This window comes from Chelonia mydas, chromosome 1, assembly GCF_015237465.2.
Source record: "Chelonia mydas isolate rCheMyd1 chromosome 1, rCheMyd1.pri.v2, whole genome shotgun sequence".
Classification (NCBI taxonomy): Eukaryota; Metazoa; Chordata; order Testudines; family Cheloniidae; genus Chelonia; species Chelonia mydas.
Genome location: NC_057849.1, coordinates 258,738,263 through 258,809,990, shown reverse-complemented (window position 1 = coordinate 258,809,990; position 71,728 = coordinate 258,738,263). Strand labels below are relative to the sequence as shown.

Sequence of the window (71,728 nt, the reverse complement as noted above, 5' to 3'; positions counted from 1 at the left end):
AAGGAATCACAAGCTACGTTTTAATAAACAATTCAGACACTAAGCGTAGTAACGCACAGTTCACAGGCTTGTACTAATAAAGAAAAAAATTCTCATTAGCCAGCACCCAAATAACCTCAACTTTGTCATTTTAGTTCTGTTAAACTCATGTCTTGTAACTCCCTTTCTTTTAGTAGCGCACATGTAATAGGGTGGCCTGTCCCTTTAAGGGCCAGGAGGCTGTGGGTCAGCCAGCCCTTTCCAATAAGCCCTGCCCTGCTACACCTGCACTGGAAGTGGGATTTAAAGAGAGCTCTTATGGGAGCCCATGGGACTGCAAGTAGTGCTGGGCGTGCCAGCAGGACAGAAGCCTGAGAAGCTACAGCTGGCAACCACATTGGGAGTGACCTATCTCCAGGCGTGAAAGTAAGTTAAAGGACTTACCAGTACGCCAGAGTCCTGAGCAGGGGGCGGGGCCTCAACTGGAAGAGGTGTGGCCTTTAAATACCCGGGCCCTTTAAATCAAGATTTAAAGACCTGGGGGCTCCGGCCGCAGCTACTTTAGTGGAGCGCCGGGCCCTTTAAATTGCCGACGGAGTCCCGGGGGCTCCCAGCTGCTGCCGCTACCCCGGTACTCAGGAGGAAATTTAAAGGGCCTGAGGCTCCGCTGCAGTAGCAGCGGCCAGGAGCCCCTGGCCCTTTAAATCACCGCTGGAGCTCTGCCGCCACTACCCCAGGACTCTGGCCTCTGCAGGGAGCCCCAGGCCCTTTAAATCGCCAGCCTGGAGAAGCCGGTCTGGTCCGGCACGGTATGCCAGACCGGACCAGCTTACTTTCATCTCTGCCTATCTCTGCCTCCTGTCACTGGTCTCTGAGTCTAGCAAACTATTTCTGCAGAGTCTCCTCTCACCCTGTGGGGTTGGCCTCCAAATGGTTCTGTCCCTCCGTTCTGTGATGGCCTTTGTGTCTCTGCTGGCTCTCTCTGGGTGTTGTTTGCTGGCTCGTTTCCGGTTCCTTTGCATCACTTGTCCCTCTGGCGTAGTCAACTCACATGATGTGGGTGCTACTAAGGGTGACCAGACACCAAGTGTGAAAAATTGGGATGGAGGTGAGGGGTAATAGGAGCCTATATAAGAAAAAGCCCCAAATATTGGGACTGTCCCTATAAAATTGGGACATCTGGTCACCCTAGTGCTACTTCACCCCTCATAACTCAGTCCTATAGTCCACTCATTCGGATGTCTCTCTAATGCAGGGGTCAGCAACCTTTGGCATGTGGCCCATCAGGGTAATCCACTGGTGGGCCAAGAGACATTTTGTTTATGTTGACCAGCCACAGGCACGGCCCCCTGCAGCTCCCAGTGGCCGTGGTTCGCCATTCCCGGTCCATGGGAGCTGGGGGAACCGGTGCGGGCCTCAGGTATGTTTCTGCAGGATAGTAGGAAGGTGTCCAGATGCTTTTGAATGGATAATTGTCCCCTTGCCGATTTCAAAGCTTGTTTCATTGTCTGCACAAATCTTTCAGCTAATCCACTGGTGGATGGATGATATGGTGCTGCAGTGATGGGGTGTATCCCATCTGCCTTCATAAAATTTTGAAACTCCTGAGAGATGAACTGCAGTCCGTTGTTGCTCACAAGTTGTTCTGGCAGACCGAAACAACTCTCTGCAGTAGTGGATTGCATTATAGAGACTTCTGGCCATTTAGAATGGGCATCTACTACCACCAAGAACATGCTTCCTTCAAAGGGGCCAGCGAAGTCAACGTGACTACGTTGCTACGGGTTTTCAGGCCAGTCCCAAGGGTGTAGGGGTGCCCACTGGGGTGCATTCCTCACACCCTGACATGATATACAAGCTCTTGCTTTCTCTTCAATAGCGCTGTCCAATCCAGGCCACCAAAAATAGCTTTGTGCAATTTCTTTCGTGTGCACTATTCCACAGTGACCGGAATGTAGCTGTTCTAACATCTGTGATCTCAGTGGTGGTGGGATAATGACACGTCTCCCCCACAACAAACAACCAGACTGGATTGATAACTCCATCCTCCTGGACATGTAGGTAGCAAGGTCAGGTGAGACCGGAGAGGTTCGTCGAGATGTTCCATGCATCACCAGGTCCATAACTTGGGACAATACTGGGTCAACTAGAGTTGCCTTCTTTACCTGAGTAGTGGTGATGGTTTACCTGTTCAAAGTAAAAGATTTCCTTCTGGGCAATATCTTGATGTTTGACTGGCAAAGGTAGCCTTGAGAGACCATCCGCATTGCTGTGCAGAGTGGATTTCTGATATTTGATTTCATATGTGTGCGCGGAAGGCAACAATGCCCAACATTGCATACGACTAGCAGCTAATGGGGGAATGCCTGTGTGGGGTCCAAAAATTGAAGTCAGGGGTCGATGGTCTGTGAGAGGAGTAAACTTCCGTCTGAACAGGTACTGATGAAACTTCCGAATTCCAAAAACGATTCCCAATGCTTCACGTTTGATTTGGGCATAGTTAGTTTTTGCTTTGCTTAGAGCGTGTGAAGCAAAAGCAATAGGTTTCTCTTCTCCCAAAGGCATAATGTGTGACACGACTGCTCCCACTCCATAAGGGGATGCATCGCAGGCAAACTGTAGGGGTAAGGATGGATCAAAGTGCGTCAGAACTTCAGAATTTAGCAGTGCAACCTTAGCTTTGTTAAATGCAACATCACAGGCTTCAGTCCACTTCCAGGCCATGTTCTGCCCAAGGAGTTCGTGAAGTGGTTTTAGCTGTGTGGTTAATTGTGAGATGAACTTTCCATAATAGTTCAATAGTCCTAGAAATGAGTGAAGCTGGCTAACATTTTGAGGACGGGGAGCCTCCACAATGGCCTTAACTTTTGCAGGGGCCTTACGAAGACCTGTAGCATATTCAACAGAGGACTGGAAGAATTCACACTTGTCTTTGTGGACTTGTAGGCCATACTCTTCCAGTCTTTGTAGGGTAGCCTCTAAATTCTTTAGGTGATCCTCCTTATTCCTTCCAGTGACCAGGATGTCATCCAGATAGCACTGGACTCCTGGCAAGCCACACAAGATCTGGTCCATAGCCCTCTGGAACAGGGCGGGAGCAAACGTTATTCCAAAGGGTAGGCGACAGTATCGATAAAGCCCCTTATGCATCACAATAGTCAACAGCTCTTGGGACTTTTCATCGACATGCATCTGTAAATACGCTTGACTCAGCTCAATCTTACTGAACTTTTGTCCCCCAGCCAGGCCCGCAAAGGGGTCATCGATGCAGGGAAGCGGGTATTGCTCTGCACACAACACTGGGTTGACAGTGACTTTAAAATCACCGCAAATCCGAAGGGAGCCATCTTTCTTCACTGTTGGAACAATTGGAGTTGCCCATGGGCTATGGGTAACTGGTATTAGGACTCCATTTGTGACCAGGTGCTCCAGGTCCGCTTCAACCTTTGGCCTGATGGCATATGGCACAGTTCTGGCTTTCAGATATTTTGGTTGACTGTCAGGTTTAATGTTCAATGTTACAGTGATTCCCTTCATACTTCCCAGATCCTCTCCAAAAACAGCAGCATGTTTCCTTAGTATAGCAGGCAAACTGGTTTCTTCTTTAGTCATTCAGTGCACTTCTGCCCACTTCAACGGGATCTTCCTAAGCCAAGACCTACCCATTAAGGCTGGGTAATTACCTCTCACCCCAAACAATGGCAATTTAGCAGCCTATTCATTGAGCTCCATCTTAACATCAATAGTGCCCAACATGTGCACAGCTTCTCCTGTATATGTTTTCAGAACTGTTTTTGTTGCTTTAAGCGGAAGATGCTGTAGCTTTTCTTTATACACAGTCTCGGGGACCAACAAGATGCCTGCACCGGTATCCATGCCTATAGGTTTGCTGTCCAACAATGGGGTTACCCAGTATTCACGTAAGCCCACTGCCAAAGACAAAATGTGGAGTGGCTCTTCTTCTTCTGATGAGGTGTCTCCTTGGTCATCCTGGGTCTGCTCTAGGATATGCAGATTTCCCTTTTTGGTCGGCCAGACCACAAGCCTCTTTCTTTTGTTTACAGGCACACTCAGTGTGTCCCTTTTTGCCACAATGTCGACACATCAAGGCCTTACACCAGCATTCTGATGCATGGTGACCAGGCTTACCACAGCGGTAACATTCCTGACTCCCCACACTTTTGTGGGTAGGTTCTTGTGACACCTTATGCACCCTAGGGGATGCACCAATGGATTGCGCCTCCTTTGTTGCCAGTTCCATAGAGACCGCAATGTCAACAGCCTTCTGTAAGGTAAGCTGAGCCTCCGTCAATAGGCGCTTCCATATAGCTTCACTGTGCAGGCCACACACTAACCTGTCACGTAGGGCATCATTTAGTATCTCCTTAAATTCACAGTGTTCTGCAAGCTTTCGCAAAGTTGCTACAAATTGTACAACCGTTTTGTCTTCTTTCTGGTCTCTTTTGTGGAATCTATATCTTTCAGCAATTACCAATGGTTTTGGAGAAAAATGGGACCCCAGGATTTCCACAATGTCACTGTAAGATTTAGTCTCTGGCTAAGCAGGGTGTAGTAAGCTGCGTAGCAGGGAGTAGGTCTAAACCCCTACAACACTTAAGAATATTGGCACCTTCTTCTCTTCTGTAATGTCATTTGCGATAACAAAAAGCTCAAAATGCTCAGTATATACATGCCATTGCACTATAGTCTCCTCAAAAGGTTCCAGTGGCCCTGTAAGTGTAGCAATGATTTTAGTTTCAGTTTGCACAGTCAGTGCAAACTAGCCAGTTCTCACCCCCTTCCAGCAGCAAAAAGGTGTTGTTTTTTTTTGTACCTTAACTTCTACTTCCTTCTGTTGCGGGGGCAGCACAGAAATCCCATCCTTGTCACCACGTTGTTATATCCTTGGGGGCAACAGTTCTAGGAAGAAATCACTGGAGACACAGAGAGCTGTAAACCCTGAAAGTAGCCATCTATTGCCACACACTGAACTAACCAAAAACCAGCCAAAATTGGCTGGGCTATCCCCTAATAATCTAACTCAGTTGCCATAGCAACACAAGATTCTATTACCACAACAACCAAATACACAAGTGCCATGGAAATGAGAGGCTCCATGTCCCACTCTGAATCCTGAGTCACTCAACGCTCCTAGGTGCTGGGGGTGCTGCCGCACTCCCTGGCTTGAAATAGTTTCCTTTAGATCCAGGTTTACGGTTTGGTTCAATGGCTCTAGTCTCAGCTCTCCCACTATACAAATTGTTCCAGTGCCCCTGCCAACCTTCTATGTAGAGCTGAATGAAATTATTTTGACAAATAGTAAATTTTTCAGGGCACTGAAACTATTTACAAATTCAGCTCAAATTTGGCAAAGAGTTTGGGCAACCCCCCCCCCCCCCCCACAAAAAAAACCCCAAGTGTCAAAATGGTTCATTTTGGGGGGGAAATTGACATGAACCATTTTGAAGATGTTGTTTCAAAGTAACATTCAAAACAAAATGTCATGTCGATAAGACATTTCATTTCAAAAGGGCTGTACCTTGGGCATGAAGAAGCACTGAATGGTGGTGTGCTGGCAGATCCCATGAGGTACTCTAACAGGACTGGTATCACTATATTATAAAATTTCGTGGACCACAGCACTGGTGGAACGGAGGTTTGCCTGCATCATTGGCAAGGACCTGTCCTTGCCAATCACCTTATCGATTTCCTCATGGACTCTTCCCGGAAATACTGGGACACTTTACCTGGAAAGGAATATAACCAAGTAGATGTAGTAAAGAACTTGGAACCCAGAATTAAAAGGGGGCTCTCCTGTGTGTCTGCTCTGCAGTCGTCTAAAGGCTCATTAGATAAACTCATAGTAAAAGAAATAAGCTCCTATGAAGAGAGCACAACTGCCTGCCTGGACTGGACCCTGGGTACCTCTCACCCTGCAGCCAGTGCATTATCAACAAGTCACAGGTGCAACCCCTATTGGTGTGAGGGTGCGTGAGATAATAGTTCTGTTCCCATAAAGCACCCTTTCCCCTTCAGGAATCCCTCCCTTGTTCAAACCTCGTCTTACAGCAGCCTTTCCCTGAGCCAAGCCATGGTGGGGGAGGGGACTGAATGTGCCCCCCCCTTAGATCTTATGAATGTTACTCCTTCAGTTGGGCAGATGGGGGGGCCCCAAAGCGACAGCGCCTCTCTCACACAGGGGCTGAGTGCAGTGAACCCAGAACCCTGCACAACAGTGGGTTAAACTGCTGCCAGAGCCAGACCAGCTTATCCATATGTACAGCTCATCCCAACGGGCATCCCTGCATCCAATAGCTATTCTGGTAGCTGTTAGAATTTACTAGTAGTGAGGGAATGGCATCTATTCGGAAGGGACCATATCATAATCCTCCATGTTTTGCACTGGCTGGTCTTTCTATCCAAGGACCAGCTCCTGTATATTCAATGTAAATAAATTTCCAATAGTTAAACCCAGCTAAGATTCCTCAAATCATGATTTGTGCTTGAATTTTATTTATTTTATTTCACTTCTTAATAGGTATTTGTGACAAAGCGGGACTGTTCTTAATGTTTCCAGTGAATATTGTGGGTGTGCCTCAGTTTCCCCAGGCAGTTCTTAAGTATCTAGGTGGTGGGATAAGGGTGTATGATTGTTGCAGAGCCCTAGAGGGCAGGTGTATGCAGGGGTCTGAACACAGAGAATGGCCAACACCCTGTTTCCTGGCAACTGATGGCCTGGCCCTTCCCCCCTGCAAGGTGAGAGCTAAAGGGTTGGAAAACAAAGGAATCAGGTGCCCTCTTGGCCCGGGAAAGGGACAAAGCCCAGAGGAGGAGGGGCTGGAGGGGGAGTCAGTTTGGAACTGGCTGGGGACATGGAGTGAAGTGCAGACGTGGTTGTCTGGCTCACTGCCCCCCAAAATGGACCCAGCTGAGGGGTCCCGTTCTCTGCACCTACAAGCTCTGTTTTAGACCATGTTCCTGTCGTCTAATAAACCTCTGTTTTACTGGCTGGCTGAGAGTCACGTCTGACTGCAAAGTTGGGGTGCAGGACCCTCTGGCTTCCCCAAGACCCCGCCTGGGTGGACTCGCTGTGAGAAGCGCACGGAGGGGCAGAGGATGCTGAATGCTCCGAGGTCAGACCCAGGAAGGTGGAAGTTGTGTGAGCTGTGTGTCCTGAAGACAGTCTGCTCATAGAAAGGAGACTTCCCCAGAGTCCTGACGGGCTTAGTAGGGAGCAGTTCCAGAGCATGGCCTGGAGACTCCGTGACAGTATTTCAATGGGGACTATCACCGTAACAGCTTAGGGTGGGACTCATGTACACTAAAGATAGGAGATCAGGTGTGGGTGCTTCTTACCCTCCTTGCATCTCTCGATTCCAGCGGTGCCAAGCCAGGATTGGTCACTCAATTCCGCGGAAAGACGAATAAGGGACAAGGCTTAGGGACCCTCTTAGCTGCAGAAGCCTTGGGAGGCTGTCACTTATCTGACCAGCAGATAGATAGTGAAAAGCACTCAAAAATCATGGTGCTGTAGGTCCCCTACTTATACCTCTGTACTCCTTTATTCTCTTTCTCCTTTCTATGCCAAATTGGGGCTGGTCTGTCGGGGTGACGCCAGCTCTCGCAAGAGTAGTTCACACTTGCAAGGGAGAAACAATAAGTTTCGACTACTGGACATTCCTTTTATCAGGGTAAATATTTTCCCACCTAGGATGTTGGTGTGGGTGCATCACGCTATTTAGTAGGGGCTAAGAGCCATGTCTGTCACAGGGCCTCTGCCTGCTGTGAGCTTAATCGTTGTATATGTTCCCAGAGGCACATTGTAGCAGCACACCTGTGCTTCTCACAGCTTCAAAGGCTGTGCTGGAATATATGTTAAGTGCCCTGTTCCGGCTTCCTCTTGTATTCCCAGCAATGCTGGTCTGAGGGGCGGGGGGGGGGGGGGGGGGGGCTGTCTGTCTGGTACAGGTGCCTAAGTCCAACACTTAGATTCTGAATAGCCCTGCTCAGCTGCCTTCCAGCCCTGTAGGTGCCGATGTTCCCTTTGCACCTACGTTTCTACCGGTAAAATCCCCTACACACCAACACATCAGAGCAGCTAGGCATGTAACTCACATGTAAGCCCCAGCAGGATTCACAAACTACGCATTCTCCTACCTATCTCGCCTGTGGGCCCTGGTAGCAGCGTTGTCTGTTCAGTCAGCAAGCCTAGTGGTCAGGGCCTGCTGCTCCAGTTTCTTAGTTCAATGTGTCCTGAATCCCTAGGTTGGCTTCCTTGTTAGTAATCCCCTAGCCCTGCCTGTCTCAGGGCTAGGTGTAGGGAGACCCAGTCCCTCAAGTTCCACTGAGTCCTGGATCAGGGCCCTGAAGGTGTGGGATGCCTACATTTGGCTCCCCTCCTGCTCACCTTTCCCTGAATCCTTCCTAACACATACGATAGCTTAGTTTGGGGATTCGCTGCTGTTTCATTATAGTTCTTCGCTTCAGACCCCGCAATCTTAGACTGATGCAGCCAATCCTCCGGTGCCCCTGCCCATGGTTCTCCCTCCCCTGAGGTGATGTCTAAAAAGGTCAGGGCGGAGGGGAAGGGAGCGGGGAAGAAAGACTCACAGCCAGACTTTCTTCATAAGGGCTTCTTCCACAGTGCTCCTCCAGGAAATGGCTTCTCTCCTCCAGGGGCGGCAGGTTAGTATAATTTTTGGTGATGCCCAGAATGGGTCCAAGTCCCGCTGCCCCCCTCCCACACCTGCCTAAGGCTCTGGGCGAGAGTTTGGGTGCGGGGGGGGGGTGCAGGCTCTGGGGGGGAGTTTGGGTGTGGAAGGAGTGTGGGCTCTCAGAGGGAGGTGCTGGGTGCAGGCTCTGGGTTGGGGCAGAGGATTGGGGTGCAGGAGGGGGTGTGGGGTGCAGGCTCTGCTCTGGGGCAGGGGGTTGGGGTGTGGGAGAGGGTGAGGGGTGCGGCGCTTACCTCGGGCGGCTCCCAAAAGCAACCCGCACACCCCTCTGGCAGCAGCTCCTGGGGGGGCGGAGGGTGAGGGGGGTCTCTGCGCACCGCTGCTTCCTGGCCAATGGGAGCTGTGGAGTTGGCACTCGGGGCAGGGGCAGTGCGTGGAGACACCACCATCCTCGGGACCACAGGGACGTGCCGGACGTTTCCAGGAGTGGCGCGGCGTGAGGGCAGGCAGGAAGCCTCCTTAGCCCTGCTGCATTGATGATGGTGACGGCGGCAGCCTGGAGCCCCCAGGCCCTTTTAAATTGTCCAGGGGTGTCAGGTGGGGCCAGGAGACACTCCGGGAGAGGTGCGTAGGGGTGGCAGGTGGGGCCTGGGGAGAGACCGGGCTCCGAACATTGGTGGAGCAGGGCCCTGAATATTCCTGGAGCACAGGCACCACAGGCCCATATAACTCCCCACCCCTGCTCTCCTCTTGCCTGGGCTGCCGTAACTCTCTTTATACGGCTATGTTCCCCAGGAGCATGCACAGCAGTGCCTGAGAGGTAGAGCTTTCCTGCCTCAGTACTGCTCCAACCTCTTCCCTGCCTTGGCCTTAGTGTGGGGTTTGTAAACCCCAGCATAGGCCCAATCTGGTAGATGCACTCAGAGGTTGCCATTAGGTTGATGGCACCAGCTTTTTGGCTCCACTCTGTGTAACTGTTGAGTAACTTAATAGTGTATGGATAAGACTGGGGCCTGGATGAGGGGCATCTGTCTGAGACTCAGTCAAGAGAAGACTTAGGGTATGTCTACAGTGCGAAGCTGTTGACAAAACTTTTGTCTTTCACGGATACTTTAAAAAGCCCCCCCCGGTGAAAGACAAAAGTTTTGCCGACGCAAGTGGTAGTGTGACCGCGGCTTTGTTGGCAGTAGTGCTCTATTTTTCTTTCATAATGAAGGCTGAAATCATCACATATTCACCTGACACCAGGGGCTGGGGCTTTAAGGTAAACAATAATTATCATGAGGCTCATGACAAAATCATGAGAGTTGGCAACACTGCTTTCGCTTCTGTTTAAAGGCTAGTTACTTTCCAGAAAGCTCTTAAATATAATACTACAGTGATTGAGTTGCAGTTCTCACAAGAGAATATTTAAAACCAAACACCAAGAAAATTCCACATTTTAAAGTTGAGAAAAAACTGGAGACTTTTCAGGTATATGAGGGCCACTGCAGGCAGGAAAGGAAAATAAACAGGCACAGGAGCTCTGGGCAGCTCTTCCTCTTGAAAGATAGTTGGAGGGTCAAATCTTCTCGTCCTTAATCCATTAAAACTTCTATTGTCATCAGTGCCTCCACTCATAGATATTAACACCTGCTCAATAACTATACGCTTCCTACTTACATATCTGAACCATCTTATCCAGGGTTACACATTTTATACACATTGGCTCAGGGACTATATTTTCTGCCATATTCTGAACCAGAGGTGCTGACTTTTGTTTTTGCTGGTGGGCGCTTTGGAAGAGGTGTGTGTGTTTGGGAGGTGGAGGGGCAGTCTGCCAGTATTGAGGGGGAGACTATTTTCAGCATATTTATACACTTTCATATTCTAGTTATTGCATGTGTCTAGCATTGGCATCTTTACTATTTTAATAATGATTACATTGTTATGAACTACATAATTACATTATGATGAATTACAGTAGATTAAAATCATTGCAATCACCAACAAGCTGTCTTCACTAAGGTCCCAGTTTAAAGACATTATGTCTCACTGAAGCTTTCTGGATGAAACTGTCAGCAATCTTATTTATATCTAGTTCCCTGGTATGATCTTGATGCAAGTTAAGGACATAGGCGGCGAGTTATATGGGCTCGTGGAGCCCTGGCACCAGGAATATTCAGAGCTGGGGGCCCTGCTCCACCAATATTTGGAGCTGGGTCTCTCCCCCGGCCCTGCCTGGAGCGGGCCCTGGCCCCCACCCCGCTGCCCCAGAGCGCCCTGCACCCCTCCCAGAGCGCCCCTGCCACCAGAAGGGAAGCTTGCCTGCACCCACTGCTGTTGTCTATGGTAACAAGAGACGCTGGCAGCAGTTTGAGGCAGGCAACTGACTGCTGGAGGGGGAAGAGGCACCCATGTGCTTGGCAGCCCTCTTCCCCCCCTCACCCAGGAGGGGACCTCACTCACCTGAGCAGCTGCTGGGGCTTCAGTGAGTATTTGATCCTGTGATCTGCCCTTCTCCCTCCCACAGCCACCACTCCTGCCCCACACTGGGCAAGGGACAGCTCCATCCCCCACCGCCAGTGAGGCTATGGTCGGGGCAGCAGCATGGGAGGCCACACATGATGGCAGCCCCCCCGCCCAGTACCCACCATAGGGGAAGCGAGGGGGCTTCCTGGACCTGAGTGGGACCGTAGGAGCATGTGCAGAGTGAGTGTGCTGCGGGGGGGAAGAGGAGGGGTCCCTCACCCGGAGCTCGCTGCTGGCGGGGGGGAGAGGGGAGGGCGTGGTGGAAAGAGTCCTCTCTGACCCTAGCTGTGGAGCAGCCTGTCTGCACCCCAAGCGCCTCGTCCCCCGGCCCTGCCCCACCCCAGAGCCTGCGCCGCCAGCACCCCAACCCTGAGTCCCAGCCCTGAGCCCCCTCCTCAGTGTGAACCCCTCATCCCCAACCCCACCCCAGAGCCCTGACCTGAGGGGGAAAACACGCAATTTAAATTTGGCGATCAGTTTGGGGTATGATCGTGTTTAGCACAATACTTGATTATTTTACACCCTTTAAAGTATATAATTGGTTGTATACAGGTGTTATGAAGTGGGAATGTTCTTAATGTTTCCTCTGAATACTGTGTGGGTGCCTCAGTTTCCTCTATGCACTTCTTAAGGATCTAGGTGGTGGGATAAGGGTGTGTGCAGGGCCGGTGCAACCACTAGGCAAACTAGGCAGTCGCCTTGGGCGCCAAGTGGTTGGGGGCGGCCAAAAGTGCACTCTGGGGAGGCGGTGGAGCGGAGGTGAGCTGGGGCAGGGGGGCGCGGGGAGGGCCGCCTGCAGCAAGTAACGGGGGGCGGGGCGGCGCACAGGAGAACCGCTCCCCGCCCCAGCTCACCTCTGCTCCGCCTCCTCCCCTGAGCATGCTGCCCCGCTCTGCTTCTCTCCCTTCCAGGCTTGCATGCCAAACAGCTGATTGGCGCCACAAGCCTGGGAGGCGGGAGAAGCAGCAGCGTTCTCGGGGAGGAGGTGGAGCAGAGGTGAGCTGGGGTGGGGAGTTGCTGTACGCGGCTCCCCAGGCCGAGGGAGGGGGTAGCGGGGCGTTGTCACACACCTCCCCGGGCCAAGGGGAAGGAGGGAGGGAGGGAGAGGGCAGCGGGGAGCTGCCGCGGGGGGGGCGCCTCAGGGCGAGGGGGGGGCGGGGAGCTGCCGCAGGGCTGGGGGAGGGGGCGGGCACAAGGTGGAAGTTTCGCCTAGGGCGCGAAACATCCTTGCACCGGCCCTGGGTGTGCAACTGTTGTAGAGCTCAAGAGGGCCAGTTTGGTGCTGTCTACAGAGAGAATGGCTGACACTCTGTCTCCTGGCAACTGATGGCCTGGGCCCCTCCCCTGCAAGGTGCCAACTGAAAGTGTTGGAGAACAAAGAGATCAGGTGGCCTCCTTGTCCAGAAAAGACACAAAGGTCAGAGGAGGGGATGGAGGCAATGTCAGTTTGGAGCTGGCTGGGGAAACGGGGAGAGGCCCAGAACTTGGGTCTGGGCTCCCCACTCCCCAAGTTGGAACTGACTGAGGGGTCCTGTTTTCTGTACCTACAACAAGCTCTGTTTTATACTGTGTTCCTTCTGTTTTACCAGCTGGCTAAGAGTCATGTCTGACAGTGGAGTTGGGGTGCAGGGCCCTCTGGCTTCCCCAGGAGCCCCGCCCAGGCGGACTCGCTGCAGGAGGTGCATGGTGTGGCAGACAGCATCACACCGGCTCTCTAGGGCTCTACAACAATCACACACCCTTATCCCACCACCTAGATCCTTAAGAAATGCATAGGGGAAACTGAGGCACCCACACAGTATTCAGAGAAAACATTAAGAACATTCCCACTTTGTCACAACAGGTACAACAAAATATAATATATGGAAGCAGGCGAGTGCTGCTTCTGACTTTCCACTTTTAATTGACTCTTGAAATCTTGTGGTGCCGGCACATTGTAGCTTCATGTTATCCCAGCAACAAATTCTTGATTTGTAGGACAGCTAACAATCAACAACCCTAACCCTAACCCTAACCCTATATTTGTTTTAATTTTAGAAAGTATTTGCTTTTGAGGGTTGTCGATCAAAGAGTGCTTGGTTGTTTCCGTATTCAAAAGAGTATTAATAACATTGATATTCTTAGTTAAATAATTTTTTCTTACGATAGTGATATTGTGCAATAAAGGGAAACTGTTAAACGCTTACGGTTTCCAGTCCATTTTTACATTATTTAATAAAATATATATCGGCTTACAGGGTGGGTGGGTCGGTGGGGGGGACTAGACCCATTCTGGGCACCACCAAAAATTATACAAACCTGCTGCCCCAGTTAAGGACAGCTACTTTATTCAGTTGCGTCTGTCCCATGGATGACTGGAGTTAATTTTTAAGTCTTCTGAAGCTGGAGAATGAGTTCAGGATTATACGGGCACAGTGAGAGGGATTCTTATAAATTTGCAGTACTGTGGAAACATAGTGCTTCCAGAGTACTGCAAATGACTCCAAGATCTCTTTCTTGATGGGTAACAGTTAATTTAGGCACCATCATTTGGTATGTATAATTGGGATTATATTTGCCATGTGCATTACTTTGCATTTAATATTGAATTTCATCTGCCATTTTGTTGCCAAGTCACCCAGTTTTGTGGGATCCCTTTGTAACTCTTTGCAGTCTGTTTTGGACTTAACTATCTTGAGTAATTTTGTAATATCTGCAAACTTTGCCACCTCACTGTTTACCCTTTTTGCAGATCATTTATTAATATGTTGAGCAGCACCGGTCCCTGTACAGACCCCAGGGGGACAATACCATTTACTTCTCTCCATTCTGAAAATGGACCATTTATTCCAACCCTTTGTTTCCTATCATGTAACTTATGTGCCTGGGAATGCTTTCAGGCTCATCTCACCATCCTTAATTTAATGTGATGACAAGCCTTTTTTATCTGAAGTAACCTTCCTCTGTTGCAGCACAGAACTCATCACATCCCACACTCAAGCTCTGGCTCCTCATCACCCACTTTTTTTTTTTCATGGGTGCTTGAGCCCCGGAGCACCCATGGAGTCGACGCCTACGTTCTGAACAGTGCTGAGCACAGAGATGGTTCCCAGTGAATAATACAAATCCTGATAGTAATCGTTGACTTTATGGACTCTGTGGATGCAATTTCTGTTCTTTGTTCTGGAATTGGCCTGGATACAGAAAACCAGTGGTGAGCTGGAGCCTGTTCGCGAGAACCGGTTGTTAAATTTTGAAGCAGTTTTAGAAACAGTTGTTAACCTGCTTCCTTGCAGGGGGTACTGAGGCTTTGATGGGCTCCAGCCGGGAAGTGATGTAATTCCTCCTCCGGCCGCCAGGGGCACTGTGCTGTGGGAGCCATGTGGGCTGCCGCATGGCCCTGGGCACAAGCCCTGTTGCTGCTGCTGCTCCCCTGGCCCTGGGGCTCCTGATGCTGCCTGGTGGGTCCCCGGCTGCTCTGCTGGGCCTGGGCTGCGTCCTGCTGCTCTCCCCATGAGTACCCACCACCCTGCCCGCAGCCAGCCCCTGCCTCCAGCCAGCCCCACACCCCCTGCCTGCAGCCAGCCCCTGCCTCCAGCCACCCCCTGCCCTGCCTCCAGCCACCCCCGCACCCCCTGCCCGCAGCCAGCCCCCGCCTCCAGCCACCCCCTGCTGCACCCCCTGCCCTGCCTCCAGCCACCCCCGCACCCCCTGCCCGCAGCCAGCCCCCGTCTCCAGCCACCCCCTGCCCTGTCTCCAGCCACCCCCGCACCCGCTACCTGCAGCCAGCCCCTGCCTCCAGCTACCCCCTGCCCTGCCTCCAGCCACCCCCGCACCCCCTGCCTGCAGCCAGCCCCTGCCTCCAGCTATCCCCTGCCCTGCCTCCAGCCACCCCCGCACCCCCTGCCTGCAGCCAGCCCCCATCTCCAGCCACCCCCTGCCCTGCCTCCAGCCACCCCCGCACCCCCTGCCTGCAGCCAGCCCCCGTCTCCAGCCACCCCCTGCCCTGCCTCCAGCCACCCCCGCACCCCCTGCCTGCAGCCAGCCCCCGTCTCCAGCCACCCCCTGCCCTGCCTCCAGCCACCCCCGCACCCCCTGCCTGCAGCCAGCCCCCGTCTCCAGCCACCCCCTGCCGCACCCCCTGCCCTACCTCCAGCCACCACTGCACCCCCTGCCTGCAGCCAGCCCCCGTCTCCAGCCACGCCCTGCCCTGGCTCTAGCCACCCCCGCACCCCCTGCCTGCAGCCAGCCCCCCGTCTCCAGCCACACCCTACCCTGCCTCCAGCCACCCCTGCCGCACCTCCGCCCTGCCTCCAGGCCCTGCCGCACCACCTGCCCTGCCCGCAGCCAGCCCATGTCTCCAGCCACCCCCGCACCCCCTGCCTGCAGCCAGCCCCCATCTCCAGCCACCCCCTACCCTGCCTCCAGCCACCCCCTGCCGCACCCCCTGCCCTGCCTCCAGGCCCTGCCGCACCACCTGCCCTGCCCGCAGCCAGCCCATGTCTCCAGCCACCCCCGCACCCCCTGCCTGCAGCCAGCCCCCATCTCCAGCCACCCCCTACCCTGCCTCCAGCCACCCCTGCCGCACCTCCGCCCTGCCTCCAGGCCCTGCCGCACCACCTGCCCTGCCCGCAGCCAGCCCATGTCTCCAGCCACCCCCGCACCCCCTGCCTGCAGCCAGCCCCCATCTCCAGCCACCCCCTACCCTGCCTCCAGCCACCCCCTGCCGCACCCCCTGCCCTGCCTCCAGGCCCTGCCGCACCACCTGCCCTGCCCGCAGCCAGCCCATGTCTCCAACCACCCCCGCACCCCCTGCCTGCAGCCAGCCCCCATCTCCAGCCACCCCCTACCCTGCCTCCAGCCACCCCCTGCCGCACCCCCTGCCCTGCCTCCAGCCACCCCCGCACCTCCTGCCCGCAGCCCGCCCCCGTCTCCAGCCACCCCCTGCTCTGTCTCCAGCCACCCGCGTACCCCCTGCCCACAGCCAGCCCCAGCCGCACCCCCTGCCCTGCCCACAGCCAGTCCCTGTCTCCAGCCACCCCTGCACACCCTGCCTGCAGCCAGCCCGTCTCCAGCCACCCCTGCACACCCTGCCTACAGCCAGCCCCTGCCGCACGCACCCCCCTGCCCTGCCCGCACCAGCCTGTCTCCAGCCACCCCCTGCCCTGCCCGCACCAGCCCCTGCAGCACCCCCTGCCCTGCCTGCAGCCAGCCCTTGTCTCCAGCCACCCCCGCACCCCCTGCCCGCAGCCAGCCTCTGCCGCATCCCCTGCCCTGCCCGCACCACCCCCTTCCGCACCCCCTGCCCTGCCCGCAGCCAGCCCCTGTCTCCAGCCAGCCCTGCACCCCCCTGCCCTGCCTGCAGCCAGCCCCTACCTCCAGTCAGCCCCTGTCCTGTCTCCAGTCAGCCCCACACTCCCTTGCCTCCAGCCAACCCCGCACCCTCCTGTCTCCAGCCAGCTCCGCACCCCCTGCCCTGCCCACAGCCAGCCCTGCACCCCCTGCCTCCAGCTAGCCCTGCCCCACGCCCCTGTCTGCAGCTGGCCCCACGTCCACTGGTATCCTGCAGTTCCCAGGGCAGTAACCCTGCACACCTGCTTCAATGAGGGGGGCAGGGAGCAGCTGGGACCCACACATGTGCACACCCTAGGGTGACCAGACAGCGAGTGTGAAAAATCAGGACAGGGGGTGGGGGGTAATAGGAGCCTATATAAGAAAAAGACCCCAAAATTGGGACTGTCCCTATAAAATCGGGACATCTGGTCACCCTAGCACACCCCCAGGGAGTGGAGGGGACCCACACATGTGAAACGGAGCTCATTTCTAGTTCAGGCCCATCTTTTTAAAAAAGAACTTTAGGCAGGGTTAACATACATCCGTATTTTCCCGGACAGGTCAGGCTTTTTGGTTCTTAAATCACCGTCCTGGGAAACTATGGACGTATGGTAACCCTGTTAGTACAAAAAATACATACTGGGGCACATCCCTTAAATCAGAACTTTTTATAGGGAACAGCTCATCACTGCATAAAACCCTAAGAATCTGAGGCATAAACACATTTGATACTCATATGACACTTTCTCCTTCCTTCCTTCCTTTTTCTCAAACTCAGAACAAAAAATGACAAAACAAAATGGTTTTCAGTTAAAATGTAAAATTGCACAGCAGCCATTGCTCTATAACCCAGCCTGGGGCAGAACCTGCCACCTCTTGGGAGTTAAGTGATCCCCTCTCATCTGACTCTCATTCTCTCTCTTTCTTTCTTCATCCTTCCTGACCTCTGTGCTGCTTTTCATGCTGTCAACCATGACATCCTTCCCAAGTGCCTGGGACCTTTTCCTGGAGTCTCAGAGAACTGGCTGCCTTGGTTTTGCTCCCATCTATCAGAGTTCTCTTTTTTTGCAGCATGCAGCAGAGCGAAAGAGGCTGGTCTGCTGGATAGGGAGCTACCCCTGAAAGACCTGGGCTCTGCTCCCCCCATGGATTTCCTTGTGTGACCTCAGGCCAGTGGGTTAGGGACAGAGTTTCAAAACCTTTTAGGCATCCAAAGATGCAGCTGGGCATCTAGTGGGGCTTACAAAGCACCTAACCTTCCCACTAGGTGCCTAAATAGCTTTGAAAATCTGGCCTTTAGTCTGTGTGTGCCTCAGTACCCCATCTGTACAATGGGGATAAGAGCACTGCTCTACCTCACTGAGTGGCTGTGAGGAGAACTAGGTTAGATATTGTGAGGGGCCACATAAGTACTACATGTAGAGTGGGAACCTCTCTATACACTGCTATATCTTCCTTGGGTTTTGTCCCCTTCACCTATGCCCCCAAATCTCCCCCTTTTCTGAATGAAACCTTGGCTCAGACGACTTGGTTGTACTTCTTGAGTCCCCTGTGTTCTCTCCAAAAAAACTCTCCCTCCCTCCCCCCACCCCCAACAGAGGGACTCCTGTTTTACAAGAAGAACAGGAGGACTTGTGGCACCTTAGAGACTAACCAATTTATTTGAGCATGAGCTTTCGTGAGCTACAGCTCATCGGATGCATCCGATGAAGTGAGCTGTAGCTCACGAAAGCTCATGCTCAAATAAATTGGTTAGTCTCTAAGGTGCCACAAGTACTCCTTTTCTTTTTGCGAATACAGACTAACACGGCTGTTACTCTGAAACCTGTTTTACAAGCTTGACTGCCAGATCCTTAATTTAATCACGAGCCCTTTTTTATCTTGATCACCCTGCCTCTGTAAACAAAATACTCACTCCCTGCCCGAGGGGCACCTCTCCTCTGCACTAAGGCTGTGCTGTAGTTAAGAGCTCCACCTGGGAGCACACCTCCTGTACAAAACTCAGGGAGAGAGGGAGTCCCTTGCACCCTCCTGAATGGCGCCCCTGCCCTTTCTTTCTGATACAGACCTCACACTTAATACTTAAAAAGTCATTGCACTAGAGAGAGAGGTTGACTGTATAGTGCAGTGATTCAGGCACTTACCTCAGATATGGGAGTCACAAGTTCAAGGCCCTGGTCTAATGAATATTTAAGTATTTATACAAAATGGAATATCTTCAATGGGAGAGATTAAGAAAAACCCACTCCATGGTACCCCCTCTCCCAGTGATTATGGTACTCGCCTAGGAGACCTAGATTCAAGTCTCTGGTCCTCTGAGGCAGTGTAGAAATCTGAACCTGGGTCTTCTACATCCTAAGTGAGTGCTGTAACCACTGAGTTATTCGACATAAGAGCTCCTCCTCCTCCAGCTGTGTTTTATGTGGGGCCTGACCCAGTAAACATGCTCTAAGGCAGCCTCTGAGTACACCTCCAGGATAGGCCCCACAGGCAAGATAGCTGGGGAAATGCCTAGTTTGTGAATCCTGCTAGGGCTTAAGCATGAGTTGCTTCTCACTTGCAATGCTGGAATGCCTGACTTCATGGGGTCTTTGGGTGGCTGTGAAGACCCCCTACAAGACAGACATATATACAGCAACACACTCTAAAAATCTGATTGGACATTTATTTCTAATACAAATCACCAATGGGCCAGAACTGGTGCGGGAAAAAGATGCTACTGAATTGAATGTGTAACATATGTAGTACACAAGTGCCCTAGATATGTGGCTGCAGCCTGCCTGCTTGACACCAGTGGATTGCATGCTCATGGATCTAGCTGGAAGGAAAATCCTGTCTTGTGAGTGTCTGTCCTAAATGGACACAAATCAGATGTCAAGAATTATAATATTCGTAAACCAGTCGGAGAACACTTCAATCTCTCTGGTCACGCGATTACAGACATGAAAGTTGTGATATTACAACAAAAAAACTTCAAATCCAGACTCCAGCGAGAGACTGTTGAATTGGAATTCATTTGCAAATTGAATACAATTAACTTAGGCTTGAATAGAGACTGGGAGTGGCTAAGTCATTATGCAAGGTAACCTATTTCCCCTTGTTTTTTCCTACCCGCCCCTTTAACAAGACATTCTTGTTAAACCCTGGATTTCTGCTGGAAATGGCCCACCTTGATTATCATACACATTGTAAGGAGAGTGGTCACTTTAGATAAGCTATTACCAGCAGGAGAGTGGGGTGGGAGGAGGTATTTTTTCAAGCTTTGTGTGTATAAAAAGATCTTCTACACTTTCCACAGTATGCATCCGATGAAGTGAGCTGTAGCTCACGAAAGCTTATGCTCAAATAAATTGGTTAGTCTCTAAGGTGCCACAAGTACTCCTTTTCTTTTTGCGAATACAGACTAACACGGCTGTTACTCTGAAACCTGTCCTAATTACCACTTGCTTGCTGGATAAACCACTTCGTTATGGGTTAATGTCTACACAAGGAATGTAGATCAAGTGGGGATAGCTTCCCAAGCAGCATGATTTCACACCTTATTCTATCACTTTGGGAAGCTATCTCCCACGCGATCTACATCTCTCCATAGGCATTACTTACCATCACTGCTACATTTATGGTTTACTCCCTTGCTTGAAAATGTGGAGAAAAATATGCTCACTGTTCCTATTGTTTACATGTATTCTCGGTGTCACATATATAATGCCTCCAAATTGCTGTGCGCAGAGAGCAGGAAGATGGCAGTGATAGAACCAAGCCGGGGGCAGAAAGAGACGTGTAGAATTCTTGGTAAGCAAACATGAGATTTTAATCCAAACCACATTGAACAACGTCAGTTCAAAGGTAGGATACCAAAGAGTCAGATGCCACAATGCACGTTACACCAAACCTCACGTGCCACCAGTTAGTGAATTATTATACATCATTATTATTATACATTATACAGGGGGATTCCTGTCAAACTCTGTGCACCTCTGCCAGTTGGCATCAGGAGGTGCCTCTCTCCCTCATGTTACATACTACAATGCTGGAAATGGAGCTATGCCCTTTTCCTTTTACAGAGGTTGGGCCACCCTTCACTACCACTCCCCTGCAGTTTGTGTTGTCTTGGCAGAGGAGGGACTACAGAGCAATTCTGGCCAAGGAGCTCCAAGCTGTGACAGTAGCAAGAGACGGGCGGGTGTCTGAGAAATAAACCGAGAGCGAGAGAAGGGGAATGGGTGGAGGAAACTGGGGAGACAGAAATAGCAAAGAGTGAGAGAACAGGAGCAGGAAAAAGAGGCAGGGGAGAGGTAAAGACACGGGGAGGAGAGCAAAGAGAGATCATGGAGCTGCTCCTGTGGCTCTGGTCCCAGCTTCGATCCTGCGGGAACAATCTCCCAGCCCTGGGCATAGCCCTCACAGTCTTAGCTCTGCTATTGGATTTCCTGAAGCGTAGGAAGCCCTGGAGTCGCTACCCACCAGGGCCGAGCTCTCTGCCCTTCCTTGGGACCATGCTGCAGATCGACTTCCACAACCCGCACATCTCCTTTACCCAGGTCAGTGCCAGAGGGGCTGGAGAGCTCAGCATGCTAGGGAGGGGGACTGGTGTGGGCTGATGGTTCGTTAATGTAGCTGGTGCGGGCTGGACGGGTTATTTTACCAGCCTGGGGCTTTTCCAACACAGTAGCCGTCAGTCCCCCTAAGGGAGGAGGGGCTCTAACGCTCCCCGATTACAGTTGAACCTCAAAGATAGGAACACCAGAGTTGTGGACTTACCGGTCAACTGGACACCCTCTGGAACCGGAAGTCCTCAATGAATCAGGCAGGCAGCAGCCCAGACCCCCCCCCCCCCCAAAGCAAATACCTTACTGCCTGGGGCTCAGGGCTTCAGCCAAGGGGGTTGGGGCTGTAGCTGTAGGGTGGGGGAATCAGGGCTGGGGGGACTCGGGGCTTCTGACCCTCAGGAGCACCGGGGCTCAGGGCTTTAGACGCGGGAGTGATGGGGCTGCTAGCTCTGTTCCCAGCTTCAGCCCTGGGGGGGGCGGGGGGGGCGCCAGGGCTCAGGGCTTTAGCTAGCAGGGGAGCACCAGTTTCAGCCCCAGCGCTCTCACTGTAGCTAAAGTCCCAAGCCCTGGCGCCCCCTGCTGAAGCTGGGAACGGAGCCATGGGGAGTCCAAGCGCCCCCTGCGGGCTGGGGCAGAAGCCAGGAGCAGAGACACGGGGCTGAAGCCCCTCCCCCCCAGGTCGAAAGCCCTGAGCCCTGGTGCTCCTGCTGGGCAGAAGCCCTGAGCGCTCTGCCCGCCCTGGACCTCGACTCGAGGGTCAGAAGCTCCGACTCTCCCCGCCCCAGCCCTGACTCCACCGCCCACCCTGCAGCTGCAACCCCAACCCCAACGCCCCCTGTGGCTGATGTCCCTAACCTCTTCTTCAGAGTTACAGATGACAATCTCCATTCCCAAGGTGTCCCTAACTGCAAGGTTCTCCTGTATCTGCTTTGGCTTTGCTCTGGCTCTAGAATCCAGAGGGCAACATTCCACTCCCGAGTCCAGGCGAATTCTCTGCAAATGTGATAGCACTGGAGGAGAGTGATACTTACACACACACACTCTCTCTCTCTCTCTTTACCTTCTCCCTGTAATTTCAGTTGGAGACGTAGTGTACTGGGCTGTTGCACAATAGCACTGTTAAACAGATTCTGCATTCCGCCTCCAAGATGGCTGCACTTCAGTGGTCCCTTTATGTACCATCTGTATCCTCTGGGATGAAAAGGGCTAGTGAAAGATTTATTGTATATGAAAATGCATTTGTCTCTGCTCAGATCCATTCATTCAAAAGTTTCTCTGGTTTTGGGATGTGGCTGCATGGACGACAGTCTTCCTTGTAGAAATGATTAAGAATCTCAGCAAAAGTGAACAAAACCGTAATCTCCAGAATATGCTTTTATGTAATCTCCAGGAAACTTTAGGGTGTGCTTGTTGGCTGTGTCTGTGCTAACAAGAGCACACACAACCTCTGCAGGGTTAGTTGTTGCAAGTGAATGCTTTGTCCTGTCTGGGAAACTATTGATGTAGTTTGTGGCAACTAAATCATATTATATGTTGTGACTGTGGTTGCCAAATGCCAGAGGCCCCTTTTCTAGGCTGGTACCTTTCAACATTCCAGTCAAGAGAAACTGGGTCTGGTTCTTGTTTTCACCATCCAGTAGAAAGAGCTTTTGAGTTTCCAGATCAAATCGGATTATGACAATGCTAGCAACAACACTTTTGACCTGTAGCTGCTTTTAACTCCACATTTTTAGTAACAACATATTATTCCCTTTTCTGTCCCTATTTCCATTTCACACAATTTCGTTTTGCTTTTTTGCATTTCTCACAGAATGGAAACGAAAACAGCTCCTTTTACTTGCAGAATCATGGAAATCAAAGACAGAAATGGCCTATTCTTATCCACCCCTCTCCCTTCTAGTGGTATGCCCCTGAGGGCTTTATCCAGTTTTAATGACCAGCAATGAGGCTTTCATCACTTCTCCTGGGAAACTTCCCCAGTCTGATATGCCTCTCACTGAGGATTTGTTTCTTGATGTCCAGAGTAAATTTTCCTTTATTTATTTTCCACTGAATGCAGCCGATGAAGTGAGCTGTAGCTCACGAAAGCTTTTGCTCAAATAAATTGGTTAGTCTCTAAGGTGCCACAAGTACTCCTTTTCTTTTTGCGAATACAGACTAACACGGCTGCTACTCTGAAACCTTTATTTAGGATTTCCCTACACACCAAATAGATGTGCGGCGCTTACCTCGGGCGGCTCCCGAAAGCAACTCACACACCCCTCTGGCAGCAGCTCCTGGGGGGGCGGAGGGTGAGGGGGGTCTCTGCGCACCGCTGCTTCCTGGCCAATGGGAGCTGTGGAGTTGGCACTCGGGGCAGGGGCAGTGCGTGGAGACACCACCATCCTCGGGACCACAGGGACGTGCCGGACGTTTCCAGGAGTGGCGCGGCGTGAGGGCAGGCAGGAAGCCTCCTTAGCCCTGCTGCATTGATGATGGTGACGCGGCAGCCTGGAGCCCCCAGGCCCTTTTAAATTGTCCAGGGGTGTCAGGCGGGGCCAGGAGACATTCCGGGAGAGGTGCGTAGGGGTGGCAGGTGGGGCCTGGGGAGAGACGGGGCTCCGAACATTGGTGGAGCAGGGCCCTGAATATTCCTGGAGCACAGGCACTACAGGCCCATATAACTCCCCACCCCTGCTCTCCTCCTCTTGCCTGGGCTGCCGTAAATATCTTTATACGGCTATGTTCCCCAGGAGCATGCACAGCAGTGCCTGAGAGGTAGAGCTTTCCTGCCTCAGTACTGCTCCAACCTCTTCCCTGCCTTGGCCTTAGTGTGGGGTTTGTAAACCCCAGCATAGGCCCAATCTGGTAGATGCACTCAGAGGTTGCCATTAGGTTGATGGCACCAGCTCTTTGGCTCCACTCTGTGTAACTGTTGAGTAACTTAACAGTGTATGGATAAGACTGGGGCCTGGATGAGGGGCATCTGTCTGAGACTCAGTCAAGAGAAGACTTAGGGTATGTCCACAATGCAAAGCTGTTGACAAAACTTTTGTCTTTCACGGATACTTAAAAAAGCACACACATACCCCTCCCCCCAGTTTTGTGAACTAGTTACATGCAGTGTTGCCAATTTAGTGATTGTTTGGAAATGTGAATTGAAATTGAAACATTAATACACACTTTAAAAGCATATACAGTGTATAATAAAATACGTGTATCTGAAAAAGTATAATAGATTTGAAAAGTATGAACATAGACTAGCTTCCTGTCATAAATATAAAGGGAAGGGTAAACCCCTTTAAAATCCCTCCTGGCCAGAGGAAATCTTCTCTCACCTGTAAAGGGTTAAGAAGCTAAAGGTAACCTCGCTGGCACCTGACCAAAATGACCAATGAGGAGACAAGATACTTTCAAAAGCTGGGAGGAGGGAGAGAAACAAAGGGTATGTGTGTCTGTCTATATTTTGTCTTTGCCGGGGATAGACCAGGAATGAAGCCTTAGAACTTTTAGTAAGTAATCTAGCTAGGTACGTGTTAGATTATGATTTCTTTAAATGGCTGAGAAAAGAATTGTGCTGAATAGAATAACTATTTCTGTCTGTGTATCTTTTTTGTAACTTAAGGTTTTGCCTAGAGGGGTTCTCTATGTTTTGAATCTAATTACCCTGTAAGGTATCTACCATCCTGATTTTACAGGGGGGATTTCTTATTTCTAATTACTTCTATTTCTATTAAAAGTCTTCTTGTAAAAAAAACTGAATGCTTTTTCATTGTTCTCAGATCCAAGGGGTTGGGTCTGTGGTCACCTATGCAAATTGGTGAGGCTTTTTATCCAACATTTCCCTGGAAAGGGGGGGTGCAAGTGTTGGGAGGATTGTTCATCGTTCTTAAGATCCAAGGGTCTGGGTCTGTAGTCACCTAGGCAAATTGGTGAGGCTTTTTACCAAACCTTGTCCAGGAAGTGGGGTGCAAGGTTGTGGGAAGTATTTTGGGGAGAAAGACGTGTCCAAACAGCTCTTCCCCAGTAACCAGTATTTGTTTGGTGGTGGTAGCGGCCAATCCAAGGACAAAGGGTGGAATATTTTGTACCTTGGGGAAGTTTTGACCTAAGCTGGTAAAGATAAGCTTAGGAGGTTTTTCATGCAGGTCCCCACATCTGTACCCTAGAGTTCAGAGTGGGGGAGGAACCTTGACACTTCCTTATACAGCTGTTGTTTTTATGACCATTTCGGTGCATTCATTTCGGTGATGTTGGCCAACCTAATAATTTCAAATTATGATTTGTAAGCAAAGTCTAAATAGGCTCTCCCTGACAGCCATTGATGAGCTGGGGGCTGTGGGGAAAGGCTTCAGGACCAGATTGTATTTACATTCACACCTAATCTACCGAGGTGTCCAGCAAACAGAGCTGTGTTGCCCAAGTGATAGATTTTGGCTGGGGTTGGGTTACAAATCACTTGAATGCGGGGGGCGGAGGTGGGGGGGTAATGAAATGTAGTTATTCTTATTTAGGAGTAAAGGGCAGTAGAACTGTACTTAGCCTTTGCTGATTGAGGGCATCAAGAGAGAGGGTGGGGACAGGTGTTTTGCTTGATGGTCTGCCTGAGTCACAAGTACTATTTGACCTGCCCCTCTCCACTGTTTAAAGACAGAGCTGATTAGGCTCCATAGATAGTCTTTTGTTCTGTTAAATGACCACTACAGCTGAAATCACTGATAATCAGGTCTAAGTGCTTAGACCTGCTGTGGGACAGTGTTTCTGTGGAAGAAACAGCCCAGTCTGCACTAGCAGCGAGGTGCCCCCACCAAGAGCTCAGCTGAAATCATTGAGAGCTGAGATCAAGAGATCAACTCGCAGAGGTCACAGTGGCAGGTGGCAGCAGAAGGTGACAGAGCAGGGCCATTGGCAACAGAGCGATGGAGTGAACAGTGGCACAACGAACAACAGTGGCCAGAGCGAACAGTGAGCAGCTGGAGGAATGAGCAAAGTGCCTTCTTGCTTCCCACCTGGGAGGTGAACTTATGTGAAAACATCTCTGAACTCTGAGTCTCCAATGACCAAGGACAACACTGGTGAGTGTTAATGAGGCTGTTACACAACACAGTTCATGCGAACAAACGTGGCTGTGGCATCATACTTTCTATTTAGGCAAGAGATATCATACACTACAAAACTGGAGGCCAATGTTAAGTGCATTGTCACTTGTTAATCCTGAAGTTGAACACTGGTTCCGAACAAGACCAGCAAATGGTCACTATCTTTCTGCAAGAAACTCAACTGACTGGCTAGATGCATGTGGTGCAACACTGAAAGACTCAACAGTTGAAAAAGTGAAGAACTCTCACCGCATTCAGAAAATTTCCATACATGGGTGATGAATGCACCAGTGCAAATGGTCATCAAGTATTAAGTCATTGTGTATGTTATCTTGATGTCAAGGGTAGGCCAGTAGATGCATTTCTAGATGTTCAAGTTATAGAAGACACATCGGCTGCATCTGTGACAACCCACATCTTAGAAGAGTTAAATGCTTGTCAGTTGGACCCCAAACAGGTGGCTGCTTGTGCATTTGATGGAGCTGCAAACTTCTCTGGAAGACGTGGTGGAGTACAAGCTTTGCTCAGAGAAAAGTGTAACCCTAATCTCTCCTATACACACTGCAGAGGCCATCTACTCCAACTAGCACTGGTATGAGCTGCAGAATCTTCAAAAGACATTAAAAAAGCTATAAATTCAATGTCTTCATTATATTCTTTTTTCAGCAAGAGTCTAAAAAGACTGAATATCTTGGAAAATATAGAAGATACACTGGGACTGAAGTTCAAATTAGTCCAACCTGGGAAAACCCTCTGGCTTTCTCATGAGCGATCCTTGGCTGTTGTCTTAAAATTACTCCAGCTGTTATTACTGGCTTTGGAAAGTATCTACCAAGATGGGATGGATCTAAGTAGTGAGGCTGGTGGATTACTTTTGCTACTATGTTCAGAGAAGACCATTGCCATTCTCTCTCTTGTAAGTCTACCGTTGAAACCACTTGGGTCATTTAAACAATGCCATCCAGGCATCTGCTACAACAGTAGTAGATCTTTGTCCAGCAATAGAAGCTACATTTGGATCAATCAGAGAGCTATCCATTGAAAAAGTACTGGAAGAAGCAAAGGCTTCAGTCCAGAAGTTGACTAATGAAGGCATTTATATTGAATCCTTAAGTGAAGAGGACAAGAAGTGTTTGTTAAGACAACTGAAAAAGTACACAGACTTGATTCTTAAAAATCTACAACAGCGACTTCTAGATTCTACTCAACCTCTACGTAGCTTTTACAGATCCCTGTCTTATAAAACACCAACAGTTGAGTGGAGTGAGGCACTATCAGAAATGGGGCTGCCATGGGATCAGGACAGAATAGAGAATTTGAACACAGAGTGGAATATCATATGACGAATGAATGAAGATTTGACTTCAACTTCTTTTTTTATCATCACTAGTGGCTCGACCCGATCTTTGTGTTCTGTTTCCTGGGATGAAAGAAGTAGGAATTCATCTCTTGCTACTCCCAGTCACAACAGCTACAGATGAGCATTCTTTTTCATCGTTGAATGGAAGTACCGGACACACAAGAAGCCACCAAAGATGAACGCATTGCATTCAAGAAGTTCATTAACAGAGTTGTGCAAAATTATAACAAGAAACCAAGAAGGATGTAGACGTAGTGCTTCATAGAAGGCTTGAGTAGCCAACTTTAATTTGTGTGATGATTTTAAAACATGAGTTAAATCTAATAAAATGGTCATGAAACATTTTTCAGTTTTTACTATGGTGCCATACAGCCCACGTTCACCCTCACAGTCTCACCCCAGCCTCGGCCGCCTTACCCCTATCCACGTCCCCCACTCCCAGAACCACAGCCCTGCTCCCGGCCCCAGCTCTAGGTGGCGGTGAGGGGCACGGACACAGTAAGGCGGGGCAGAGCTCAGCATCCCCACTCTAAAACTGTTCCAGCGCCACTGGCCAGGTCCTGGTCCTTTATCTCCAGGATCTGAAGCTTTGAGGATGTTATGTTCTTTCTACCCTGTAACCAGCTACCAGAGGGCAAACTGCTCAAATACACACTCTAACCATTACAATTAGATGTAAACACTGATTTAGACTCACTCCATTACTCCACCCAACCCTAAACAATTTCCCTCCATCCTTTGCATTTAAACCTTTCAAAGACTTGCGGCAATCAGTCTCCCACCTTAGATATTTGACCAGTCTATATATTTACATCATTTTATCTTTCCTCATGAATCAGCCCATCCAGCTCCCTAATCTCTTTTGCGGCTTGTCTCTGAATTCTCTCCTTTTTAATCAGTATCTTTCTGGTAATGAGGTGAATGCCCGGGATGCTAGGGACTGTTACAGACGCAGGTTTCCATGGGTGGCAGGTATAACAGTCCAGGAAAGGCTAAACCTCCCCTGGTGCAGCTGCTGCCAACCCTGCCACTGGACGCCTGGGCTGTGGTGGCCCCACCTCTTCCCCTCCCTGCTGGGAATGGGCTTCCATGGGAAGTTTTTGCTAATTTATTATGCCCCATGCAGGTTCCCAGGTGGCTGAGGAGGCGGTATCTGCTACTCAGGGTCCTGGGTCCCTTGGACTCCCCAGGGACATTACTGATGAACCCAGGAAGCTGAGTAGCAGAAACCGCCTCCTCAGCTGCCCGGGAACCTGCATGGTGCATATAAAAGCTCGGCGTTCTCTGCCTGGCTGCTCCTCTCCAGCACTCTCCACCCCCTCTCTGGAGGTCCCCGCTGTCACTCACCTGTTCCTCTTCTCATTGCTGCTTGGCCCCCTCCCCACTTAGGTCTCCCCCCCGCGCCACCACTCACTGATCCCTCCTCCCCACCCCCCCCACTCGACCAGCACACGGCGAGGGGCAGCAGGGGGGCCGAGTGGGAAGGAGAGGAGAGATGCACGCAGTGAGCAGGGAGGGGGACAAGCAGGGGAGGGTGGGGGAGGAGGGACCAGTGAGCAGGGGCGGGGAGGTGCTGAGCGGGAAGCGGGGAAGGAGAGGAGGGTTGCACTTGTTGAGCAGGGAGAGGGCTGAGTGGTGGGGGAGGAGGGAGGACAGCGAGGAGGGCCGAGCAGGAAAAGGGGGAGGAGGGAGCAGTGGCGTGGGAGCCTGGGGTGGAGCGGGGCTGGAGTGTGGATGGGGCCATGGGCGGAAAAAGTGGGATGGGAGCTAGCCTCCGGCCTGTGCAACATTTCTGTCTTGCCCGCCTGGCTCTTTGGCTGGCCCCTCATGAGCTCTGGGCCACTAAAACTCCAATGGCACAGCAGGGTGCTCAGGCAGGCCGCCTGCCTGCCGTGGCCCCATGCTGCTCCCGGAAATGGCTGGCTGCTGCTGGCATGTCTCTCTGCACGCTGACCCTGCCCCCAGCACCGTCCTCACAGCTCCCATTGGCTGGAAACCAGCCAATGGGAGCTGTGGGGGCGGTGCTTGCGGTACGGGCAGCACACGGAGACCTGCTGCCCCCTCCCCGCAAGGGGCGCACAGAGACGTGCCAGCAGCAGTTGGCCACAGCCGCTTCGGGGAGTGGCATGGGGCCACGGCATGCAGGCAGCCTGCCTGAGCCCTTCTGCGCTGCCTGCCGGGAGCTGCCTGTTGTAAGCTCCTCTCAGCCAGAGCCTGCACCTCGCACCCGCTCCCGCACCCCAACCCCCTACCCCAGGTCAGAACCCCCTCCTGCACCAAAACTCCCTCCCAGGGCCCACACCCCTCACCCTCTCTTGCACCCCAACACTCTGCACTAGCCCGGAACTCCCCTCCTGCACCCAAACTCCCTCCCAGACCCTGCACCCCAACACTCTGTACCAGCCTGGAGCTCCCTCTTGCACCCAAACTCCCTCCCAGATCTCACACCCCTCCTGCATCCCAATCCCCTACCCCAGCCCGGAGCCCCCTCTTGTACCAAACTCCCTCCCAGACCCTGCACCACTGCCATTAATATAGTAGAAACGTGCGGCCCGTGACGACTTACCAAAATTCCTGGATTGGCCACCTTGTGAAAATTATTGCCCAACCCTGGCTTAAAGGAAAGCTACTGTAGAAAAGCAGGAACACAATAGATTGGGTTTTTTTGTTTTTCATATACACATAAAACAACTACTTGTGGTTTTTCTGTACCTAAATTCTTGGCCCAGATGTGCATTTTCTCCCACATGTGTGGACAATCCTCAAGAAATCCCACAAATCATAGGTGAAAAAAAGTTAAATTTGGGGTATTTGATAATTGCTTTAAACTGTTCTGCTTTGTGCTCTGCAATGCCTGTCTGTCACCAGGGTACAGTGGCCCTGGTCCTCCCTTACATGAGGCACATTTTGTGCTTGTGGAGTCAGAGGCAATATGTAGGAGGGGCATGGGGGGTTAAGTGCCCCCCCAGATTGGCCTGCCTGAGGCAAGGAGGGAGAGGGGCTCTGTCCTCTCCTGTGTCTCTCCCCCGGCACGTTCGGCCACTTTCCCAGGCAGCTGGGCGGGGAGCAGGATGGAGCCACTTCTGCCTCAGAGAGCCTCCCAGCCTGCTCCGTGTCCCTACCCTTCCTCTTCCCTCTATCCTGCCCTCCCCGTAGCTCCTCCCCCTCCTCCTCCTCTTCCCTTGAGGTTCTGGAAGCCAGAGCCTGGCAGTGGTAAGAGCCACCCAGGGAACCCGGGCAGGGGGCTGGGGTGCCCAAAAGCAGCCCCCAGCCTATCCCCTCGCCCCCACCAGGCCATGCCGCCCAGGGCAGGTGGAGGGTCCAGGACTGCCTACAGTGGCCCAGGCTCCCTCGGTGGTTGTCCGGCTCTGGCTTCCAGCTTGTCCAGGGATGGGGCATCGGGGAGAAGAGGAGGAGCAGGGGTGGGGCCACTGAGAGGGGCTAGCAACGGGAAGAGGCTCGTGCTGCAGGCAGAGGCTGCGCTTAGTGCCGGGGGAGCTGATGATTTCTGGAGCCCGTGGAGCCCGTGCCACTCCGTGCCTGCCCGAGGCTTGCAGCTGGGGAAGAGGGGGATTGCAGCCCTCTGCCCCCAAAATTACGCCCATGTTAAAAAGTGGGCAGGCCTGGCCCTCCCAATTTTAAAACTGGGGGTCCATGCCTCTCTCCCTCCCCCCCCCCCCCCGCGCCACCGTTCCGGCACCCCTGCTCCTGGATCACTATAACAGGCTTACCATGAAGTCACAGACAGTCCCCTTAGATTCTCCAGTCTATCTTGCCACCCAGACAAACTGGACTTAGTGATAAATGGTCACCAAAAATCACCCCACATTCAGGTTGCTCCCAGTCCCAAGAGACCAGTCAGTTACCCCAGATAGTTGGTACCCTAGATCTTACACCAAAGACAACACCTGTAGCCAATCCTGTAATAAATGGTCTAAAGGTTTGTTAACTAGGAAAAAGAAATAACAGTTATTTGCAAGTTCAAGCAAGCAAACGTATACACACAAATGAGTTATCATCTAAATCCTAAGAGTGACCAAGTTGCAGTGATCTGTCTATTCAAAGTGTCTTTCAGGGCGGACCCAGCAGGCAGCCCTGGGGATCTCTAGCCCAGAGTTCAGACAGCCAAACAGATGGAAAATTTTCCTGTGACTTTGTTTTATTTCCTTCATTCAGCTTCCAAGTCCACAGAACAAGTGTCCTTGCACACAGCATTTCCAAGGTGGGATAGGGCCATTAACCAGTCCTTTGTGTTGCAATGTTCCTTGACCCAGCTGAATTTGATAGTCCTTCTGGATGGGATGGGAGAGGATTCCTATGCCTGGTTCACAAGTTCAGAGCGGACATTTCAAAGTTATAAAGCAAAACGTACAGATTTTCTTATGGCGTGGAACACTGACATTGCAAGCGAGATTAACGCCTGAGGCAACTCACAAGCATTTCATAGTCTAAACCAGGGGTGGCCAACCTGACCCTGAGAAGGAGCCAGAATTTACTAATGTACATTGCCAAAGAGCCACAGTAATACATCAGCAGCCCCTCATCAGCTCCCCCACCCTGCTCCCAGCGCCTCCCACCCATCGGCAGCCCCACCGATCAGCACCTCCCCCTCCCTCTCCACACCTCCCAGTCAGCTGTTTTCTGGTGTGCAGGAGGCTCTGAGTGAGGGGGGAGGAGCGAGGGCACGACAGGCTCAGAAGAGGGGGTTGGAAGGGGTGGAGTGGGGGCAGGGCCTGTGGCAGAGCCAGGGGTTGAGTAGCAAGCACCCCCTGGCACACTGGAAAGTTGGCACCTGTAGCTCCAGCTCCAGAGTTGGTGCCTATACGAGGAGCCGCACATTAAGCTCTGAAGAGCCACAGGTTGGCCACCCCTGGTCTAAACACTAAATACATTCTTGTAAGACTAATACCTATTTTGAGCAAACTAACATACAGGTGAACTGGTCTGGTCTCCAGTTATGAGTTTGTTAGTTCTTAGCTAGTGTCTGCAGCCTGGGCAAGAGCTGACACCTCGTTTGCCAGCATCACAGGAAATGCCCTCCCCCACCCCCAATCCTTTATGTCAGTAATTTTTATTTTATGTGTATCTGTAGCCAGCACTGCTGTACCCTCTGTGATAATATCAGATCTCATAAACGAAGCAAGTTTGGGCTTGGTCAGTACTTGAATGGGATATCGCCTATGCAAAGCCATGTGCTGCAGGAAGCATTGTAGAAGGCTCTCTGTGTCAGTGGTTAAACCAGTGCCACACCAGGAACAATGTACGCTTGGGTCTATTATCCTTGAAGACACCAAAAGAGGTCCTGACCTCTTGTAGTCATTAAAGACCCCATGACACTTTCACAAGATCCCTGGCCAAATTTCAACTTGGTTAGTTACGTTCTGCTGACAAACTCTTCCTGCACCTTCATCTGACAATGGTGGTGTTCTTCACTCCCTGTGTAAGTGGCTGTGTAGTGATGCTGTGAGTTGTTCCACTCCAGAGGTGGCTGCACATCAGTGATTAGCTAACAAGCCCAACAGAGTGCTCTGAGATCCTTCTAAGTTAGAGAGCGTACAGAAATGCACGATGATATTTTTCAGGCTTGCCTTCCAGCAAATTTAAGTGTCATCTGGCTTCCAACAGTATATTTTTCCTTTTTCTTTTCTTGACAGCTGAGTAAAAAACATGGAGATGTCTTTAGTCTTCAGAACTGCTGGAGTAATCTGATAGTAGTGAATGGATTCAAAGCAGTAAAGGAAGCATTGATCCAGAAATCAGAGGACTTTGCTGACCGACCATACTTTCCTATACATGAGCACTTGGGTTATGGAGAGAACTCCGCAGGCAAGTTTCTTGGAAACTAACACAGTTCTCTGGTAGTGTTGCAGGGGGACTGGCTTTATCATTTGAGCTCCTGGAGAGGTTGAAGGGGACTTAGCGAGTGAGCTGGAGTCTGCCCCTGACACTACCTCTCGCGAGGAGGAAGTCAGGCTAGATGAAAATGGGGACTCTCCTTCCCAACTGCAGCACTGCAACAACTATAAGACAGGGCCATTCTGAAATGCTCCGTGGGACGTACATGCCAATCAACACCGATTGGCTGCCACTGTCAGAACTGGCGGATTCCTACCCCTCACCATATGTAGGCACCTTCTTCGGCTTGTAAAAAAAAATATAACCTCCTTCCAAGGAACCTCCAGGACCCAAGAGTGAAAGTGGGGGAGGGTAGAAAGAAAAGCAACCTAAAAGGGAGGCTTGTTGGGCTGGAATCCTCTCGGGTTATCCCAAAGCACTTTCATAACAAAGATTAGAGCTGGAAAAATATCTGTAGAGTCACATCTTCTCAACCTCGCCCTGGCCCATACTCTGGCCTAGGGGGGGCCAACCTGTGGCTTCGGAGCCACATGTGGCTCTTCAGAAGTTAATATGCGGCTCCTTGGATAGGCACTGACTCTGGAGCTACAGGTGCCAACTTTCCAATGTGCTCAACCTCTGGCTCTGCCCCCACTTCACCCCTTCCCTCCCCCTCCCCTGAGCCTGCCATGCCGTCACTTTTCCCCCTTCCCCCCCAGAGCCTCCTGCACATCACAAAACAGTTGATTGGGAGGTGCGGGGAGGGAGGGGGAGGTACTGATCAGTGGGGCTGCCGGTGGGCGGGAGGCGCGGGGTGGGGGGGGTGGGAGCTGATGTGGGGCTGCTAATGTGTTACTGTGGCTCTTTGGCAATGTACACTGGTAGATTCTGGCTCCTTCTCAAGCTCAGGTTGGCCACCCTTGCTCTGGCCAATGCAGAGATGCTCCCTATAGTATGCCCTCCAGTGCTTTGTCCAATCCAATTTTAAATGACTTGTGATGGGGCATCCATTAATTCCTTTGAGAGACTATTGAGTAGTTTAGTAGCTCTAATCATTGGGAAATGTTTTTTGACATCCAACCTGAGGCTCACACACTCAGAGTATAGCATGGCTTAGCTCCATTAATTGTATCCGATTATACGAGCTGTGGATCTGGCCCTGAATTTCATCCCATTACTCCTAGCTATACCTTGGCCCTCCATGAATAATCCCTCTCCTTCTGCACTAACCACCTACACCTATGAAGGCTGCAATAATAGCTCCCATTAGTTGCCATTTGGCCAAGCTATACTTGGTTCCTTTTACCCTTCCTCAGAAGCCAGTCCCTCCAGGTCAGCTCTATTTTGTTGCTGTCCAGCGAATTTTGCATGGTGTGCTCCCAGAGCTTATTATATCTCTTGTTTATTAATACTTTCCAGGGGTGGTGCTTGCAAGATATGGTAATGCGTGGAAGGAGCAAAGGAGATTTGCACTTTCCACCTTGAGGAACTTTGGGATGGGAAAGAAATCCCTGGAGCAGCGTGTGACCGAGGAAGCTGGATTTCTATGCTCTGCAATCAGTTCTGAAAAAGGTTTGTAGCATCAAGGGAGATGGGGCAGGGGATCAATATGACTTCCATACATAAGGAAATGAAAGGATAATATGACTGATTATGAAGGAAGGAATAATAACACAGTATCTCACATTTCTACATAATGCCTTATAGCCAGAAGAATACTAAAGTGCTTTGGAGACCAGACACATAGTGATCATTCATCCAGCACTATCATGAAGCCACCTGTGGGGTCGAACCTGACAGCTGTTTTAACATGACAGTTTGTGATGGGAAGTAAAACAAAAACAAAACCCCAACATCTCCAATTGAATGTGCAAGGGGAATTTTAGGTTGGTAGAATGTAATTACTTCAACTGGAATCTGGTGAAGGCGTCAACACTAAGACGCTTCCAAAACATGCCATGACGTCTTTAAGGACGTCACTTTTATGCCTAAACTTAAAAACATCTGTAGCAGCACAGTAACATCTGTCTGTACACAGGCGGCCCGGATTCAGTCCTGAGACAAAGAGATGAGTATTAATGACTGAATCCGCAGCACAAACCTGCAATTCTTAAGTTTTCCATGGTGGTCTCTCTTCCAAGTATTGAGCAGGCCCAACCCTGTTAGTATGTGAGACATCTTTAACTTCCCCAGCTTACATGAGCATGGACTTTCAAGTGGTTTGTTCTGTAAGCAGCCTTGAAATGTTAGCGGTTCTTGCTCAGTATGTTCCATGCAGTGAGGGGCAGGCTACAATGCTGTTGTTCCTCCTAATGCGTTTGGTTGGTCCTGTATGTTTTTCAGGCCGTCCTTTTGATCCACATTTTCTTATAAACAAAGCAGTTAGCAATGTGATCGGCTCCCTCATCTATGGTCAGCGCTTTGACTATGACAATAAGAAATTTCAGAGGATGCTGCAAATGTTTGAACAGGCCTTGGACGAAGAAGCTGGATTCCTGCCCCAGGTAACTCAGCACGTATGATTTGGTCGGTAAGAAGCTGCCATTTTATTGATCAGTTAGATTGTATTTTAGTGATTCTTCTCTGAGAGCCATAGGGTGTGGTTTTCTCTCTCACTCTGTTATCTTAGCTCCTTATTGTAATACCGTGGCTGCTGCGCATCCCTGGAGTGCAACAGAGCATCTTCCGATCCCAAAAGGATGTCCTGGAGTTCACAGATAACCTTTTGAAGGAGCACAGGGCGACCTGGAATCCTACCCAAAAGAGAGACTTCACTGATGCTTTTCTACAAGAGATAGAGAAGGTAGGAGGAGATGGACAGGTGTAGATCTCTTTGGCTCTGTGAATACATTAGTGATGGGAAAACTCCATGTTAGCTTCCCTTGTCCCTTGTTGTAAAGTTTACAAGTAAAATCCTATTGCGAATAGAACTGCTATGAACAGATCGCTGTTCTATTTCTTCTGGTTTTCACTTATCTGGTGAGCCCAATGACTTCATGCTCAGAAATCAGCTGAATAGGCTGATACTTGGAACTTTGTACTTATACAGCAGGCACTTACAGCCTAAGGCAGTGCCCCATAAAGTCAAAGGTGAGACTCACATTGACTCTAGTGGGTGTGGTACCTGAGTCCTTAGCTCACTTGGCTGTGGAAAAGCCCTGAGATAAGCCAACCATGTACAGTTTAGAGACACTTTTTAATCATTTTGGCAAAGGTCACAGTAAAGACTTCCTTCATCCTTCATCCTTCCAAGTCACAGCTTCGTTCAAAGGCAGGCTGCTGGGAATTCCTGAATGGAAAAATGTTCCAGAACAAAAACCGAATCTGTTTTTATATTTTTTTAGAACAGCTGGTTGCAAAATTGAAACATGAAACAATAAAACATGGAAATGTTTCACTTTTGACAAAATTTCATTTAGAAAAAATCATAATGAAATATTTTGGTAGGGCTGAAACATTCTGTTTTGAGGTTGTCAGAACAGCACATTTCAATTTTTCATTTAGAAATTACTTAATTGCTTTTTTTTATTTTATAGTATTTTTTAAATTTTGGTTAACCTGAAATCCTTTTTGAAAAACTTTCATTTTGTGGGAAATTTCTAAATGTCAACTTCTTGTTCTGAGTCGTAAACAAAGCTAATTACATTGTAATTGGCTCTTAAATAGCATATTAGTTATTGCCCATGTTAAGTCTAAGTCCAAATTTACAGAATTGCTTTGAGAAAATCAAGATAAGAAACCCTTAGAAAACAGACACATAAAATCCACAGCATTACAAAAGATAGCCGGACTACTTCCTGCTGTGATCCTGTCATATCTTGTATGCTAAGCACGGTGGCCCTGAAGAGTACTTGGTGGGGAGACCTGTCCTGTAGAAAATGAGATTGTTGGTTCAGTAGGTAGCACTGAGGTCCTGTTCTCATAGAAGCTACCAGGGCAGGAATAGGGCCTGTCAGATTGTTATTCCCAGGTAGGTATATGAACTTTTGGAATCCTGATGTTAATTTGTTGGCTAGCATGTTGGCTGCACCCTGCTCGCTACTACATGGAATTTCTGACCTGATCAAGTGTGAGTGATCACACTAACCTCTTGAGGTTGCAGAGGCACAAATCTAAGACTGACTGGAGACCCTCCTTTAACTCTGGTGGCAAGAGACTGGGCAGAGTTTCCAGCATGTATGCTGAGTGTACTGAGTTGCATCAGCCAGTGGGAGTCTGCCGTGCCTGGGTACTCCTCCTCCATCTTCATAAACTCTTTCAGGTGCCTTTGGCAGTGGTGCTGGAACTGGGGATGCTCCCGCACCCCCTGGCTTGAAGCAGTAATAACACACACCAAATACATGGTTTCCAGCATCAGCACCCCCACTATAAAAATTGTTCCAGCACCCCTGGACTTTGGTGGGTCAGAAAATGCCGCTGAAATGTCCACCAGCGCCTCACGGAAACTCTGCCCAATTCCTGACCCAGGCGTGACAGCGCAAGCAAGAAAAGTTCTTGAAAAGGGGCCTCTTCCATGTTGCTCGGCAGGCAGTGTTGGCAGGCTGGTCAAGCTTCCTGTAACGTGCAGGATGGTCATTAAGCTTCCCCACAGTCAAAGGCTAGAGCAGCCACACTCTGGGAGGGTGCTAGGGAGTCTGGGATATGGTTGGTGTGACTCAGGTCTGTCTGCTACTTTGTGGGTGCCAGAGCCCCAGGTTCATACCTGGGCTCAAAAATTCTTAATGTAGGGTTGATAATCAGCATAGACTTCTGCAGGGGTAGTCAATTTTTTGTCAGGGTCCACATTTCTTGGTCAAGGTATAGGCAAGGTCCAGACTACAGGGAAAATAATAAAAAAATAACAACAATAATGATAATAAGTAAATAAAAAGATTTCAGGGTCTGTTCAAAAGCATCTACCAGTCCAGATTTGGCCTGCCGTCCACCTATTGACTACCCTGGTGTAGATGCTCAAGCCCATGGTTCTCTAACCCAGGGTCAGCGGAGTCAAGTGCCACTAACCCTGGGTTTATATTGCAGTGTAGACGTACCCTGTGTTTTTGGAGCAGAAGGTCCTGAGCATAAGTCCATGATGTGTGGAATAAATGATTACCTTGAAATGTATGCAACCAAGGAGCCATTACAGCGTTTGTTGTCATATGCATGTGTTTTGCTGCACTCTGCAAACAATTCAACCTTTCAGTCTGAGAATATGAATTACCACTATCTACAGTTCTGCTCCTCTCTCCCTAACAAAAATCTTAGGTCAAATCATGCTCTCTTTTGTTCCCTTAGGCTAAAGAGCATGTGGGGAGCAGTTTCAATGACAACAACCTTCGTTTGGTAACAGTTGACTTGTTTACCGGTGGCACTGAGACCACTTCCACCACCCTGCGCTGGGCATTGCTGTACATGCTTCTCCACCCTGACATCCAGTGTAAGCAAGGGGACTGGTGGAGATGTGACTGGTTCTCCCAATCCTGCATCTTCCACAGAAAGAAAAGGAGTACTTGTAGCACCTTAGAGACTAACCAATTTATCTGAGCATAAGCTTTCGTGAGCTACAGCTCACTTCATCGGATGCATACTGTGGAAAGTATAGAAGATCTTTTTATACACACAAAGCATGAAAAAATGGGTGTTTACCGCTACAAAAAGTTTTCTCTCCCCCCACCCCACTCTCCTGCTGGTAATAGCTTATCTAAAGTGATCACTCTCCTTACAGTGTGTATGATAATCAAGGTGGGCCATTTCCAGCACAAATCCAGGGTTTAACAAGAACGTCTGGGGGTGGGGGTAGGAAAAAACAAGGGGAAATAGGTTACCTTGCATAATGACTTAGCCACTCCCAGTCTCTATTCAAGCCTAAGTTAATTGTATCCAATTTGCAAATGAATTCCAATTCAACAGTCTCTCGCTGGAGTCTGGTTTTGAAGTTTTTTTGTTGTAATATCGCAACTTTCATGTCTGTAATCGCGTGACCAGAGAGATTGAAGTGTTCTCCAACTGGTTTATGAATGTCATAATTCTTGACATCTGATTTGTGTCCATTTATTCTTTTACATAGAGACTGTCCAGTTTGACCAATGTACGTGGCAGAGGGGCATTGCTGGCACATGATGGCATATATCACATTGGTGGATGTGCAGGTGAACGAGCCTCTGATAGTGTGGCTGATGTTATTAGGCCCTGTGATGATGTCCCCTGAATAGATATGTGGGCACAGTTGGCAACGGGCTTTGTTGCAAGGATAGGTTCCTGGGCTAGTGGTTCTGTTGTGTGGTATGTGGTTGCTGGTGAGTATTTGCTTCAGGTTGGGGGGCTGTCTTTAGGCAAGGACTGGCCTGTCTCCCAAGATTTGTGAGAGTGCTGGGTCATCCTTCAGGATACGTTGTAGATCCTTAATAATGCGTTGGAGGGGTTTTAGTTGGGGGCTGAAGGTGACAGCTAGTGGCATTCTGTTATTTTCTTTGTTAGGCCTGTCCTGTAGTAGGTGACTTCTGGGAACTCTTCTGGCTCTATCAATCTGTTTCTTCACTTCCACAGGTGGGTACTGTAGTTGTAAGAATGCTTGATAGAGATCTTGTAGGTGTTTGTCTCTGTCTGAGGGGTTGGAGCAAATGCGGTTGTATCGCAGAGCTTGTCTGTAGACAATGGATCGTGTGGTGTGGTCAGGGTGAAAGCTGGAGGCATGTAGGTAGGAATAGCGGTCAGTAGGTTTCCGGTATAGGGTGGTGTTGATGTGACCATCGTTTATTAGCACTGTAATGTCCAGGAAGTGGATCTCTTGTGTGGACTGGACCAGGCTGAGGTTGATGGTGGGATGGAAATTGTTGAAATCATGGTGGAATTCCTCAAGGGCTTCTTTTCCATGGGTCCAGATGATGAAGATGTCATCAATATAGTGCAAGTAGAGTAGGGGCGTTAGGGGACGAGAGCTGAGGAAGCGTTGTTCTAAGTCAGCCATAAAAATGTTGGCATACTGTGGGGCCATGCGGGTACCCATAGCAGTGCCGCTGATTTGAAGGTATACATTGTCACCAAATGTAAAATAGTTATGGGTAAGGACAAAGTCACAAAGTTCAGCCACCAGGTTAGCCGTGACATTATCGGGGATAGTGTTCTTGACGGCTTGTAGTCCATCTTTGTGTGGAATGTTGGTGTAGAGGGCTTCTACATCCATAGTGGCCAGGATGGTGTTATCAGGAAGATCACCGATGGATTGTAGTTTCCTCAGGAAGCCAGTGGTGTCTCGAAGGTAGCTGGGAGTGCTGGTAGCGTAGGGCCTGAGGAGGGAGTCCACATAGACTGACAATCCTGCTGTCAGGGTGCCAATGCCTGAGATGATGGGGCGCCCAGGATTTCCAGGTTTATGGGGTATAAGTATCTTGTATCTTGGGGTTAGTAGATAGAATATCCCGTCGGGATTCCAGGGGTGTGTCTGTGCGCACAAGTTTGATCTTGTGCTTTTTCAGGGAGTTTCTTGAGCAAATGCTGTAGTTTCTTTTGGTAACTCTCAGTGGGATCAGAGGGTAATGGCTTGTAGAAAGTGGTGTTGGAGAGCTACCGAGCAGCCTCTTGTTCATATTCCGACCTATTCATGATGACAACAGCACCTCCTTTGTCATAATCCTCCTCCATAATCCTTTTGATTATGATGTCAGAGTTTTTTCTGAGGCTGTGGATGGCATTGTGTTCTGCACGGCTGAGGTTGTGGGGCAAGTGATGCTGCTTTTCCACAATTTCAGCCCATGCACGTCGGCGGAAGCACTCTATGTAGAAGTCCAGTCTGCTGTCTCGACCTTCAGGAGGAGTCCACCTAGAATCCTTCTTTTTGTAGTGTTGGTAGGGAGGTCTCTGTGGATTAGTATGTTGTTCAGAGGTGTGTTGGAAATATTCCTTGAGTCAGAGACTTCGAAAATAGGATTCTAGGTCACCACAGAACTGTATCATGTTCGTGGGGGTGGAGGGGCAGAAGGAGAGGCCCCGAGATAGGACAGCTGCTTCTGCTGGGCTAAGAGTATAGTTGGATAGGTTAACAATATTGCTGGGTGGGTTGAGGGAACCATTGCTATGGCCCCTTGTGGCACGTAGTAGTTTAGAAAGTTTAGTGTCCTTTTTCTTTTGTAGAGAAGCAAAGTGTGTGTTGTAAATGGCTTGTCTAGTTTTAGTAAAGTCCAGCCACGAGGAATTTTGTGTGGAAGGTTGGTTTTTTATGAGAGTATCCATTTTTGAGAGCTCATTCTTTATCTTTCCCTGTTTGCTGTAGAGGATGTTGATCAGGTGGTTCCGCAGTTTCTTTGAGAGCGTGTGGCACAAGCTCAGCATCTGCTGTCACCTTTGTGTTCTGGGGGTATGAACCTGCCGTAGCAGCAGTCACAGCAGTGATTGGGGAATAATTCCAGTGGAGCACTCTCTGAGGGGGAGAGCAAAGACCTGTGGGAAGGGAGAAAGGAGAGAGCAAGCCCCTGTTGAAGATTTCAGTGTCAGAGGGAGCACTCACCACTTTTCTTCATGACAAGTGCACTTTGAGACCCTTGTAGCTACTTGGTAACTCTTCCTTCTCTTAGGGCCTCCGCAGGGATAAATGCTAACCTGCCTGAATGTGCTAATGCCAGAGGCACAAGTACATAGGCACTGACTCCATGGGTGCTCCACGCTTGGAGCACCCACAGGGAAAAAGATTATGGGTGCTCAGCACCCACTGGCAGCCCCGCCAATCAGCTCTTCCCCAATTCCCCCTGCCCATCATGGATCAGCTGTTTAGTGGCATGCAGGAGGTGCTGGGGGGAGGCAGGGGGAAGAACGAGGGCAGGGCGCACTCAGGTGGAGGGGGTGGAGCAGGGGTAGGAAGAGGCAGGGCAGAGCGGGGGCAGAAAGAGGCACGGCAGGGGTGAGGCCTTGAGGGAAGGGGTGGAGTGGGGGCGGGGACTGGGGCAGAGTGAGGCTCAAGCACCCTCGAGGAAATTAGAAAGTTGGCACCTATGCACAAGTGGGTCAAATACAGTATGGGTAAGGTGGGATGTCTCTAACAATGAGCTTACGGTATGGGTAAGGTGGGATGTCTCTAACAATGAGCTTATTAACTCACAGAACAGAGGATGACTATGTAAATTGGCCTGAGTAACCGAAGATGAGTGTGCTCTCCTTCAGCTCCTAATTCCGCATTCCTCTTTCCCACTGTCTGCAGAGCTCACTTGGGCCCTTGCCCCCAACCAAGGCCTATACCCTCCTATAGATATCTCTAGGTAAACTCTGCCTTCCTAGCACTCTTGCTTCCAGAGGTTTTCACCAATCTCCCTGTTCAACAAACACACAAGACCTGATTGCAAGGTCAGGAATCAGCAGCTGGGAAGCAGGGCAGTGAAGGTCTGGGCTATCAAACAGGCTTTCTGATTGTGGGGGTGAGAGAAATCAGTAGTTCATCTAGACAAGGCCCATGCCCTCTCCCCACTGCGGGATATCCTTCCTGACCCCTGAACAAGTGCCCCTGACACCAGCCACCTCCCACACACTTAGAGCACCCACTGCCTAGAGATGACTCACTTGTAAACTGCTCAATAATTGAGAGGAAGCTGGTTAACAAACTCACAGAATATTAACCCACATTATTAAGTATACTTATTATACTTCTATATTATAATAGCGCCCATAGGCTCCAATCAAGATTGGTTCCTTGTTGTTCTCAGCGCTGTACAAATAAAGATAAACAGACAATCCCTGCCCCAGAGAGTTTACAGCCTAAGAGTAAATCCGTAGGCGCCTCACTTTTACGGTGTTGATGTACATCATTAAATATATTACATGTAAAGGGTCTTTTTCCAGGTAAAGTCCATGAGGAAATTGATAAGGTGATTGGCAGGGACAGGTCACCCCAGATGGAGGACCAAGCGAACATGCCTTATACCAGTGCTGTGATCCATGAAATTCAACGTTATGGGGATATCGCTCCTGTTGGATTGCCTCACATGACATACCGGGACACCGAGCTCCAAGGCTTCTTCATTCCAAAGGTATCTATGGCCAGGCATGGGATGCAGACCTCCTCTCCCCTTGCAGACTTATGTCCTGCAGCTGCAGACATTCCATATGTGAATCTCCCCAAGGTTCCATGCAGAGTGGGGTGGAGCACCAGGCCCTGAATCACACAACCATTGGCAAGTTATCAAATGTGCAGTTTTAAAAGGCCTTGGGCTTCAGAGACAGCCTTGTTTATGTGGTTAGCTCCATCTTCAACAGGTCTTTGGATATCTGAAAAAACAACAAATTGAGCTAAAACACTACTAAGGATTGCAATCCTTACAGGGGCGACTGTAATTTTGTCTTGGGCACCTTCTAACATTCAGTACATCTGCTTGAAGGTGGAGAAAGGTAATGCTGACTAACTGTATAGAAACTACCTGCTAGGTCAGCAGTTCAAATCCAGAACAGTAGCAACTAAAACTCTATTATCTGAAGGCTGTTCAGGGGCCATTGTGCATCTCAGTCCAGTTCCAAATGGACAAGAGACAATGATGGGCAAATATTGCCTTCTTTGGTGAGAGTCTCATTGGAGAGACCAAAGCCACACAATACTCAATTCCACTTTTGCCCTTAGAGGAAGCTCCTCTAGCTCAGGCCTGAGGCATGTGAGAGGGGAAAGATCTCGCTTTTTCTGTGAAGACAATGAGAGTTGCAGTTTGGAGTCTCTCAGTCAGCACACTCTTACCAGAGCTAAAATTAACTTGGGACAATATTTGAAGCAACTGGGGAGTAGAAGCAATTTTCATCTCATGAACCTCATTAGACCATGAAAACACCCCTTGCATACTCTTACGCTATGTGTACACGATGCACCTTTTAGTGACACCTGTGCCGCTAAAAGGTGTGCTGGGTAGCCGCTCTTAGTTGGCAGGAAGAGCTCTCCCACTGGCAAAGCGCTGTTCACACCGGCACTTTTTGTCAGTAAAACTTTTGTCATTCATGGTGTGTGTGTTTTTCTTCACACCTCTGAATGACAAAAGTTTAACCGACAAAAGTCTAATGTAGACAAAGTCTTAGTCTAGTTAGCATGCAATGGAGAAGGGCGACAGGCTTCAGAGCACACGCTGTGCCCTGGCTGGGGCCTTGAAAACGTCCCACTCCACTGTGCTATAAGATTATACAATGAGGTACCTGAGCTGGGTTCTGTGCCTTCCTCTGAAGCGTCCTACAATGGCCACTGCTTGAGATGGGATATTGAATGCAGAGGGACTGGCCTGTTCTGGTGTGACAATTCTTATGTACCCTGTTCCTTCTCTGGGGTGGATCAGGGGATGACAGTCATCACTAACTTGTCCTCGGTGCTGAAGGATGAAACGGTTTGGGAGAAGCCGCACCAGTTCTACCCGGAGCACTTCCTGGATGCAGATGGGCAGTTTGTGAAGCGAGAGGCCTTCCTGCCTTTCTCTGCAGGTAAATCCAAGGGGAGGAGCAGCTGGCAGAGGCCATCCCTATGGAAATGAGGCACAGTGCATGAGATGTGACCCACTATAGTTATGGGAAAATGAGTCTCCTCTAAAGCAAGATGTCCCTCTCATCATGAGAGCAGCTTCCTCAAGGGGAAGATCAGTGCAGTCTGTGCTGAGCTGGGCCTGTTCTACAGTACCCTGGTGGTACCAGTATATGTAATCTCTGCAAAATAGCTCCCTCTCTCTATTTCTCCAGTGCAGAAACTCTGGCCTTGAAATGCTGTACTTCGGGTCAGGCCTTGAGAGACTGAGCATCTTGTCCCAGAGGCCTATGTAAACCACTCGGCCAAAGGGAAGCAGTCCTGTATTCTACATTCTGCTGTAAACTGGGCAAGCCCTCACCTTAATTAATTCATTGCTCACCTTCTACCGCTGTAGTTATTTAAATAGAAAATAAATTGTTACAAATCAATTAAGGTTGCTTATGTAACAAAGCCACCTACCTAATCCTACAAGAGTGCAGAACTGCCAGGTTAAGGAGGTCCTCCGTCCCTTAAGCCTATACATCCATCCGTCACATTAGGCTGTGTTCTTCATGAGCATGCTGCATCTCCCCAGAGAAATTACTTCATACTTCAGTACATCTGCTTGAAGGTGGAGTCCCAGGAATTGGTTTAGAAGCAATGTGCACACACACAGGTCAGGTGTGTATTATTGGGAAAGGGATGAGGTCATAGTTAAGGCTTTCTGTTAAAGCATGATCAAAATTGTGTTCCACATACTTCTTTATCTTTTGCAAGGCACCCTGATCAAAGGAAGGTGTTTGTTACTGGAGGCTCTGGGACCACTGCAATGGGGTACATGGATCAGTCGGGGATAAAGGGGAGATGGCTGTTTCCAGTTTCCTGTATGCTCCCAACTCACCAGAGAGATAGGAAGAGGGAAATACTGATTCTCTGATACACACAAAAGGAGGCCAGCTGTGGCTGGTGGAGGGGCTGTAGGGTCTGTCCTAACCCCTCTGGTCACCACATCAACAGCAGTGGGAAGCCTGAACCAGTGGGCCACTGCCTCTGCCAGGCTTGTACGAGTGCAGCCCAGGAGTCCCAGCAGTGTGAACCATGAGGGTTTCAACAGGAGGGTCTATGCACTGAGCAGGATTATAGCTTTTCCACAGAACCTTTCCCAGTGACTGGTTGGTGCTCTCTAGGTTTGTTTCAATGCAGCCAACCGTTTCAGTGGCAGAGGGGGGTTGAGGTCCCATCAAAGAAAAAAATGTGTCACAAACTTAGTTAGGTTTCAGAGTAACAGCCGTGTTAGTCTGTATTCGTAAAAAGAAAAGGAGTACTTGTGGCACCTTAGAGACTAACCAGTTTATTTGAGCATGAGCTTTCGTGAGCTACAGCTCACTTCATCGGATGCATAGCATATCGTGGAAACTGCAGAAGACATTATATACACACAGAGACCGTGAAACAAAACTTCCTCCCACCTCACTCCCCCGCTGGCAACAGCTTATCTAAAGTGATCCTCAAGTAGAGCCAATTCCGGCACAAAACCAGGTTTTCTCACCCTTTCCCCCCCCCCGGGGGGGGGGGGTGAGAAAACCTGGATTACTGCTGGAGGTGACCCACCTTGATTATCATGCGCATTATAAAGAGGGGTTTCAATGGGGGATGGGCTGTTGCCAGCAGGAGAGTGAATTTGTATGTGTGTGTGTGGGGGGGTGGGGGGGGGGGAAGGGTGAGAAAACCTGGATTTGTGCTGGAATTGGCTCTACTTGAGGATCACTTTAGATAAGCTGTTGCCAGCGGGGGAGTGAGGTGGGAGGAAGTTTTGTTTCATGGTCTCTGTGTGTATGTAATGTCTTCTGCAGTTTCCACGATATGCTATGCATCCGATGAAGTGAGCTGTAGCTCACGAAAGCTCATGCTCAGATAAACTGGTTAAACTTAGTTAGGCAGCTTCTAATGCATTTCCAGGATACTCTGCAGTACTGGGGGGTTCTCTGTGTGTCTGGGCACTAAGCTGAGCTAGGTATTGGCTCAGTGGGTACATCTACACTTCAGACTGGGGGTGTATGTTCCAGGTTGGGGACACATACCCACGCTAACTCGGTGATAGCATGTAGGAGCGTAGCCACTGCAGCGTGAGCAATGGGAGGGGCTGGCCGCCCTGAGGATGATCCCGTCCAAGATGGTAGGTACCTACTCAGGTGGCTAGCCCCTCCCACTGCTTGCGCCTCCAAGGCTACACTTCTCTTTTTAGCACACTAGCTAGCTCAGAGTTAGCAGAGGCATGTCACCTCGAGCTGGAGCTTACACCTTCCAGCTCAAAGCATGGACGTAACCTTGGTTAAAAGCCAAATTAGTTTTTGTTTTATGATTTTATTTTAGTCCATAAACAAGTAATTGTGCAGCCACCCTCCATTTGTGCCAAACTGCAGTGCAATAAGAGTCTCCCCTGCACTCTTTGTCAGTGCCTGCCTTTCACTCTCTCTGGAGCAGTGGTTCCCAGTGGGGCAATCCTTTGTGTGCAGAGGACGTCATTTTGCTCTGCACAGCATGACCTCGCATGCACCATATGCACCAGGTGGAGGACACTATTTCGTAGAGCAGGATGGCATCCTCCACATGGCGTTACCTTACACTTACAGTATGTCTGAGATTGAGCTGTGCAGAGGACACCATTTGGCTCCTCCATGTTGTCTGGGGTTCCTTCAGGAAATACTTCACTAAAATGGGGTCACACTGGCAAAAAATTTGGGACCCACTGGTCTAGAGCCTCACATAATTCAAGGATGGACTTTTTGTTAGCAGCACAAAGCACAACACCTCTACCTTTCCTATTTGCTCAATAGCCACACTCAATAATAGTGTTGCCGCTTTCCATCTCGAACAGCTGGTCAAATTTCAGGGCCCTGGGGACATTCCAGTTGGAAGTAGAAATTGAAGGAGTCAGGTATTTTCTTTGATGCAGTCTTGTTTATAAGGAACATACAAAGTCCAGCTCCTCTGAATTCAGGAGGAACCAATAACAAAAGGAGCAGTTTCTTAGCTTATGGCCCCAAGCCTCTTTTGCCAACAGACCCAAAACCTTTTTTCCAGAGTCACACTGCACTCACAGGCTACTACTGCTTGTCCTTCTTGCTTTTGTCTCTGCCTCATTCTCTGTTTTTGTCTGTTCTCAGTTTTCATGTGTTCTCTCACACACTCACAACTCCCTTCCCCCTGCCTCCTCCAACCTGGTCACAATAGCAAGTGGACCTCCCTACCCACCGGATGCTAGTTTCTGGAAAGATTCTATTAGGCCTTGTTTTAGGTGTGGTTACAACTATCTTAAGTGAAGGGTGTGTTCACACAGCAGTTTGAATGATGTTTTGAGTCAACGCATAACACAGTTTTACCCAGCTCATATCATGGGCTGACCCATAACTTCAGTTATCAACTCATAGACTTCAAAGATTCATTTTACTATCTTCAGAGAGAACAGTCCAAAGAGGAAGATGGGGGTGTTGTCATAAAGGTTCCTAATGACTAGGAGAAGGATTTTGCAGTGGCTACGGGAGTAGATATGGCACCAGTGAAGTCTTTCGGGCTGGTGGTGAGGTGATCCTGTTTGTACGAGTACTGCAAAGGCTTGTTGCAGTGGTTTAGCCTGAGATGGGTCATTGGTGAAGATGTACCACTTTGGTTTCCTGGACTCAAGGCAAATACATGATCCCCAGATCGCACTTGAACCAGAATCTCCTGCCTGGTAGCATGGGCATGTTATTCCACCTCAGATTTCTCTATCTAAAGGCATTTATTTGCCCATTTTGATTCGAGAAGTTAAGAATTCCACAAAGAGCATATGGGACAGATCTTCAACTGTAAATTACCACAGATCCTTTTACATCAATGGAGTTGTGCCAATTTAACCAGCTGCAGATTTAGTCCTGTGTATTAGAGTGTCTCTGACCCTTTTGAGTCAGGCTAACTAGGCAGTAATTCCCCTCTCCAAATCAACTGACAGAGTCTTTGTTTTATGATTTCCACTGAAGCTTCTGGTGCTGGCCACAATCAGAGACAGGGAATCGGATTAAACAGAACATTGGTTGGTCTAGAGAAGTATTTCCTAGTTGTTCCTGTTCACGCAGAGTCCGGGAATAGGGAGACTCACCATCTGCTGCATATGGAGGCAGATTCTCTGTTCACTCCAACCTGTGGGTGCGCAGTACGGGTCTTACTCCTTCAGTGACTAGTCATTTACATGTGGTGTTGTATCCTCCTCCTCCTCTCTGCCTCCTCCCTCTTTTCTCACTCCCACGCTTGCAGGTCGTCGTGTTTGCCTGGGGGAACAACTGGCCAGGACGGAGCTTTTCCTCTTCTTCACCAGCCTCCTGCAGCACTTCACCATCCGTCTCCCTGAGGGCCAGGCCAGGCCTCGAGAGGATGGACACTTTGCCACGACACTCGCCCCCCACCCCTACCAGATCCAGGCTGTCCCAAGATAACAGGAGCGCCTTTTCAGATTGGGGAGGAGGGCAACTTTAACCATGATTCCAGGGGACACTTAGTCACCTGAAAACTCTAGGGTTTTCTGCAGATTATAATTTAGAAATTAGCTGTTAGGAGCACTGTATCTAATTCCTGTATTGAAATAAAGAGAATTAAATAAATATTAGGCCTACTCAGCTGTAACACTAACATGTTCTCACATCTTGTATCAAGTCCCTGGAGGGACACTGATTAGATTTAACATTTTAATGTATATTCTTACTAACTCTTGAAGGCAACAATTGAAATAATTGTGGAAAAATCTAGATTACTTTCTATCACTTTTTGCAGTTCGCCAAGCTTGGAGTAGATCATTTAACTTTGGAAACATCCTACTAAGGCAAGGCCCCCATGAGTTTATACTGCACCTGCCTGGGCCTGTATGGATGTTACCTCACTCCAAATAATAGACTAGAAACTGATCTTGAACAGGAGTGAAATTGACACTTTCAAGTCACTTTCACAATATTGCCAACCCTAAATGTTCAAAAATTATGAATCAGGCTGACCAAAAATCATGAGATTACGTAAAAGTAATGGATTTGGTGCTCTTTTTATTGTCTTCTGCTTTTTGAGCCTTTACTGTTGACCTGAATTTGATGGGTTAGTTGGCAGGATTGCACTTTAATCCCGCTTCCTTAAGAATTTGCAGGAGCTCATCCAGCTTTGCCAAATGTTCTTCCTTGTTGCAAGTTGCTAAGCAAAGGTCATCTACATACTGGAATAAAACAGTCAGTTTAGAAAATCGTGTTAGGCCTTGCCGCATTTGAGCATGGAACAATGCCCAGCTATTTTTATATCCCTGTGGTAATTGGGTCCAGGAATATTGGACCCCCTGGAAGCTAAATGCAAACCTGTATTGTGACTCCCGGGCCACTGGTAAAGTCTAAAAGCTGTAACTGATATCTAGCACAGAGAACAACTGAGCCTCCTGGTCAAAGGACTGTGTGAGGTCTGGCATCTTTGCCACAGTAGGGGCACAAGTAGGGGTGACCTGATTTAACCATCTGTAATCGATGGTGAAGAGCCAAGAACCATCTGGTTTCTTAACGGGCCAAATCAGGGAGTTGGCTGTAGAAGTGCATCTATGCAGGACTCCCTGTACCAGCAACTACTTGATAACCTTGGCTATGTAAGGGGTGGCCTGGTCTGGATAGGAATATTGTTTTTGGGTGGGCACATCTCCCCCGTCCACAACAATAGTGACTGCCATACACCCGCAGTCATGTTTGTGTTTAGCAAAGGCATCCGCATGTTTACGAAGTATGGCCTGTAACTCTGGATAGAGTGTGTGTTTGGCTATTAATGTGTCCAGGTGGTATTCATCTGGGTCTGCTCCCTCTGCTGGGATAACCATACCACACTCCAGCATGACCACTAGCGGGCAACCCAACTCTTGTCCTGCAGTAAGACACAATGACTGATTAGCCAAATCAATAACACATTCCTGCCTACCTAGGAAATCAGACCCCAACAGATTACCTTTTGGGTATGGCAATGTGAGCAACGTGAAGACATGGATCTTGTGCTGGTGACCAATTTGTACTTCGATAGATTTAGATAGCATGGCCATAACTTGGTAGTTTACAAACGTTGATAGTATCTTTGTTTTCCCAGATGCCAAAACAGAGGATCTAGGATCCTTCACATGGATGATACTGATTGCTGCTCTGGTATCTACAATAAAATTTAGGTGGCAGCCCCCTACCACTATAGATTCCGTGGGTCTTCCACTTGTGTCTCTTCCCAGAGAGGTTGTGATGCTCCTCAGGCCAGCTGACATCAGGAGGAGTAATCTATGGGAAAGATAGGTGGTTAGCCTTCAGGCTCTTCCACCTCCAACTCCTCAGGGATAGCTGACCCTGCATGAGAATAATTGGGAGGCAGGGCTGAGTCCACAGAGGCCATTGGTTGGTTTAAAGGATTTGGATGTTGATCTCCCAACACAAACTCGTTTAGGCATGTCCAGAGTTCTCGGATATCCGGCGGTGGGTCTCCAGGGTTTGCTGCACTGTCTTGAACATCGACACCACTGAGAGGTCCTCCTACTGATGGGGTGGTGGTGATCTAGAACCCTGAGGATGAGAAGAGTTCTGTGCAGCACCTGCAAGAAAAGGAACATGATCTTGAGGCCCCTCTCCCCCCTCAGGGCCCGAATGCATACCCCTGTAGATTGTTCTGTGAATTGAAATTATTGGCCCAGCGCTGAGATCGAGGGGACATAGGACTAGTCTGGTTCTGCCCTTGAGATGTCCGGCTAGGACCCTCAATCCTCACTATGGGAGTACTCTGTGGCTTTTGCAGATTTGCAACTGGGGCTCCACGTCGACCTGCCTTAGGGTTTCCCTGGGTATAGGCTCTGACTAGAAAAAACAGGGCCTTATCCAGGGAGGTCCCAACATGGATATGCATGTTAACTCTTTCCTATAGGTAGGGAAGAGAATTATTAACCAACAAGCTAACATACGGTGGTTCATCTGTGTCCTCTTTCATGTGACTGTGCCAGGCTGCACTTAACCGTAGATGAAATTGGTGGGGAGACTCATTTGGCTTTTGCTTCAAGTTAGACAGGATAGCCACTCCAGGATGCGGATTACAGTTAAGCACGACCATTGTCTCTGAAAAAGACTTTTCACCCTTCCTATACTCCGGGGGCAAAGTGCTCCATAAGGCTCAATTTACTGTGAACTGTAAGATTTTAACCCAATCATAGAATCATAGAATATCAGGGTTGGAAGGGACCTAGTCCAACCCGCTGCTCAAAGCAGGACCAATCCCCAACTAAATCATCCCAGCCAGGGCTTTGTCAAGCCTGACCTTAAAAACCTCTAAGGAAGGAGATTCCACCATCTCCCTAGGGAACCCATTCCACTGCTTCACCACCCTCCTAGTGAAAAAGGTTTTCCTAATATCCAACTTAAACCTCCCCCACTGCAACTTGAGACCATTACTCCTTGTCCTGTCATCTGCTACCACTGAGAACAGTCCAGATCCATCCTCTTTGGAACCCCCTTTCAGGTAGTTGAAAGCAGCTATCAAATCCCCCCTCATTCTTCTCTTTCGCAGACTAAACAATCCCATTTCCCTCAGCCTCTCCTCATAAGTCATGTGCTCCAGCCCCCTAATCATTTTTGTTGCCCTCCGCTGGACGCTTTCCTATTTTTCCACATCCTTCTTGTAGTGTGGGGGCCCAAAACTGGACACAGTACTCCAGATGAGGCCTCATCAATGCCGATCATCACTTGGCAAACCAAATAATTGTGCTGTTTCCTGAACATGCTGTGCCTGTACTGCAACCGAAGAATCCTCCATCATTCCTATTCGTTTAGCTACCAAATCCAGAGTTTTAATATCTGTAACCACTGCTATGGGATGGTCAGGAGTTACATCTGGAGAGTTTGGGCGGCTCCCACTGGAATCAGTATCTGAAGTGTCTTTCCCCCAAACCTGGAGGCCTTCTCCTACCCAAGTCAATACTTCCTTCATCGGAACTAGCAGATATTTCCCTTGAGTGGAACCTGAGAAATATATGGATAGTGTAGTGTTCTGGATAACTCCTGTGGAGGGTACTCTCCTACCGTACTGTCACATTCCTTATGCCAGTGAAAGGTACGGATGGAAGTTCCACTGGCATACGTAGTGACATTAACACATATCACGGTGATGATTGTATCACACGCATTAGATATCTGAACCACTTCTGATACAGCACACTCCATTTCCCTGGCAATTTGAACCTCCAAAGGCATTTCTCCTGCTCTGCTAAGAGCTCAGACAGTCTTTTCCTGAGAATCTCCTTCTCTCTCTCCCTCTGCAACATCCACTTGCTTTTCTAGGATGACAGTGTCTGGTTCACTTAACTCCTTCTCTAGCACTATGGCCAGAGGACTTCCCTTTTCTGCTGGCATACTGGCTCCCATTACTTCACTATCAACTTCCTCTTTTAACTCACCAGGCTGTTCCTCTGCATTAGCGGCTTCAGAAGCCATCTCCACACTAGCTAGCTCTCTCGCTCTCCTTCTTGTTACTGGTCCCACGGGCTGATCAATTTCTGTTGGTTCCACTAACCCAATAGGGATAGGAACCACTGCTGGCTCATCTCCTGTCTCTCCTAGCTCCTTGGCCATAATCCGAGGGGGCTTCTCCTTATCTACAATCTCTGTCTGGACCCAGCAGCTTACGGTTTCAGGCACTCCTATGGTCTCTCCCATACAGCTCGACGCCATACACCTTTCCTTATTCTTTCTCAGTGAATCACAACTGCCTTCTAACTTTCTGATCTGATCCAGCAACCGACCATGGTCTAGTTTATAACCTTCCAGTGATTTTAAACTGGCAGCTGCTCATTTCTGCCACCCATACACTTCCTCACGCAACTCACGGGAATGATGCTGACTTCATTCTAACTTCCTTTCCATCTTTTTTCCTTTACAGAAAAGAGAGAACCACTCTTCAGAGGCAGTGTATCACTGCTCCTTTAACTCCTGAATTTCCTTATCCTTCTTCTCTACAGCTTTCTGTGCCTTCCTGAGCCGCTTCACTTTCACATTTAACTTCCATCCTAAAAGATCACATGCTGCCAAACACTCCATTGCAATTCCTTTCATTTCACTATCTTTTCTTTTCTTTCTCTCAGTATCAATTTCAAACACCCGACTCACGAGACTCCATGGGTTACTATGATCGGAGAGAACTTCCCTATCTTTCAATTGTTCCAGTCCTCCTCCATGTTCCCTAATGTATCTTCTGACATAAATTTCTAAGGCTATATCGGAGGCAGCCTCTACAGGCTCTGCTGCCTTTCTTTCACTCATTTTTGCTTTTACACTGAATAGACTTACTTAACCTTTAAAATAACAATGAGGAAAACGTAACACTATAACTTAACTCTAAATCTTAAATCTAAATTAAGAGAGCTAAAGGCACCTTACGAAACTAATAATAGTAATAATAAAAAATATACGCCAGACCGGTCCAACAATACTTCAAACAAGACCCAAAATGAAAGGATGGGGGTAGGATCCCTCTCTTCCCTCAATGGCCAACGTATATTAGCAGATCAAGAGGTAAAAGCCCTGGCAGGACCTACTGAAGAGAGAGGCACATATTGTTCAGAGACGGCTCAAGGGGGCAATCCAGGGGAGCTGAGGGGACTACAAAGGGGGTAACTGGAACCATACAAGTTCTGAGCTAACACGACCCTTAAAATATTAATCAGCTCCACCGCTACCATGAGTGTGGGTCATTGAGCCCAATGCAATTGCCTAATCAATACTTTAAAAAAATACCCCTTATCACGTGTACAATACCATTACTCCCAATATTTGGCCATATAAAACAGACAAACAGACATGAAACAGTTAAACCATTTAACCCACAAGCTTCAAGGGGAAAAAAAAGAAGTAGAAGTTCTCTGGGATCAGTGCCCAGAATTCATCTGTTACAAAGGGAATTGTTACCAGACTGTGCCCAGTGACTAAGTCACACAGAGTTTTCCTTTTTAACCCCTTAAATGTCTGTTTGCCACTCACACTTCGAAACTCCTGGCTGGCTCGCCAACCTGTTGACCTGAATTTGATGGGTTAGTTGTTATGGCTCACCACTGATCACATCCGGTCAGAAGCTTTATAGGTTCTTGTCCAATTCAGACTACAGGGTCCGAGAACTCAGAGTTCTATATCGGGAGAGGACTCTCGGGGTGCTTGGCAAAAACACTTACATTGAGGACAATACAAAATTGATAAAACTTTGAAATTAAAAAAAGAATAATAAATGCTATGAAATTTATGATTACAAAACAGTAAAAGAATTCCAAAACTCCTGGTGGTAACATTCCTATTATAAGTACCTTAACTTAACATAGTTCCTTGAGGAACCGGTAATAGGAGGTTAAGGACCAGCGTTACTCCTGGCATACCTGATAACACAATGGTGCTGGCTTCCCCAATAGTTAGGAATGTTGAGTAGTTATACTATACTGCACAAAGCTGAGCTGATAGTGTGATAGAAAATAGAATGATAGGTAGATAGAAAGATAGTTTATGGAATATAGGAGAACAAAAAAAAGAAAGAGCTAAAGACTAAAAGAGCGCTAAGAGCGCTAATAGAGCTTAAAGAGCTAAAGCCTAAAAAGAGCTCCAGGCTCTTCCGTACAAGGTATTTTATAGGATCCTGATGCTATGTAATTCAGGCCCAACCTACTATACCCAAATCTTATTTCCGTATCCTAAGAAATTTATGGGTACCCTTATTTTATAGGTTAGTGGATTATGACACTTACTCTCTTTATATTAATAAGGATTATCTCCCTCCAAAAACTGCGAACCTAGGTTCTCTTGGCGACTTCCAGGTTGTGGTATACCCTGCGGTTGCCAACCAGTTGCAGATGCCGGATAAACCCATTCAGTGTTGTGTGTAGCTCCTCCCTTTGGATCCCCAAAGTTCAGGGACCATTCCTATCTGTGCCAAAGGTTAGCAGCTTTTATGCTGATTTACTCTTAACTGATTATACTTTTAGCTATTTAGTGGATCTTACTGGATACAGGCAGGTAGGCTTCTTGCATTTCAGCAAAACTATGTATAATTATTAGGAAACACATCATATGCCTCAACTCATCCTAAATTCATAGGAATTAATACTGATAAAACATAAGAATAAAATGGATTAATTCAGAACGAGAAACATTATTTGATACGGCTGGCTGGATTAGTAGGATATAATAGCTAGCAAAATAATCCTATGGGTTACATTACAGTGCACTGGGATCACATTTTGAAGCTTTCTTCACAGCCACAAGGGCTAGAAATTTTATTTTTCTTCAAGAATGAAGGCTGAAATCATCACATATCCACTTGACTCCAGGGGCTGGGTCTTTAAGGAAAGCAATAATTATCATGAGACTCATGATAAAATCATGAGAGTTCACAACACTACTTTCACTTCTGTTTAAAGGCTAATTACTTTCCAGAAGGCTCTTAAACACCACACTACGGTGATTGAGTTGCATTTCTCACAGGAGAATATTTAAAACCAAACATCAAGAATAAGATGTGAAATCATGCTGCTTGGGAAGCTATCCCCACGTGATCTACATTCCTTGTGTAGACATTAACCCATAATGAAGTGGTTTATCCAGCAAGCAAGTGGTAATTAGGACAGACACTCACAAGACAGGATTTTCCTTCCAGCTAGATCCATGAGCATGCAAGCCACTGGTGTCAAGCAGACAGGCTGCAGCCACATGTCTAGGGCACTTGTGTACTACATATGTCACACATTCAATTCAGTAGCATTTTTTTCCCCCACCAGTTCTGGCCCATTGGTGATTTGTATTAGAAATAAATGTCCAATTGGATTTTTAGAGTGTGTTGCTGTATATATGTCTGTCTTGTAGGGGGTCTTCACAGCCACCCAAAGACCCTAGATTCAAGTCTGTGGTCTTCTGAGGCGGTATAGAAATTTGAACCTGGGTCTTCTACATCCTAAGTGAGTGCTGTAACCACTGGGTTATTGGGTATAAGAGCTCCTCCTCCTCCAGTTGTGTTATAGGCTCTTATTACCCCCCACCCCCTGTCCCGATTTTTCACACTTGCTATCGGGTCACCCTAATGATTCCCAACATTCTGTTCGCTTTTTTGACTGCTTCACATTGAGTGGATGTTTTCAGAGAACTGTTCACAATGACTCTAAGATCTCTTTCTTGAGTGGTAACAGCTAATTTAGACCCCATCATTTGATATGTACAGTTGGGATTATGTTTTCCAATGTACATTACTTTGCATTTATCAACACTGAATTTCATCTGCCAGCGTCAATTTGCCCAGTCACCCAGTTTTGAGAGATCCTTTCGCAGCTCTTCACTGTCTGCCTGGGACTTAACTATCTTGAGCAGTTTTGTATCATCTGCAAATTTTGCCACCTCACAGTTTACCCCCTTTTCCAGATCATTTATGAACATGTTGAATAGGACTGATCCCAGTACAGACCCCAGGGGGATACCACTATTTACCTCTCTCCATTCTGAAAACTGACCATTTATTCCTACCCTTTGTTTCCTATCTTTTAACCAGTTACTAATCCATGAGACAACTTTCCCTGTTATCCCATGACTGCTTACTTTTCTTAAGAGTCTTTGGTGAGGGAACTTGTCAAAGGCTTTCTGAAAATCTAAGCACACTGTATCCACTGGATCTCCCTTGTTTACATGCTTGTTGACCCCCGCAACGAATTCTAGTAGATTATTGAGGCATGATTTCCCTTTAACAAAAGCTGTGTTGATTCTTCCCCAACAAATTATGTTCATCTATGTGTCTGACAATTTTGTTCTTTACTATAGTTTCAACCAGTTTGCCTGGTACTGAAGTCAGGCTTACCAGTTTGTAATTGCCAGGGTCACCTCTGGAACCCTTTTTAAAAATTGGCATCACATTAGCTACCTTCCAGTCATTTGGTACAGAGGCTGATTTTAATGATGGGTTACAGACGACAGTTAGTAGTCCCAAAATTTCACATCTGAGTTCCTTCAGAACTCTTGGGTGAATACCATCTGGTCCTGGTGACTTATTATTGTTTAGTTTATCAATTTGTTCCAAAACTTCCTCTAATGACACCTCAATCTGGGACAGTGCCTCAGATTTGTCATCTAAAAATAATGGCTCAGGTTTGGGAATCTCCCTCACATCCTCAATTGTGAAGACTGATGCAAAGAATTCATTTAGTTTCTCCGCAATGGCCTCATCGTCCTTAATAGACAAATCTGTTATTCCCATAGCAGCTAATGGAGTGGTCTTCCTATAGAGCCACATACCTGCCTACTTCCTCATGCAGCCTTATATGCTCACTGAACTCTCTCTCTCTCTCTCTCCTGTTCACACCAGTGAAATGTTCAAAGCAGACGTAACCTCTTCCCCCGCAGCATATGTGAGCAAAATGACCATGTCCCTCAACATGTATATAGCCAGTGAAATCTATACAGGCAATGGAACATTTTATAAGAACTTATTTTACAGCCAGATTTGCAGAAAAATTCTAAAAACTTTATACACGTTACAATAACCACAATCCACCTTGGACAGGACATCTGATCACATATGACAGGTTTCAGAGTAGTAGCCATGTTAGTCTGTATTCGCAAAAAGAAAAGGAGGACTTGTGGCATCTTAGAGACTAACAAATTTATTTGAGCATAAGTTTTCGTGAGCTACAGCTCACTTCATCGGATGCATACTGTGGAAAATACAGAAGATGTTTTTATACATACAAACCATGAAAAAATGGGTGTTACCATACACACTGTAACCAGAGTGATCACTTAAGGTGAGCTATTACCAGCAGGAGAGCAGGGGGGAGGGGGCGGGGAGGGAACCTTTTGTAGTGATAATCAAGGTGGGCCATTTCCAGCAGTTGACAAGAACGTCTGAGGAACGGTGGGGGGTCGGGGGGGGGGGGAGAAACTTGGAAAATAGTTTTACTTTGTGAAATGACACATCCACTCCCAGTCTCTATTCAAGCCTAAGTTAATTGTATCCAGTTTGCAAATGAATTCCAATTCAGCAGTCTCTCGTTGGAGTCTGTTTTTGAAGTTTTTTTGTTGAAGTATTGCCACTTTTAGGTCTGTAATTGAGTGACCAGAGCGATTGAAGTGTTCTCCAACTGGTTTTTGAATGTTATAATTCTTGACGTCTGATTTGTGTCCATTTATTCTTTTACATAGAGACTGTCCAATGTTTGACCAATGTACACAACAGAGGGGCATTGCTGGCACATGATGGCATATATCACATTGGTAGATGTCCAGCAGAGAATTTCCACTCTTCCACACACTTTTGGAAAGGCTTAACTCTTTGCACTAATATTTTCTCATATAAGTTCAGACTTTTAAGATCAGAAGGTGAACCTGCACATCTACCAATGTGATATATGCCATCATGTGCCAGCAATGCCCCTCTGCCATGTACATTGGTCAAACTGGACAGTATCTACGTAAAAGACTCCAATAAATTCCAAATGAAAATATCAATGTAAACCATTGCTGCTGTCCTTGGGCTTGAACGTCCATCCCTCAGTTTCTCCTGTGCTCCATTCCTCAGCTGAATGTTTCCCTGGGCTTCTTCCCTGGAGGTCTGGGTCCTCCCTTTATCAGGGCTTGCTGTACCCCAGTGGCTTCTCCATGTCTCTACTTTCCACTGCCAAGAAAGGTACTGCACAGTTTTTCTCTCTCTTTCTTTTTCTCTCTCTCTCTCTCTCTCTCTCTGCAGCCCTCCTCCTACTCTGGGCTTCCTCTCTTTATAATAACCACCAAGATCCTCCCCCAGCTAGGACTCATCTTGAATTGGGTCTGGCCCACCCTCTGGGTGAACCAGGTGCCCTAACTGAGCTCTCAGCTCTTTGTGAAAATCCCCTTACTCTCTCAGCTAGGTCCAATCATTATCCAAGGCCACCTGATACCCAGCTGATTAGGATCAGCAGGGCGTGTAGCTGATAGTCACAAGCAAGGCCAAGCCTGACTCCCCTTAAAGGGCCACCCAGGACGTGACACAGTGGTATTTCTAAATACTAAATGGGGAAACATACTATCCAAACAATTATCCATGAAGTTAAAGAAAAAGTAGTTTATCTTGCTTTACCTTTATGGGAGACTCTTGTAACCATTGGAGAAAATACTGATATCACTAAGCACTTGTTAATTCTAGTCAATGGGGTTGCCACTAAAAACCACTATATTTGGCAAGACTTGATACATTTTGTACAAGTAAGGAATGCAATTTGCAAATTAAAATAAGTGAATAAATTGTACATTACATTGCATAAGCTCCCAGTCTGAATTACCATATGGTTATAATATGCAGCAGCACTTAAGGGAACCCATATACAACCAGTACACAATACACCCATTACACGGTCAAGATCCAGTTGCGGACAATACTGATCTATGCCCAGTGAAACCTGTCAATGACTCACTCCTTAGTGTGTAAAAGAAAATACTGGAAGCAACATGTCTGACCATTTCCCACATGGTACAGGGGGGTTTCATGACAGTCAGGAGATATCAATTTCCAAACGTGAATACTGAAGCAGTCACATGAATTCTGTAGATCTGCAATTCTGCAGACACGCGCAATATTTATTTCACTTGCTACTGGAGAGGGAATTGAGTGCGCTATCAGCTAGCACTGCCCACACAGCTAACTGCTCAACAGTTACCAGACAGCGTGGCACAAAAGGATGAAAGTCTTCACATTACTTTCAGGAACACCTTGCCCATCATGCGCGGGACCAAGGAATACTGATATCTCACACATTCTGAGGTTCAGTGCATGCTGTGCTGATTTGGCACACTACGTTTTGGTGAATCCTGAGTTCAATTTCTGGAAATGCTCTGTTGGGCAAATCAAGACGCTTAAGTCTTTGAAAACATGTCAGTTGGAGTACTCTGTGTTATGGATCCTGTGAACGTGTTCCGACACTTTCGTTCCAGATTTGCCGCTATGCTTTGCTTTCTTTTTTCAAAAGACAATCCTTCACTGGCAGAGTAATGTTTCCTTTGGCGGGTGGAATATGAGAGTCATGAATGTGCAATGTATCACATTCATATGCTGCTATGGGGAGAGGACGCACCACTGTTTGGAAGCAACACCGCAGAAATATATCACATGCTTGCTACCCAAAGAACTGGATTCCCCTACACTACATCACTTGATAAATGCATTTCAAAGGCATCACTGTAATACATATTGCTGAAGGACTGTCAAAAGGAAGGATATATTTCAGGCATGCTCCTGATTTGATTTCCCTAGAAGACAGAGGCAGATTTACAGTGAAACACAGGGTGCTCTGGCACTGGGGCCCCTGCAACAACAGATTTAAGAGATAGTAAGTAAAGATAATAATGGAAACAAAAAGGATCACATATAAAACAAAAAGTATAACACACTTTCTACAGTCTAAACTTAACTTTAACAGTCTAAACCTTTATCTCACCTAATGCAATGTCCCAGCATCTCCACCCAGCATGGCTGGGATCCCTCTTTCATGAATGCAGAAAGCACTGTCCTCTTTGTTTCCTTGTTGAAGGACAAAACAATGTCCTTTTGCTTTCTCCTTATATCCCCCAAAGTTCATTGTTTTGTCCCCAAAATCAGGATGACTCCCTGGGGGTTTATTCCCTGGTGTGCTGACTTCATGTTGACTTCACATCCTTATACTGACTTTGTACGCAAATAGGTCTTTCATTGTGTTGGCTTACAATGCTTAATTTACATGTGAACTGAGGCAGACAGGTGAATATACATTCTTTGTCTGGCAAAATTTATTGGTCCACCTGGCTTTGATTCAGATCTTAAAGCATATTTTCCAGTACATATATGTAACTCCTTACATAGTGTCAGTACATACATTTGACAATGACATTAATCACCAGTGTGATCCTGGCTGTCATTTAAGATTTCACATGACATTTTTATAGATAAATATTATGATGGCCGTGTGCTAGGTCTAGTGAGTTTGTCAGGCCTGCTAGGAGATGTTGTTATAGAACAGCAAACCCTTTGCCAGCTGACACTGAAGGGTTCTTAGGGTCACACAAGCAACATACACTTTTAAGCACAGACTTCATTATGAGAGCAATGTTCACGTACAGATTACAGTCTTCTTCTCTATGACAGTGGTCCCACAGGTTCTAGGAAAAGTTTTATAACCCATACCATCTCTACATTCATACAGGAGACAAGTGGATCTCCCTTAGCCTGTGTGATGTCTGTACCTACAGGTGTAGCTGTCATATTGCATCACCTTCTCATGCTTCCAGTAAACATGGAAAGTCATTAGAATACAGATAGCCAACTAAGAAGCATTAGTAGAGGCTGGAAAAACACTGAAACAAATTAAACTTCTGATTGTGGATGAAATCAGCATGATGTCCAACTCAATGTTGGCATTAATATGCCTGTGGTTTCAAGAGCTTCTCAAAACTGAGTAGCACCTGCTCTTTTGAGGAAAAGATGTCATTCTCTTTGGAGACCTCATGTAGAGGACACTTGTGAGACAGAACATGTATTTGACACACTAACAACATGTTATTACTATTGACAGTATTAGGCTGTGATGGGTTGGGTCACAGAGACCCCCTTGGGACTGTCACCTGATGTGCTGAGACTACCTCTAAGCCCATTTTCTCTGTCAGTTTGGCCCTCCAGAACCCTGCCTTGTCAAGCCAGACATGCCAGTCTGCTCCAACACAGACTCAGGGTCTGAACCACATGCCCAAAGCTGCAGACTTAACTGAAAACCACTTAAGAAGTGCTCCTGTCTCTAGCACCCAGACATCCAGCTCCCAATGGGATCCAAACCCCAAATGAATGTGTTTTACTCTATATAGAGCTTATACAGGGTAAACTCACAAATTGTCCGCCCTCAATAACACTGATAGAGAGATATGCACAGCTGTTTGCTCCCCCACATACTAATTACTTACTCTGGGTTCAATAATAAACAAAAGTGATTTTATTTAGTATAAAAAGTAGGATTTAAGTGGTTCCAAGTAATAACAAACAGAAGAAAGTAAGTTACCAAGCAAAATTAAACAAAACACGCAAGTCTAAGCCTAATACATTAAGAAACTGCACAAAGGTAAATCTGACCCTTAGAAATGTTCCAGTAAGCTTCTTTCACAGACTGGGCTGCTTCCTAGTCTGGGTCCAGCAATCACTCACACCCCCGTAGTTGCTGTCCTCTGTTCCAGTTTCTTTCAGGTATCTCTTGGGGGTGGAGAGGCCATCTCTTAAGCTAGCTGAAGACCAAATGGAGGGGTTTCCAAGGCCTTCTATATTCTCTCTTGTGGGCGGAAACCCCTTTGTTCTCCTGTGCAAAATCATAGCAACAAGATGGAGTTTGTAGCCATCAGGCAAGTCACATGTCCATGAATGATTCATCTTTTTGCAGGCCGACGCCCTTGTTTACATGTTAGTTTGAATGTTCCCAGGAAAGCTCAGATGTGGATTGGCTTCTCCCAAAGTCCATTGTCAGTTAAGTGTTTCTTGATTGGGCACTTACTGAGACTAGTCCTTTCTCAAAAAGGTGACCAAATGCTTCACTGAAGCTACTTAGTACCAAACACATTGAAATACAGGTACATAGCCAATATTCATACCTTCAAATACAAAAATGATACACACATACAGACAGCAAAATCATAACCAGCAAACTACAACCTTTCCATATGTTGTCAGTAGCTACCCTGAGGTGCTCTGTTCTGGTTCACTGATGATAACAGTTGGCTGCGTGCGTGTTCCCTCTGTGTGCTGTCCCAGCTCTGCACAGATAGCTGACACAGCAGACCCCGAGAGAACCCCCAAAGACCACAGACTCTAGTAAGGTACGAAGGTACCCAGCCAGGTTTATTGTCCAACGAAGCACAGCAATAGTTTCCTATAGACTCTACAGGACATACTATGAATATGTGCCTCCTGGCAATGGACACAGCTCAGTCAGTGGCGGGATACTCCACTGCCCCCTAGGCTGGACAAAGATATGCCCTCCAGGACCTATTTTTTTACAGTTGCAGGACAGATTACTCATCCCTACTGACGTATTGAGGTACAGCCCCTTGACTCATTAGGGTGCCGTCTCCCCCTTTGATCATGTTGGTTCAAACAAACAGATCTGTCCAACATGCTGTCCTTTTGACCCTGTCTTTGGGATGCACCTGGCTGTTCCTTGTTATCTCTGTGAAGTGTCCTTGTATTGGGATGTCCAGGTGCCATCTTGGCATACATTTCTCTTATTACTACTTATATCATTAGCGCATGCTTTCTAGGAGCCCTTTTCCTGCCAAGTTCTGCAATTAGGGCCTGCCTCTGGCTCACAGCCCAGCTTTGCTTAGCAATGCCTGGAAGTACTTTGGGTCAGGCTTTAGGCCTCAGACCAGGCCTCTGATACAAGGGTTTATGTTTCAGGGCCTCTTACTACACCATAGACACCCCACTTGCCCTCCTCTGCACAAGACTTCGTTCAGCCATAGGACCCTGACTGCAACAATGATCTATACGGTCACAGTTCATGTCAACAACGTCACATAGGCACGTGAACTTTCGGCAATTTTTCAAATAAGCAGAACTGCAGACTAATATGCGGCAATGGAAGCATAAGCAATATGGCCACCTTTTTAATTGAGAGTATGTTGGAAACTTGGAAGCAAATGACATTAGTAAGATTGCGGAGTGCATTGTCAAAATTGAGAAGAGTGTGTACATGGAAGCTGCTGAAATCTTTAAGACCTTGGCAAACAATGAACAGCTCCTGTTTGTTTCATACTTACACTGAAAGCATGTAATAACTTTAATAAAGTGATTCTTGAAACAGATAATGAAAGCACTATGCTAATTCCTGCCCTAGACATACTAGATGTACTTAACATGACTCCAAGATTAGTAAAAGGGGTAAGTAAGAAACTCAGCAGCAAGATAAATGTCTCCAGAACTGCAGGCTTAGACACCTCCCTAGCCATCACTTGGCAATGTAGAGTTATGCCTTGCTGTAACTGTGACATTAAAAATGGTCTGGTAAATGGAGGAATGGGCTTTGTGCAATACATCCAATATGACATGCACAACCAATTTGTGGAGGAAATCACTGTTAAGTATGATAAGCTGGGACAGTCTCAACTAATGTTAAGAGTTTCAGTGACATTTCTGTTAATGATGTGTCTATTATCTGTAAACAGTTTCCATTGATCATTTCCTATGCAGTGTCCATTCACAAATTCCAAGGCTTGAACTTGGATTCTGTTATAGTTGATGTTGGATCAATTGTACGCAAAGAAGGAGCAACATATGTTGCCCTTTCTCAAGTTTGGACCCTGGCAGGCTTACACATGTAGCCGTTTGATTCCACAAAGGCTAATGCTGATGTGCAATGCATTCAAGAATATATTGTCTCAGGGAGGAATTTCTTCCTCATCTATCACCAGTTCCAATAGCTAGAAGGAGTGTTCATAAACTAGTACAATAAAAAGAAAAGGAGGACTTGTGGTACCTTAGAGACTAACAAATTTATTTGAGCATAAGCTTTCGTGAGCTACAGCTCACTGCATCCGATGAAGTGGGCTGTAGCCCATGAAAGCTTAGGCTCAAATAAATTTGTTAGTCTCTAAGGTGCCTGCCACACGTCCTCCTTTTCTTTTTGCAGATACAGACTAACATGGCTGCTACCCTGAAACCTGTCATAGTACAGTAAAGAAGATTTCCTGCAAATGACACCTGGTATGTCCAGCAAACACCCCTCCTCCCTATGTGATGCTGAAGAAACAGATGTGCTCCATTCCATAATGCAACTGCAGTTAATTGTTATGCAAATGTCATTGTACAAACACTCCTAAAAGTGACACCAATCTCATTCCTTTAATTGTGTAGCATCAGTCACCTGGTCTCATTAAATCTGCATGGCAGATAATAGTACAGCATACACAACAACCCCCAGACCATTCAAAGCACCACAGAGTTCAGAGCTGCTGTGGGCACCTACCCACTGGAGCCAATTTTCAGTTTGTCAGTGCAGCAAGACGCTTCCTAATTTCTTGTGCAGCTGCTGAACTTCCTCTCACAAGCACACATACCCTCCAGCACCTATTTACCACTACGTATATTACCATATAAAAATACCACGACTCCCCTTACATATTTCAACCAGCTACAAACCTGGAGTGAATTCTACAGTTGTCTTCTGCCAGACAATTCCTTCCCCACCCCATCCCCAACTATTCTGCTTTACTGCCCTTGCTAGGCGTGCCAACAGCATGGTGGGACAGTACAATGATCCATACATGTCAGTCATGCTCCTCCATGCCTACTTATGCTTCTTTGTGCTTCCCGCCGAGAAAAATAACCCGCCAAATTCAGAAATTTGTTTTGCAGTCTTTCCAAATTAGTAATTTTACACAGCATATATCCCAAAGGGCACGCTTATAAATTCTGGACATTACATTGCATGAATTCATAGCAGTGCAGGGTGGCTTGTCCAATGACAAGAGCATTGATTACAATCAGCACCTGCTAGTAATCTCAAAGCAGCATACCCTTCTCCTCCTTAAAAACCAAAACCCCTTTACACTACTAGCGGCACTCTTAAACTTTCCCTACTGTACCTACATCCTCCCTACTACCTCTGTGAGGACTGAACCAAAAGAAGGCTATCCACAGAGTACATCCTTCCAAGCCCGTTGGCAAGAACAGCAGGAATTACATCACACTGCAAAGTGCTGCACTCCAGTTACAGTTGTTACAAGGACTGTTTGGGCCCTATGTCTCCGTATACATATGTTAGCCCTCACTCTGCTGTTTGCCTCGATAGGTATTGGGCCCTGGGGAAAAGTAGGGTTATGCATGGGTCCAGGCAACACAGGGTCCTTGGCCTACATGCTAACGTTCTCGGGACTGTTTGGTCGCGATACCAGCATACTCTTATGCTATTCTTGATTCTACAATTTGTCTCTGTAGGTTTAATGCACAGGATAGGACGAGAACAATGTCTAGAGCAAGGAAGCCAGGGGGCATTAGCCTTGACAGAAGGACTCCCTAAGATAACTGAAAAGGAGGACTTGTGGCACCTTAGAGACTAACAGATTTATTTGAGCACACTTCATCGGATGCATTCAGTGGAAAATACAGAACGCCACACTGCATTTTCCACTGAATGCATCCGATGAAGTGAGCTGTAGCTCACGAAAGGTTATGCTCAAATAAATTTGTTAGTCTCTAAGGTGCCACAAGTCCTCCTGTTCTTTTTGCAGATACAGACTAACACGGCTGAAACCTAAGATAACTGAGTGCCACACTAGAAACAGGAAAGAATTTTCTCCTTGTGGTGTTTTTTCCCCTTGTTACAAGGAAGGGTTTTTTCAACAGCAAGGTTTTTTGCCTTCCTCAAGAATTACAGCTTGCTGTACAATTCTAGGATTACCCAACACTGGATATGACCTCAGAGTCCAAGTTTACATGTTAGTACTCTTCTAAGCCCAGAAATGCAAAGACTATGCTCATTCTTCCACTAGATGGCGCCGTGCACTGATTTACATTGCAGACTCACAGTAAAAAAAACTGCATGCATGGCCACTATTGTGTGCCAATCACCCTCTTCCTTCCATTAGTCTTAGCGATACACGCATATCCCAGTCGAGAGGAAGGGACAGAAACAGATGTTTAGTTCACACCTCTAGCGTGCATCCCAGCTGCTCTTCGGGGCATGTCTATACTGCAGCGGGGAGGTATGATTGCACCTTGTGTAGACACACCTGAAGTAGTTAGTTCAGGTCACAATAGCAGCAGCAACATGGGTGGTGTGTACCTGGGGTCCCAGGTGACAGGGTTAGCCTGTGCTGCTGCAGCTGAGTTGCTGCTATTGTTCTCGAGCTTGCTTTGACCTAGCTAGCTCCTTCCCCCACCTTATTTCTTCTTGCCTATCGCTCTCTTTTGCCTTTTGCTTAATAAAAGTCCGGCTTAGCCAGCCAAGACCATATATTTTGCAACACTGCTGGGACCCTATGATCAGAAAGGCAGCTACAAGCAATGCTCGAAATAGTCCATTGCGGGTACAAGCTTGCCCCGTCTTGGAGTAGCTCATAAAACCACGGGCTATGCCTGTGTGCTCTCTGTCAGAGAGGTTGCAGGTAAAAGTCAGCACCAAAGACAGAAGCTGCATTTTCTATCTTTGCTGCTCTTTTCTTTCCCCACTGGTGTGAGTTTGTCTTGTTTTGTCTTCCAGCAAACAAGACTCAACTTTAACAAAAGCAGCGCCAGACTAATTTAGTTAGTTCTCTTTCTCTCTCCAAAAAATACAGTTATTAAACACCTAAAAGACGGTCAGTGTCATGTTTCTGCACCAGATATGGACTGGCTTCAGAGCTTCCTTTTTAGCGAGGTACACTCCAGATGTGTTCATCCTAAGATTCTTTAATGCTCTGCCAGGTATGGCGGAAGTTAGCTTAAAGTATTGTATTCACAGCACCACCTAGTGACTGAACTATATAATACAGTTTAGCATTCCGTTACATCTCATCCAAGTCCTACATTCCCACCATTTATTAAAAAAACGAGGAGTACTTGTGGTACCTTAGAGACTAACAAATTTACCATATATAGTATTTACACTATCACAGTGTCTGTGAAGTTCAGTATGTATCAGTCTGTTAATTGTCTCTGAATCATACCGGTTTTCTAATTACATGATCCAAATGCATAACAACTTGGTCATCTGGGTGTACGTTAGTTGCAACAACCGGCTGTGGTTGGTCTAGAATCCTTGAGTTTTCTTCTTCTTGTTCTGTATCAGTTATCTGTAGAGTTTGCTCCCTTGCTTATTCTTTCTGAGGCACAAACTATAGATGTGGATGGTTTCTATTGAAATCTCCACTGTTGAGCTCAGTCTCTCATGGTCTGGGCACTGAATTCTTTTTCTTTATGACAGCTGGAGTTGTCCATTCTTTTTCTCCATCCAATTTGACATGAAACACAATTACCAGATTCTAGACCCAGAAGTTCTCTTACTGAGGCACTTCTGTTGTAAAAGTGTTCAGAATCTCTTTTAACCTTTTATTTGGTTTGGCTACTTTCTTCATGTCTGGCCACTTTGGAAATAGATTATGTTCCAAAGTTGGAACAGTAGTTCTGAGCTGTCTTCCCATCAGAAGTTGTGCAGGACTATATCCAGTAGCTATGTTGGTGCTGATCTGTAATTCAGAGGAGCAAGGAATGGATCTTTCTGATGTAGGATTTTCTTGGCTATCTGTACAGCTCTCTCAGCCTCTCCATTTCCTTGTGCATAATGTGAGCTGTTTAGTAATATGATCAAAATAATATTTCATTCAGAATTATTTAAAATCTGCTGCAGTAAATTGTGGTCTGTTGTCCGTCACTAGTTGTTTTGGAATATTTAAGTGAGCAAAAGTGCACTTCCGTTTCTCAATAAACCTGTGACATGTTATGTCTTTCAAGTACATTATTTCTATATACCTGGAAAAGTAGATCACAAAGAGCAGGTAACAATGTCATCTGAATCTGCATAAATCTGCAGCTAGTCTCAAATTATCTCTGGTAATGGTGTTGTTATTAAAGATTCTTTTATTGTGTTGGTTTGTTAGTTCCACAATTTTCACATGCAGATACTTTATTCTTTATGCCTTGCTGATGCCTGGCCATTAAACTGACTGGTTGGTCCATTTGCAGCATTTAGTTAATTCTTGATGTCCTTCATGGATGAGGTTTAGGATTTCTCCTCTCATTTCTTTTGGAATTAAGATGCAATTGCCTTTAATCAGGTGGATGGGAATCTGAGAGGCAGTGACCTTGAGATGGTCGAGTTCAGGATCCTGACAAAAGGAAGAAAGGAGAGCAGCAGAATACAGACCCTGGACTTCAGAAAAGCAGGCTTTGACTCCCTCAGGGAACTGATGGGCAGGATCCCCTAGGAGAAAAATATGAGGGGGAAAGGAGTCCAGGAGAGCTAGCTGTATTTTAAAGAAGCCCTGTTGAGGTTGCAGGAACAAACCATCACGATGTGTAGAAAGAATAGTAAATATGGCAGGCAACCCGCTTGGCTTAACAGTGAAATCCTTGCCGATCTGAAACACAAAAAAGAATCTTACAAGAAGTGGAAGATTGGACAAATGACCAGGGAGGAGTATAAAAATATTGCTCAGGCATGCAGGAGTGAAATCAGGAAGGCCAAATCACACTTGGAGTTGCAGCTAGCAAGAGATGCTAAGAGTAACAAGAAGGGTTTCTTCAGGTATGCTAGCAAAAAGAAGAAGGTCAAGAAAAGTGTGGGCCCCTTAATGAATTGGGGAGGCAACCTAGTGACAGAGGATGTGGAAGAAGCTGAAGTACTAATGCTTTTTTTGCCTTTGTCTTCACGAGCAAGGCCAGCTCCCAGACTACTGCACTGGGCAGCACAATATGGGGAGGAGGTGATCGGCCCTCTGTGGAGAAAGAAGTGGTTCAGGACTATTTAGAACAGCTGGACAAGCACAAGTCCATGGGGTCGGATGCGCTGCATCCAAGGGTGCTAAAGGAGTTGGCGGATGTGATTGAAGAGCCATTGGCCATTATCTTTGAAAACTCATAGCAATCAGGGGAGGTCCCGGAAGACTGGAAAAAAGCTAATGTAGTGCCCATCTTTAATAAAGGGAAGAAGGAGGATCTGGGGAACTACAGGCCAGTCAGCCTCACCTCAGTCCCTGGAAAAATCATGGAGCAGGTCCTCAAGGAATCAATTCTGAAGCACTTAGAGTAGAGAAAAGTGATCAGGAACAGTCAGCATGGATTCACCAAAGGCAAGTCATGCCTGACTAACCTAATTGCCTTCTATGACAAGATAACTGGTTCTGTGGATGAGGGGAAAGCAGTGGACGTGTTATTCCTTGACTTTAGCAAAGCTTTTGATACGGTCTCCCACAGTATTCTTGTCAGCAAGTTAAAGAAGTATGGGCTGGATGAATGGACTATAAGGTGGATAGAAAGCTGGCTAGATCATCAGGCTCAACGGGTAGTGATCAATGGCTCCATGTCTAGTTGGGAGCCGGTATCAAGTGGAGTGCCCCAAGGATCGGTCCTGGGGCCAGTTTTGTTCAATATTTTCATTAATGTTCTGGAGGATGGCGTGGATTACCCTCAGTAAGTTTCCAGATGACATTAAACTGGGAGGAGTAGTAGATACGCTGGAGGGTAGGAATAGGATACAGAGGGACCTAGACAAATTAGAACATTGGGCTTAAATAAATCTGCTGAGATTCAACAAGGACAAGTGCAGAGTCCCGCACTTAGAATGGAAGAATCTCATGCACTGCTACAGACTAGGGACCAAATGGCTAGGCAGCAGTTCTGCACAAAAGGACCTAGGGGTTACAGTGGACAAGAAGTTGGATATGAGTCAACAGTGTGCCGTTGTTGCCAAGAAGGCTAACGGCATTTTGGGCTGTGAAAGTAGGAGCATTGCCAGCAGATCGAGGGACATGATCATTCCCCTCTATTTGGCATTGGTGAGGCCTCATCTGGAGTACTGTGTCCAGTTTTGGGCCCCACACTACAAGAAGGATTTTGAAAAATAGGAAAGCGTCCAGCGGAGGGCAACAAAAATGATTAGAGGGCTGAAGCACATGACTTATGAGGAGATGCTGAGGGAACTGGGATTATTTAGTCTGCAGAAGAGAAGAATGAGGGGGGATTTGATAGCTGCTTTCAACTACCTGAAAGGGGGTTCCAAAGAGGATGGATCTAGATTGTTCTCAGTGGTAGCAGATGACAGAATAAGGAGTAATGGTCTCAAGTTGCAGTGGGGAGGTTTAGGTTGGATATTAGGAAAACCTTTTTCACTAGGAGGGTGGTGAAGCAGTGGAATGGGTTCCCTAGGGAGGTGGTGGAATCTTCTTCCTTAGAGGTTTTTAAGGTCAGGCTTGACAAAGCCCTGGCTGGGATGATTTAGTTGGGGATCGGTCCTG

At 47.8% G+C, this 71,728-nt stretch overlaps 1 protein-coding gene across 2 annotated transcripts; it reads left to right on the top strand.

Annotated features, from left to right (window-relative positions):
* The first annotated feature begins 20,661 nt into the window (after positions 1-20,661).
* Positions 20,662-49,422, top strand: LOC119564132 (cytochrome P450 2D14). 2 transcript variants are annotated; one of them, XM_037882985.2, is made up of 9 exons: positions 20,662-21,016; positions 33,118-33,289; positions 34,718-34,870; positions 35,642-35,802; positions 35,928-36,101; positions 38,573-38,714; positions 43,103-43,290; positions 44,569-44,710; positions 49,023-49,422. In XM_037882985.2, exons 1-9 carry the CDS (start codon positions 20,804-20,806, stop codon positions 49,199-49,201), a joined length of 1,524 nt encoding a protein of 507 aa, XP_037738913.1. In that variant the 5' UTR covers positions 20,662-20,803; the 3' UTR covers positions 49,202-49,422. The 2 variants fall into 2 exon arrangements, with proteins under 2 accessions (XP_037738913.1, XP_037738919.1); XM_037882991.2 differs by lacking the exon at positions 35,928-36,101 and having other exon boundaries at positions 20,663-21,016; positions 49,023-49,417.
* The last annotated feature ends 22,306 nt before the right edge of the window (positions 49,423-71,728 follow it).

What these genes read in the sequence shown, in the direction of transcription:
- LOC119564132 (XM_037882985.2), top strand. Translation starts at nt 20,804, where the DNA reads ATGGAGCTGCTCCTGTGGCTCTGGTCCCAGCTTCGATCCTGCGGGAAC. An exon ending in CGCACATCTCCTTTACCCAG is followed by an intron (nt 21,017 to 33,117) that starts GTCAGTGCCAGA and finishes TTTTCTTGACAG; the next exon opens with CTGAGTAAAAAACATGGAGA. An exon ending in CTTCCTGCCTTTCTCTGCAG is followed by an intron (nt 44,711 to 49,022) that starts GTAAATCCAAGG and finishes CCACGCTTGCAG; the next exon opens with GTCGTCGTGTTTGCCTGGGG.